At 48.3% G+C, this 60,948-nt stretch overlaps 1 long non-coding RNA gene across 3 annotated transcripts; it reads left to right on the plus strand.

Annotated features, from left to right (window-relative positions):
* The first annotated feature begins 22,612 nt into the window (after window positions 1-22,612).
* LOC135286853 (uncharacterized) lies at window positions 22,613-59,448 on the plus strand. Of its 3 annotated transcripts, XR_010350858.1 has the most exons (4): window positions 22,613-22,844; window positions 55,925-56,038; window positions 56,904-57,324; window positions 58,896-59,448. It is a non-coding gene; the product is annotated as an uncharacterized LOC135286853 (long non-coding RNA). The 3 variants fall into 3 exon arrangements; XR_010350857.1 differs by having other exon boundaries at window positions 56,904-59,448; XR_010350861.1 differs by lacking the exon at window positions 22,613-22,844 and adding an exon at window positions 48,492-49,335 and having other exon boundaries at window positions 56,904-59,448.
* The last annotated feature ends 1,500 nt before the right edge of the window (window positions 59,449-60,948 follow it).

The raw sequence follows: 60,948 nt of genomic DNA on the forward strand, positions 1-60,948 counted from the left end.
GATGGTCCCTGGCAGTGACACCACCATCCCTGGGGAATGGCTGCAGGAGCCAGGGAACTGGGGAAGTCTGGAGAGCCTTGCAAGGCACCTTCCCTTCCCACTTACCTCCCCAACCACTTATATCCCTCCAGCCCTTCCTCCTCTAAGATAATTAAGGGCACAGGAGAAATTAAGCTAATTCTGCTGGGGCTGCTGCACGTCTCTTATCACCAGCTCTGCCTTCCCTCCTTCCTGGGTATGTGTAATTAAAGCAGGTTTTTCTGCTCTAAGATAAAACACCTTGTTCTTCGAGACCAGTTTCAGTCACGGCAGTGCTTGGCCTAAAATTTTAGTCCTTCCCATGGAAACTCCTCAAAAACTCAGCCAAAATGCTCAGCTGCCTGTGGATTCAGGGTGAATCCCCCTTTCCCAGGCAGTGCCCAGGACAATCCTGCTGCAAAGGGCTGTCAGTCTCTAATGGGTCACTTTGGGTCACTGACTGACCCTCGCTGCAATGCCTGCCCAGCTGGCATTAAATAACAGCCTGTGCCATTTTTAAATGCTGCCATGGCAACCTTAAAACAGACCCCTGTGCCAAGCCCCAGGGCTGCTACAGCCACCCCGAGCCCTGGGGACAGATTTAGGAGGGGCATAAAGTAAAATAGCTTTACTAGAGGGCACAAGGAGAGCACAGGGCCCTTCCTTCCCCTGCAGGGCAGGGATGAGCTCAGGAGATCCCCCTGTCTCTGTGCCTGATTTTGTGGGAGAAGGGAAAGGAGGGAAAGCTCTCAGCCTCCTCTGCCTGCAGGAAACCTGAAAACAAGAGGCAGGGCTGGCAGGGAGCAGGGAAATGCCCTGGCCACCAACAGACAGAGGTTATGGCCAGTGCTCAGAGGGGAAAAAATGTGGGGTCAGCAGCTCAGGGAGCAGGAGGGACGTGCGTGAAGGCTTTCTGCAGGTCACAGAGCTGCACTTGTGAACTCACCCAGCAGGCCCTGCCCCTGGGAGGGCACTGGGCACTGATGTCCCCCCTGCAGGTGACACTGAGCTGTGGTTCCCTGTGCACACCTTCAATCACGGAGTCACAGAATGGGTTGGGTTTTAAGCCACCTTAGTGATCATCCACTTCCTAAACCCCTTCCAAGTAGGGTTTAATCCTCTAGATTAGGCTGCTCCAAGCCCCTTCCAACCCTGAACAAGTGTTCAAGGCAGCCACAGCTTCTCTGGGCAACCTGTGCCAGGGCCTTGCCACCCTCAAAGAGAATTTATTTTTAATATCTATTTTAAACCTGACTCTTTCAGTCTTTCCTCCTTGTCCCCAGTCCCTCTGCAGCTCTCCTGAAGCCCCTTCAGGCCCTGGAAGGGGCTCTGAGCTCTCTCTGGAGCCTTCCCCTCTCCAGGTGAGCACTCCCAGCTCTCCCAGCCTGGCTCTAGAGCAGAGATGTCCCAGCCCTGCAGCATCCCCGTGGCCTCCTCTGGGCTCTGCTCCAACAGCTCCGTGTCCTTTTTGTGTTGAGGCCCCGAGCTGGGCACAGCACTGCAGGGGGGGTGACACAAGGGCAGAGCAGAGTGGGACAATCCCCTCACTCTGCTTCCTCGCTGGATTTACCAGACTCCAGCCAGGCAGTGTTTATCAAACCTTGGGTCAGGGCCCCTCTCCCTTCCTTCTCAGCCTGCTGTCTCAGGTTCAAGGACACAATTCCCACAGTGTAAAGAGTCACAGGGTGATAACTGAGCCCTGTGTGCTGCATTCCCAGTGCCAGGTGTTCCTCACAAAGGCAAGGTGGTGTTTTCACCTCATTTCTTTCATTGCAGCTATAGGTGTCCATTCCTTATCTCCTTAAAGCCCATGTAAGTCCCAGGATGAAGACCAAGGCTAAGAGTCACACGAAAAGGGATTTTTTAGCACAAGGTGCAGTCAGCAGTGTCCAAGGAAATGAAAGTTGCAACTATGCCACTGATAGTGAATCCTAAACTTGTGCTCAACCCAGGATCACCCAACTCCCCCATAAGTCAGTAGGTTTTCTGTGGAAAAAAACTGTTTTCCTAAGTGTTCTTTTTTTTTTTTCTTCCTGAGAGTTCAGGCTCAGCAGGAGTGGGTGCCTCTCCCAAAGACTCTGTGTCAGGTTAAGCCAGCTCTGAATTTGTTCCTGCAGCTGGTTTTTGTGACCACACTCCCACAAATAGGGGCTGAGCAACAATCGCAGGGAACGTTGTGGTTGCCCCTGCCAGCACCTTGAGGCTTTACTACAAGGTGGTTATTGATCCTGGTAGATAACAGCCTTTCCTGTGGAAACCAATAGTATCTCCCACACTTGATTAGACTGTAAATTATTGGGGATTATTTTCATAACTTTGGACTTGGCTCTGGTTTGTTGTCTTTTTTCTGAGGAGAGAAATAGTCATGGTTTATTTTCATAAGAATCTTCTTAAGGCTTGTTGATGGGAGTCAATTTCAGGGCTCATTTAAATGAGACACATCCTCAAAGCCTTTGCTGAATCAAAGCTCAGAGCTCTCCTAGCATTACAACCTTTTATTTTTTTTTTCTTTTTTTCCTTTTTTCCTTCCACTTCACCTTTTAGTTTACACGATCCTGAGGGCAGAGATGGCGTGATAGGAGTTCCAGCTGTGAGGCTGGGGTGCTGGGATTGCCAGCAGGATGCAGGCTGGTGATAAGGCACAGCTCCCTCCTGCGAGAGGTGCTCCCGGTGCTGGCTGCATTTGATCCTGAACCATGCAAAACAAGAGGAACGTTGCATTCCTCTGCCTCCCGTTCATGTATTTCAGCACAAGGGCTGTTCTCTGGCCCTTCCACAGTGGGTGTGAAAGATTAACATCTACCACAGCAGAGCCAAACCCCGGCTGCAGATAATTATGCAGAAGGTATCTCATCCTCCCCGGGGTCACTCTTCTACCAAGTGTTTTCACTCCACCTGCCAGTTTTTTGGGGGAGATAAACTTGCTTGAACATGTCTCCTGAGCTGCACAGCAGAGCTGTTAATATTGGATAGAGCTGGCTGCTCATTTCCTCTTCTACCTGTTCTCTTTTGACAACGAAGAGAAATTCTTTGTGCTTCTTAAACTGCAGCTAGGATGTTCCTATTCCTCATAACATGAAAACACCAGGGCAAAGAGACACTCAGCCATTAAAGCTTGGTTTGGGATGCAAAGATGTGCCCAAAACCATCACCATCTCTCTTCTGTCTCCAGTATTTGTCAGTTCATTAGGAGCTCAAGGGAGCAATCATCATAAAATCCTTGGTTTGGGCTGGAAGGGACCTTAAAGATCATTTCATTCCACCCCCTGCCACAGGCAGGGACACCTTCCACTAGCCCAGGCTGCTCCAAGCCCCATCCAGCCTGGCCTTGGACACTTCCAGGGATCCAGGGGCAGCCACAGCTTTTCTGGACACCTGTGCCAGGGCCTCCCCACCCTCACAGGGGTGGATTTCCACCTGACATCTCATCTAAACATCCCCTCTGCCAGTTTACAGGCATTGTGCCTTGTCCTGTCTCTCCATGCTCTTGTCAAAAGCCTCTCTCCAGCTCCCCTGTACCCTCCTTTACTGATGAAGCCTAATGGCCTCTTCTTTGGGCTCGTCCCCTTTCCACACTCCACAGAGGAAGCTGCAGACCATGTTCAGATCCCTCCAGTTAAGAGGTGAGATTCACCTCACCCAGGATTTTCACAGGAGTTCCCTACAGCTATGCCCAGGCTCCCTTCAGAGCCAGGGGTGAGAAAATGGCAGTCCCCGAGGGGGCCTAATTTAAATGTCAGTTTTGGGATTAAATTAATCATGTTCCAGCAGTTCCCATTGCTCTCCACTGTTACACGCAGAGTCTTGAACATCCCAGAGAGACAAACTCCTCCCCAGTGCCTGCTGTGAGTGTTGTGGTCCCCTCAGAGAGATGCAGCCTGTCTTCATGTGAGGAGCAACAGGAGATGAGACTAGGCTAGGTACAAGGAAGGTTATTTTCTTTTCCCCTCACTGTTACTGAAGGACAAGGAAGGCAGCTCAGATTATCTGCTCCTCTTATGGCTTCAGGCTTCATCTTTTAACTGCTGTGATTATTAATTGATCAAATGGAGAAGCAGAAGAGGTTTTGGGATGTGTGGCTCTGCCATCCCAGCTGGCGAGATGAGCAGACTCAAAGCAGAGGATTGGTCCTGCTCCTGCAAAGGGCCCTCTTAAGATGTCTAAAGCTGCACAGACCAATCATTTTGTGTTAAGTTGATTGGGCACAGTTTGCTCTGCTGCCTCTTTCACAGAGAAGAGCAGCCTTCCCCCAGAAACTGAAAACCACCAGTATTTTCTAGAAGTGGGCAGTGACAAAAGAAAAGGAAAATAGAAAACCAGCCATTAAAAAAAAACCAAAAAAAACCCACAAAAAACAAAAACCACCCTTATAAATAGCAGATGAAAGACATATCATGCAACTTCCAGGGAACTCAGACAAACCTTGAGATGCTCCAGTCACCAGAGGTGAAAATGGAAATGTAGGAAGTGTGGTGTGAAATTGTGGGACCCTCCTGGTTCTGCAGCCCGCGCCCGGAAAGCGCCTTGGCGTATTTCTGAAGTGCAGATTTAGCACAGCATCCTGGGAGAGCACATTTCAGTTCCTGCATTTCATTCATTTTTATGCCTTTCTAATGCAGATGCAGCTGAACTATACCATTGATTCATGCACACACCTCTTTTCCATATAGATGATGACTGCATCAAAGGAGCCAGCGCTCTGAAATAGCACACAGTGAAATACCACAGCAATTCTCATTTGGAGCCTATAGTGGGAGAGCAATTTCCAAAAATGAAGGGCAAGGTTCCTAATCCATAGCAGCTTTTTGCCAGAGAGATGTGGGAGAGAAGAAACAGGATGCATCCTGCATGAATCATCGCTGTAACCACCCTGGATTTATTAACTGAAATTATGAGGAATAACCAAAAGTGATTAAAAGCTCAGATGTCTGGTGAAAGGCGTCGCCTCAAGCACTGGGTGTTGTGAGATAGTGCCGTAGTTTTCCTGTTGATTTCAAAGAATTGAGGGCTAAAAGGTCAAGCTTTCAAGAGCAAATAATTCATTGTTTAAAATTATGGGACAACCACCTATCACGGAGAGGGGTAAGGACATCCCCAGGTCCTGGGAACCTCGTCCTTCCCCAAAACAGGGTGACTGCAACCACCCCTTTTCCTTTTCACTCACCAGCTCACTGGTATTTGCACAACTGCTGCCTCCCACTCCTACCTTAGAGACCCCAAATTCCCCTTTCATTTCCACCACCTGTGGATTCACCCTCACCAAGGTGCTGAGCCACATCCTTTGCATGGAGATGTCCAGGTTTGGGGCTCAGATTTTGGCAGAGCAGTCAGTTTCTCCCTGAGGTTCTTCCTGCAGGTGTTGCTTTGTGACCCCCACCCCTGACTGCCTGGCCAGAAGGAGAGAGGCACAGGCCACCCTCACACTGGAAGTGGCTCTTCTGTATCCAAAATTATGCTGAGTGCTGCATGTCCTGAGCTTCCTGGTCAGAAAGCTTCCATGTCAAAGCTGCCTTTGACCTTCCCCCAAAACAATCCCTGAGATGCCAGAAGCTGAGAGCTCTGTGAGCTCAGGGGGTGTGAAGGAGCCTTGGGGTGATCAATGGAAGGAGCAGGAGGACTTTTCTTGCCCTTCAAGTCACATCCCTTCCAGTGCCCTTGCTCCATATTTTACAAGCTTATTTGTGCATTCAAATTCTCCTCGGTTGTGTCCTGGCTAGCACGGGTTCCAAATCAAAATTCCTGCTCTATCCAGTGAGTTCTGCAGGGCTGTCCTTGGCAGCTGGCTCCTCCAGGCTCCTGGAGGGAAGCTTGGGCTGCTGCTTTCCTTTGCTGGTTATCTCCCAATGTCACCTGCAGACGCCCTGCTCAAGCTGCCCCTTTCCCTGTCCTTGGACATCTTCACTGTGCCCAGAGCCCTCCTGCTGTGGTTCAGCCCCATGAGCTCCCTTTGGGATAAGTGTGCAGGAATTTTTGCCCTCCATCTGCCACGTCCTGGCCTGAGCTTCTGCCCACTCTCAGCCTCATCCAGATCTCCCAGGAGGGAGCTTTATGATCCCTAACAGAGAAAGCATCACTGCAGTGAGAAATGAGAGTCCAGAGCATCTCCTGGGTGCCCTGAACAAGCTGGAAGAAGAGTCACAGGTAACATCAAGGACACACATCAAGGACCCACAGTGAAGCTTGGGGTACACAGCCCTCCTCTCTCCCTGTGCTCCCCTAGCAGCTGGGTCTGTTTCCAGACCCTTTTTGCCAGCTGCTGATGGAGAAGTGAGGAGGGAAGCAGAGATGAAGATGTTCCTCCCAGAGGGGTCTGCTTCTCCTTGGGCAGCCCTCAGGATCTGAAGAGAACAGTGTGTTTCCTCTGTGTTTTAGAGGGGCCAAGAGAGGCAGGGAAGCTCAGAACTAACTCACCACCAGGTCATCTCCACTTTGTGCTGTCAGAGCTCAAACAGAGGGAGGAGAAGGGCTGTTTGTTGCTTTTTCCCTTCCCAGCTCAACAGGCACAGAGGTACTTCAGCATCCTGGAAAACACAGCAGAGGTAGGTGGCTCTACCCAGGAGCAAAACAGCCTAAATTGTAGCACTTAAAGACAGGGACATCCTGTCAACATGAGGGTTTCTGTATAAACCAGCCAAGGGGGGGGGAAATCTGGAAGGGATGGGCGTGAATTTGCCAGGCAGAAGGGAGGGTGAGGAGGTCCTGGGATCAAGGACTGGAAAGGGCATTGAGAGACCAGGCAGCCTCTCCATGGTCTGCATGGCTCAGCTCTGGGCTCTGCATCCTTGAAGGCTCTCCCCACATTCAGGGGTGTTCATCTGGGGAGGCTGGATACCCACTCCTTGCTATTTTTAAAGCTGAATGTTAATATCTTTAATTGCCAGAGCTCCAGGAAGAGAGCCAGAGCTAAAAAGTATCTACTAAGAAACTGCCAAGAAACACTGTTAAACAGGATCTAGGAAAAAAGCCAGGCACAAAAATTTATGATCTTTATCTCTGCAATAATAATTTCTCAGTGGTCAACCAAGGAGCAGAACAAAGGTCACTGGTTTTGTATCAGCTGGAGTTTGTGAAATCCTTTGTTTCCTTCACTCTGAGCTTCTCGTTTGGGTCTCCTGAGGGAGACCCTACAAATGAACACAAAAACCTGACAGTCCTGACTGACCCATTTGTCCCCATTCTTTCCCCAAGACCCAAAAAAACCTCTGCAATTCCAAGTCAGAGACCTTCCCAGCACTGGGAAAAGCCCAGCCTGGATCCTCATCCAGGGCTGAAGCCTGTTTTACCTCGTTTATTAAACAAGATATCCATAGGAACGGTCCAGTGAAATCCTGTGTTGCTAAAGCCACCTCACATGAACAGTTATGTTGATTCTATCTAAGAATTTTGCATTTTCACAGATGCAAGAACCAACCTCATCTCAGGTTTCCTTCTTTCCAGCATGATGGGGGACAAGCAAGGGACCCATGAAGACCTCTGCAAATAAATTAAAGGAGAAGAGGCTCCTTTTTATTATTATTTCCTGGTTATATAGTGGAAACCATTCTAGGCAAAATATACACAGTTTGCTTCTTGACATGGCTGCCAAGATTCCCAACTTTACAACGAGGATCGGATTTTAGAATGCTTCCAAACCAACCCCCACAAAAAAAAATTAATTGACTATCCAGGAAACTCTTGGCTTTGGATGTTGTTTATTTTTAAGGTAAAGTTCTGATCCCAGTGACTGCAGAGGGGAACTTTGAAAATATGATCTCTGTGAGCCTTAATGACTCAGAGGGTGGCATTCAGTGCCCACACACAGGAGCCTGGTGCCATGTGAGATGCCCTTGTATATCTGAGACATCCCACAGTGCTGGCAAAGGGACACAGAGCCCAGGGAAGACAGGCAGCCCTCAGAAGCAAGAGCTGGAGTCTGGGGCTGGATACCCCAGAGCTTCTAACTTGGCTCTGGGAAATGGTGTTTGGACAGCCAAGCCCAGCCCTAACGCACACATATAAAATGTATATAATCAAATCAATCAGCCACTCAATCAATCACGGGGGATGCTTCCAGATCTTCGGGTTTCATGTCAGCTCTGGAGGCAATTTAAGCAGTATTTCAACACTCAGGACTGTGTTAGAAACACACTATTTGCTTCACTGACACTTCCAAGCATGCTGAAGCACTCAGCTGGCCCAGACTCCCTGCTCCCACCCTTGCTGCTCACATCCTTTTCTCCATCCTCTGTTCCTTCTGCAGCTCTACCACAGATCACAAGAGAAAAAGCAGAGGATTTTAATTTTTTTTTTTTCCAAAGGAGAGGTGTGCAAAATGCAGGAGGCAAAGACTTTCCACTGGGCAAAGCTGTGATGAGGTTTATGGCACCCTGAGGGGTAATAGGAGGGGCTGGCACATGAACCACCAGCAGCTCTGGGGCAGCATTACCTCAGAAAGTCAGAGCCCTCACGGAAAAGCAGGATATTTTTAGTTTACCAGTGTATTTAAATCATCATGGAGTACATTAAAATTATAGTAATTATCCCACCTTCTCATGTGGGATTCTGGGAGGTGATGGATTGGTGGATCGTGTGCTCGTTGGAGTCATCTTTGGTGAGGTCCTTCTGCAAAACAGAATTGTTTTGTTTTCCCCATTTTACAGCTGCAGCATTCCTGGCCCATTAATGCCTGTCATTTGAATTCTGGGATCTGTTCACAAACCACCCTCCCCTCTCCAGCAGCTGAGACAACCCCCGTGACACCGACTCCTTCAAACAAAAATGCATTTACACGCTCCTGGAGTTGTGAGTTCCCACATGCAGGCCAGGCTGATGTTTTCTTCATGGCAGTGTTTAACCTCTGAATCATTTCTGCTTCCCCCTGCATGGCTGCACTGAGAGGAAATGCAGGGAAACCTGATGGTGCCCCAGCCCTGCTCTCATCCCACCAGTGCAGGCAGGAGAAGGGGATTTGATCCACTGCAGCAGCAGCAGCTTTGGAAAAGAACTGTGAAAAAATGCAACTCTTTTCACAGGAAAAAAAAAAAGAAAAAAATGCATTCTTTCCCAAATCAGAAGCTTCATGTTTATGATTGCAAAGAAAAAAATTAGGGAGGGATTGAACAGAATAATTTTGATGAGGAAGTCATCTCCCTTATAAATTGTCATCACCAAATTCTGGGTTATCTCCATTTTTAAACCCTCTGTTGAAGGATGGTGCATCTGATTTGAAGATGAGGTCTCTTCTTCTTTTTGTTTCTTCTCAGGAAAACAGGAACGTTTGTGTCAAAAATGGTTCCTGATACTTCTTGATGGGTCAGAGGTGGGGAGAAGTGTCCAGCATCTCTCCTGGTGGAGTGCCAGGTTTCTGCCAAGCCTTGCAGGTCCCCCCAGCCCTCGTGGTCCCAAACCCTGAGGCAGCTCTGGGTCCCTGTGGGGTGGGAGAGGGCCCCACTGTCCTGCTCTGCACGTGGGGAGCCCTGCCAGCATCTGGCCACCCCTGCCTCACACCCCTGCTCTCTGGCCCCTTCCCAGCTCCTCCAGCAGCATGTTCCTGATTATTTGCTCCCTCTAAATGCTGCAGAAAAATGCTGCTCCTCCTGAATACTAAGTAAGGAAGAGGGAAAAAAAAAGCCCAATCACTTGCTGGACTGTGTTTGTTCTGTGGTTTGAAGTTTGCTGTTGCTGCTGAAAGCTTTTCTGACCCTTGTAGGTATTTGATGCAAGTGACCTCTGGTGTTTGGGGCACTGATAGTCCCACACCGAGCTTGTTCTTGCACAGACCTTAAATATCTGTGCATCCATCTATCCATACATATAACTGTCTTCCTCTCTCTCTCTCATTCCAGTGCTATCTGATCAGTTCTTGGCTTTCCTTACACTTCTTTCATCGAATTACTGTAATTCCCCTGAGGATGTGTTCTCCCTCTCCCGGATTTTCTCTCTTTACACCCTGTCATTTCCCTCTCCCTCCTGACCCACTCCCCTTCCCTCCATGCTGCCAGTTTGCAGTTTTTCTTATGCACCCAGCATAACATATATATATATATAAAATATCTTTATATATTATATATTATATATTTTAAATATATAAATGTATAAGTTATATTCTATATTATAACATATATTTATCTATATTATGAAATATATATATAAACTATATATTGAAATATATAGACACATATATATTAAAAAACTATATATCGATATATACATATGTCAATAGATAGTTTATATATAAAAATACATATTATATTACATATAATAATTATATATAATATATTATATATAAAATATATAATACATTTTATATACTTTATATATTTTATATATTTATATATTTATATACTTTTTACATAATAAAATATATAGAAGTTATATTTCTAATGGATTTTTTGGGGTTTTTTTGTTTTTATTTTGGTTTTTTTGGGTCATTTTTTTGTTTTTGTGGGGTTTATTTTGTTGTTTTTGTTGCTTGGTTTGGTTTGGTTTTGGTTTTTTTGTGTTTGGGGTTTTTTTGGGTTTGTTTTTTTGGGGGGGTTTTTTTGGGTTTTGGGGGGTTTTTTTGGGATTTTTGTTGTTGTTGTTGTTGTTTTGGGGTTTTGTTATGGGATGATTTTCACTAATGTAAGGAGTCTGGCCCATTAATTTCAATCCTGGAGCCTCCTTGCCTGGTGACACACGAGTACAGCTGCTCCAGCTTGACGGGGAACTGTTTCCAGCGCCCCGGCTGCACATCTGCAGCAGGAAGGAAATTCTTTCTGCAGCACTGGAAAAAATAAAGCTGCCTAGATTCCCCTCCCTCCCCCCCGCCCCCAGATGATGATATTCATCCTTCAAACGTTTCAGCTGAGTGGGTGTTTAATTCAGAGTTTGGAGGGGGACGTTTATGGTGTGTTACGAGCTTTGCTGTTGAGCCTTTGTTCCAGCCAAGGTGGTGTTGCTTTCACCAAGGGCTTCTCCCAAACCTCTCAGAGCAGCAGCTACATCCAGCAATGCTGGGGACCATGATGTTCTCAGAACCAGCTGCTGGGTTAAAGCAGAGGATGTGTCTTTCCTCGGTGAGGTTGTTGTGTTGATAAATTAGAGCTGGGGGAAAAGCAGAGGGATTTATCTGACGTGGCTCTAGCAGGACTTGGAGAGACAATGCCAGTTAAGGGTCAGGTCCTGGTCTGAGACATCACTGAGGGCTTAAGAGCTTTGAAGATGGTGAAAGGCCTAGAGGGGAAGCCAGCTGGGGTCACTTGTCTTGTTCAGCCTGGAGAAGAAGAGACTGAGAGGAGACCTGACCACTGAGCTTCCTCCTGGGGGAAGAGGAAGGTCAGGTACTGCTCTCTGGTGACCAGAGACAGGGCCTGAGGGAACACCAGGCATGGGGCTGATTCTGTGGGCTGGCCTGTGCAGGACCAGGAGTTGGACTCAATGATCTTCGTGGGTCCCTTCCAACTCAGGATGTTCTGTGTTTCCATGATTTTATGACCAGCTTTGCTGATGGGACCCAGAAGACCACGTCAGCAAAGCTTCAGGAATTGACTCAAATTATTCAGGGTTTTGCTTCCAGCTGTGCCAGGAAAATCTTTTCATTAACACCAAAACTCCCTCCAGCTTTTCTTCCTCAGACTAAGCTGAGTATTCTCACCCACCACCTCCTCAGGTGCCCAGAAGGACTGAGATTCCTGTAGGAGAGGTTTTGTGCTGCAGCTCTTTGGTGACCTGTGCTCCCACATTTCACCCTGCATGTTATCTTCTCCTTTTGGACAGGAGGAGGAGAAGGACCATAAATGCCACTCATGGGATGCAGCCATGGGGGATAATCTTTATTTCAAACCTGAGTGAACATGGAGAAAAAAGGAGAGCCGTGGAAGCAGCTGTTCAACAGGGCAGCAAGAGAAGCCAAGTCTGCATTCCCCTCCCTCAGAGTACAAACCAATGTTTTCAATCTCTGATGACATTTTCCCATCTTTATGAGCAAAAATCAGGTGCTGAGGATATTGACCTGTCGCTGTTTCTATAATTCTTGCTGCAGCATGCACCAGCTTTGCCTGCAAATGGAAGATGAGCACGGGTCTAAAAGTGTCACTAAGTGTCAGAAAGTGCATTAAACTCTGGGCAACTCAAGGGGAGACACTGAGAGCTTTGGGCTGGTTTTGGAGGGTAATCAGCTGCTTTAGTGTGGAGGAACAGGAAATAGCTGCCACTGAATTTGTGGGGCTGGAATTCAGATGATATTTAGAATACTAGTGAGGAAATACATAGGCAAGAGTCACCCAGTCTGCTGTGCTGCCAAGATCTCCCTGGATTAGGTCTTGGAAAGCAGAATTTTTACACAGTTCCTGCTGAAGAAGAACAAACTCAGTCACAGACCTTATTTCTGAACACAGGCTGAAGAAGTGTAAAGATATGAGCAACTGTTGAAGTTGGCCCTGCTTTGAGCAGGGGGATGGACTGGATCATTTCCAGAGGTCTCTTCCAACCAGATTTTTTCTATGATTCTGTGGTTCTATGCTAACATTTGCTGTTTCTAGGTGGAAGCTGAATTCTGTGGCTGCTAAAATACAGTGGGATAAAGAGTTTTGACCTTTAGGTCAGAGATCTTGTGGGAGACCTCATCCACCCACTCTCCTGCCAGGCTCTGGTTCCCTCTTCTTGATGAATAGAGAATTTGTACAAAATAGGTTTGGCAGTGCCTTGTACCATAGATCTATGGGTTTTTTTCTTCCTGAAAAGAGACAAATCTGGTCTAAATTAAAAAATCAAGATCTTCTTTCAGAAGTCTGTTGGAAAGGCAAAAACAAGAACCATTGCTCTGTAACTGAATAACCAAACTCCAAGAGCCAGTTGACTGATCCAGGGTACATATTTGCATTCAATAATATGGACATTTATTGCACCTTGTGACCTCCTGAAACATGAGCAAGGGTTTTCCTTTCCCTGCATTTCACTGAGTTTCCTTGCAACACTGCCCCAGACATTTGACATCATGAGCTTGGATTTTCCAGAGAAAACTCCTGTCTTGTGGCTTTCATTCTGTATCCTTTCTAGAGCAGCAAGTATCTTAGTCTGGGTGATAAGCCAGAGGTGGGAGGGAAAGGAAATTGTTTTCCTTAATACAGTTAAGAAAACCTTAGGTTTTCTTAAAAAAAACTGGGAAAGTGATGGGCAATTTTACCCAAATACCAATGCTGAGCCAAACTCTGCTTTTACAGCTTTAAGGGTCCATGTCCAATCATCCCTTTCACCCTGGTTTGGTTCAGAGCAGGTAATTAGGTGCTTCTAGTTTGTTCTCCTGTCTCATGGTTGTTTTGGGGCTGAAATTATGCAACCCCAACTTGTGGTGGTGGTGGTGCTGAGCTGAATCCTTGTTGGGAACTCTGTTGACCAATCCAGATGGATCCCAGTGTAATCCCATGGGGCAGGAGACCAAATGATCCAACAAAAGTCTTCTCAGCCACATTTTCAGGTTGCATCTCCATTCCCACCACCTTTAAAAGCACATTTACAGACCCTGCCTTCTCTGGTTGCTTCTTGCACAAGTCTAGCCCTACCTGGGTGTGCTGAAATATAATTATTTTAAACCTGCAGTCCCCAGGAGTCCAGTTCTGTGTTGCTGGAGCCACAGGACAACAAGCAGAAGCCTGTCCTCCCCTCTGAGCCTCTTGTCCCAGCCCACAAGCACTGCCACTCCATGGTCCTGCTGCAGCTTTCCTCAGAAGACAGGGGATGGTCTTGTGGTCTTGTCTGTCTAGAAGGGTTCAGACAAGAACAGGTGACTGGTGCTGCAGAAATGAGCCCTCCTCTCCACAAAGGGAGCCTTCCATGACCTGTCCTTTAGCAGATATCCATGCTGTGGCCACCTAAAGGCTGGTGAGATGAACCCTAGTCCAAGAACACAGAGAGATTCCTCCTGGGACCTGGGGGAAGAGAATGGCCACATTCCATCCCATCCTTGCTTTCAACTCTTTTGAGCTTGTTTGCTTACTGCAGAGCAATAAAATAAATGTATGGCTGCTCCCCTGCCTGTCTCTGACTGTGAATAGGGCTCTGAAACACACAGCAGGAGTGGTTTTGGGCTGCCTTAAAACATGGATCACATGGTAAATTATTTATTTGCCTGTTTATACCCTGCAATAAAAAAATACACAAACAAAACCTTCCTTTTCCCCTCTTAAATGTCCCGATTTATGTGCATGGATAGTTTACACAACCCCCAGCTCAGTTTGTTTGGATCATACTCGGCATCTGAACAATTTGCAAGCACTTGGAGAGCTTCAGGGGCACAAACAAGTGCTGGTGCCCCTGGTCCTGCAGAGAGGGAACTGAGGAACCTTTGGACCCAGCTCCTTGCCAAGGTCACAGGCAGAACAGGATTTCAGGTTCAGAAGAGCAAACGTGGGAAGATCTGCAGAGGATCTGAACTTTGCAGGACCAAAGTCCAGAGGCTGTGGTGTCCTGCATTGCATCTTGTTTGTTACTCTGGCTGATACACTCTCCTTTTTTCCAGAGAGTTCCTTGGGTCGGGAGATTTGTAAAGATTCTCTTTACAAATTTGCAGCCAGTGCAGGATAACAGGATCTTTCTCTTGAGTAACATTCATCTTACATCTCCCTTCCTAACGTAAATGCTGAAGAAAACACAGCCAGAGGTTTCCTGACTTTGGCACTGATTGTGAACTGAGATGTGCTGGGATGCACTCTGTGAGGGATGGATTTTACAGTGATGTGTAGGGTGAGGTAAATCCCACCAGAACAGAGAGGATTTTGAAAATGGGCATTGCCCATGAGTCTCACAGGGCAGATTTTGTCCCAGAATTAATGTAGCTTGTAGACATCACCTTGAGATGTAAAAGCAGGCTGGAATTTTCACTCACTGTCCCACTAGATAAGTGTATCCCATGAGTCTGTGCCATGGAGAAATGTTGGAGCACAACTTGTCTCCTAATCCCCTAAAATGAGTGCACAGGACATCCAGGTGGGACTGAGAGCTGAGCTTCACATGAGGAAGGACAGGATCAGCTTTGTGAGCTGAAAGGAAGATAAAATGGTGTTCTGGTGAGAGATCATGTTGAAGAGCAGGTCAGAGAGAACCTGCCTGTTGATAGTCAATCAGCTCATCTTGCTCAGAGTGCTTTCCACAGCACCTGACAGCACGGGATGTGTTTGCCCTCACTACTCACTGTGGGGCTGCCACAGGCAAGGAGAAAGCTGCATGGCTGTCTTCCTCAGGTCTGCCTTTATCTGTGTTTTCCCAGCTCAAACCTGACCTTTTCTTCCCTTTAAGTCACCTGCTGAGTGATGGGGGGACAGGAGGCTGATTTGGGCAGTGCTGGTCCAGAATTGCCAACACCACCATTTAAAATGATGACTCCAACCCCAGGAAAAGCTGGGTGTTCTCATTGATCAAAAATGGTCCTTCTGAATCTTCAATGCCGATCCTTTGCTTCATCACCACAGGAACTTAAAACATACTTTCCTCAAAAAATGAAGCCCTGAAGGGCCTGGTAATTGCCTGACCCCAGGGAAATGGAAGAAAAGCAACAAACCTTATGGGTCTGCCAAGGAGAGATGGAGGTGTGTTTTCTTTTGTGTCTGGTCAATGGTATCTAAAATGCCACTTCCACCAGAGACATGCAACCCTTGATGAAGTCTGAAGGAGAATTGCCCTGAGGGTTGAATGTGCTGCCCTTTCCTTGTTCTGTTTAACTGCACTTCTTTCTGAGCAAAGAGAACTTGCTGGCGATTTTCAGAAATGCATTTCTTCTGCTTCCCATTTTCTGCTCACACAAAGGCTATTGTATGTTTTCATAGTGACTTCAGTCACTATAGCTACAAGAACATGATTGGTACCTTGATATTTGAGCTTTAGTGTCCTTGCTGTGCACGTTGGGGTTCAGCTCTTAGGCAGTGAGTCCTTTAAAATTGTGTCAGCATTAAAAGTGGTGGCATTAGTGTTGCTGCTAAAACTTTGACAAGCTTCAAAAAACAATCATGACAACAAATTCAGATCTGATGTGGCTATCTGAAACTTCCTCTAGGGCCACCACATCCCTGCCAGACATGGCCATTTTTGTGTTTTTTGCTTTAGCTGCCAGCAGGTCATTCCAAGAGGGAGATATTCATGGACAGCCCACCAGGACATCACAAGTAACCACTGTGGGCACAGCCAGGAGCACAGCTCACACCTCTGCCCTGGGACAGGTGTGAGCAGAACACCTTCCTCAGGCTGAGAGGAGCCATGAAAAACAGGGCAGTGATTTCCTTCTGAGGAGTGTCATGGCTTTGCCTAAGTCCTCACCACATGCAAGGACCTAAATTCAGTCCCTCAGTCACTGCAGTGCAGTCATGGGGCTCCACGTGTAGTTATTCCTCAATCTGCAGGAGACTGTACCCAGGGAATGTGGGGTTTGTTGTTAGCATTTTTCATGGGAATTTCTGCTGAGAAAGGTCCTCTGGTCCAAAGCAGACCTTGCCAATCTCCAGCTGCAGGAAACATTTCCAAATGCCTGTGCTAGGAATCATCTCATTTGGTTTATCTCCTTTGTAGATGTCTACCTCTAAGCTTTTCAACCTGCACATTCTTTTTTTTTTTTTTTTTTTTTTTTTTTACAATTCAGATCTGTCTAACCAGTCTGAGTAATGGAGACTAGCACAAAATTCATCCTGGAGTTGGCATCTAAACCAGAGCAGATGAATCATATGTTAAAAGTGCCTGTTTCAGTCCCCTGACTGAAGGAGGGACCTGGGACAATGAGTGCAGAGACAGACAGTGGTGCTGGAGCCATCGAAGGAGATGTGGGTGGGATGCATCTCTGATTTCTGAACCATCCCCACCTTCACCTGCGTGAAGGAACAGGGCAGAGCTGCACACACAGCTCGGGAGGGATCCTCTCCACGCTCACGCTGGTGGGCACTGGAGCCCAGAGGGCTGCCGTGGGTGGGACTCAGCAGCTCCCTGCCACCAGGCTGAGAACCAGAAGCAGATGGGAAGATGTGAGACATTGTTTGATAATGATTTGAATGCCTGCTCTCTACAAAAGGCACCAGCAAATCTCAGTGTGTCTCACGTGGCTGTCAGTGTCTGAGGAGTTGCCTGTGAGCGCTGTGCAGCCAAACAAGTCTCTGGAGACCCACGTCCAAATTGGCACCACGTGTGTCTCCTGAGAAGACCAGACTCAAACCAGCCTTCAAATGCATAATTTTGGAGTCAGATCTGGAGGTTGTCTGGATGCAAATTCAGAGGCAGGTCTGGGATCAGACTAGGGATGGCCTGAGGCACAAGACACATGTGAGGAACAACTTCATGTAGGGTTTCTCTTTTTTTCTCTTCCATGCCAATCTCCTGGCCTTTTCCCTGCCTCCTGTGGCAGGACCTGTCCTGCCATCTCTCTGTCTGTTCTCCACCCTCCTCTCACTGAAGTGCTTGTTGCCTGGCTGGGGACTCAGACTGGAGAAAAGACATTTCTCCTTGAGAACATCTCTCCTTGGGTTGCTCAGAAGTTTCTGAACTTCTCCACCTTCTCACTGTGAGAGGCATAAAATTTTAGCACATCAGATGAAAAGCCTCATTTAAAACCAGCATGACCTGGGGGCCTCTGTGTATCCCAGAGCCCTGCCTGTATGCTTCCCCTGCAGCCCAGTGTTCCAGACACATTCCCAGCACCCCAGCAGCCGTGACAGCCTCGGCAGATCCAAAATGTGTTTGCACAACTGCTGCAGCTGCACATGCACAGGGCCTGCTGCACACCCAGAGTTCAGCTGGGAAAGCACCAGCAGCACAGTGGAGCCATCCAAGCCTGTGGAAAACCTGGCAAGGTGGATGCAATCCAGCAAAATGCCTTTCTTCATCCTCCCCTTTGTGCTTATCGATCGGAATATTAATAAAAACTTGTTCAAAGCACCCTCATCTTCCCAGATTACTTGGGAATAGTCCAAGGCTTCAGCCCTAGCCATGCTTGTAATGAGCGGACTTGGGGATCAAAAGCATTTTAAAATGGCCTTGCTAATCAATCATCAACAATTGGGTAAATTAAGCCCTGCAGTCTTTCCTCTGCAGCGAGGGATCTGCCGGACGTGTCCTTAATGAGCAGATTCCTATCCCCTTAATATTCCCTAATACCTTTCTGGAGGAAATGAACCGCAGGGAGACTTTGTTGGTGGAATGAGAGGAATGCAGATAACCGTGGGCCTCTGCTTTCTCACACTGAGGGCTGAGAAAACCCCGGCTGGACAGGGGATGTTGGGCACGGCAATTTCCTTCCCGAGATCCTGATAAGGCTCCTGATAACTCCTTTGCCCACTGCCATTGCCAAAAGCAAGTGTTTGTTTTCCTTCTCATGGCCAAGTCGAGCCCTTTCCTTACTCATCCCCTGCAAGGATCATGTCCATCTGTGCCTTCCAGGGTCATGTCCATCTGTGCTGAGGGCTCGTTTCCTAAACCCACCAGGAAGAGGAGCACATGCCCAAGGTAAGGGCCCTGGAAGCAGATTCCTGTTAATCATTAACACACATTTGAGGCAATGCAAATATCCCAGGAAGGCAGTGAAGCTTGGCTCATCCTGGGGCTTTATTGGGATTGCTGGCATTTGTCACCTTTTTCCATAGTAGGAGGCATGGCTCATTCTCCAGCTCCCTCTGGGAGGCCTTTAATGAGCCCCTCTGGGGCTCAAGTGGTGCCAGGGGAGGTTTAGATCAGATATAAGAAAATATTTCTTCACTGAAAGGGCGGCCAGGCCTTGGAACAGGCTGTCCAGGAAAGTGGTGGAATCACCATCCCTGGAAATGTTCCAAAGCTGTGTGGATGTGGCACCTGGGGACACGATTTTGTGGTGAGCAGGGTGGTGCTGGACTAATGGTCAGACCTGATGATCTTGGAGGTCTTTTCCAACCTTAGAAATCCAATAAATCTATGGCTTACAGCCCCTGTGTGTCTTCCTCGCCTCCTGTGACACATTTTACTTTTATTTTTGGTCTTCGGTGTGTGAAGAGGGGGTTAGGAAGAGTTTTGTGGCCTGTAGTAAGCCTTGGCTATGGAATGATGGGTTCTGCAGGCCTTCAGTGCCCCACAGACACCTCTCTCACTGCTGTAACCCACCCTAAAAATCAGGACACCAGCACTTCTTGGCAAGTTTGAGAACAGGGGGAACTTCTAAGCCTGGAAATTGTACCTGTGTTCAAGCAGCACCTGTGTGGAAAAGGATGGGGCTCATGAGAAGGTGCTCTGGCAAAGTCAGCTGGATGCAGACAGAAATAATTTGGATTCTTTGGGCACTCAGAGGAAGGTCACCTAATTATGTGCAGGGAAACTGTGCTAGGACTGCCCTGGTCTGAGCACCAGGAGAGCATTGGAGTGGATGTTTCATTACAGGGATGTTTTCCAGCCGCAGGGAGCACACGGTGCGGGCAGAGGATTCCAAGGAGCTCTAATTCCTCCAAAGGGAGCCCAGCTGGGCACTTTTCCCTCTGCAGTGGGATGGCACAGCAATTAGCACATGCAGTTTAGCACCTCCGGGAGCGGGGGTGGAAAGGGGGAGTGGATCCGGACTGGAATGGAGAGCCCGGGCACTGCAGTGGTCACCTGGGGACTCCTCCTGCCTTTCCTGAAGCATCCGTGGTCTGCTCCTCCTACACAGCCACTCAAAATAAAAGGGGATTTATGAGATTCTGTCCACAGGCAGCGAAAGCCGCTATCGATTACTGCAAGGCTCTTAAATGAGAGTAATTCACAGCCCTCTTCAGTTTGGAAGGCAAGCTCTAATTTAATATCATTATGTCTTCATGCCCCCACACATTCCACTGTCTCATTCACAGAGCTTTTATTGGGCTCTGGATAATTTATGGCTAGATATACTGCCTTTTATCTGACCTATTTTTAGCTATTCTTGCTTTTTACATATTTTTTTCCCTGCCATCACAACTGGCAATTAAAGTAAAAAGATTTTTTAAAAAAATTATGAAGTTCCACCCAGCTTTAACCTTTATTTCTTCTCTTTTGTGTGCTGGAGGATGCTTTTGTTATTGCTACAGCATTTTGAAGACAGGAGATAACAATAAAAACAATTCCCCCAGATTTTCTGTCTTTCTTTTTTTTTTCTTCATTTCAACAAAGCACAAAGTGACCCAGTGATTGAGTACTCCTAACTCATTCAATTTTCCTTCTGTAATTGAGGTCCAGAAATTTTCAGAGACTTTTCCTGCAAGAATTCAGGTGTCCTCAGTCCTCAAGAGCTTCAAAGGAGATTGATGATGGACACGCCCAGGCCTGGATCCCAAAGTTTTCAAAGCTCTTTGATGCAGAAGGAAAACATGGACAACTTGTACCTTGGTGTCTGTGTGGGTGTGCTTTTTTTTCTTTTTTTAATAAGGAATGTTTGGTTTCTGATAAAATAAAATATATACTGTACATAGGTTTATTTAAAACTGACATGGTATTATTTAAATGTTGCATACTTGAATGTCTTAAACATTGGAATTATTTATCTGCAACAGCTGAAGAAATTAAAGAAATGTTTCAGACTTTGAAGGCTGAAGATGTCCTTGTGTCCCTGAACCTTTGTTCCCTTTTTCCAGTAATAACAGTTCATCTGCCTTTTAAAAAAGCAACCAAGCCACTCCAGATATCTATTTTTCATGCTGTTTGGATTACAAGTAAGGCCACATGATGGTGTAAATCACTCCCACTGACTTCAAAGCTCTTATTTCCTAAACTTTTTCCACTGAAAATTTTGCTCCATCAAATCTCTCCGTGGGGAAGGGATTGACCTTTTGCTCCCAAGCTGCAAGCCTTGGGTGCTGCATCCCCTGAGTTCTCCTCTGCTCTCCAGGGACAAACCTGGGTTTTCCTGGGCTGGGATGCCCAGACAGGGTATCCTGGGATACCCAGGGTTGGTAGATGGAGAGGGGGTGGTGGCACTGCTGTGGCACTGAGGGGACAGAGAGCTCAACACATGAAGAGCAGGTTGGCCAAGGGCACTGTGTCACCATCACAGGAGGGACCTGCACGCTGGGTGGAGGTGGATCTTGTCTGGTGTCTTAGGCTGGAAATGGGTGTGTGTATTTTATTTCCATCTGTCAGAGCTGGGGCAGTTCTCTCTGTTCGTGGGGCAGTTTTCTTTATCTCTCCCACAGCCAATCCTCCCTCCAGCAGATCTCTGCTGTCCATGGCCACTGAGTGTCCCTGCAGGGCTGATCAAATTCCAGCATCCCATGGGGAGATGCTCCGCCCAGGGCAGGAGCCAAGCATTCCTACCTGGATACAATCTGAGCCTGGAAGAGCACAGCAGCCTTTGCCCACTGCATTCCCAGAGGAGCAGCTTTCTCCTGCCCTGCATTCCCAGAGGAAGAGCAGGCCCATCTGCAGCAGCCCTGGAGCTGCAGAGGAAAACTGCAGCCTTGTGCAGGATCCCTGCTCCAGCAGAAGAACAGCTGGCACTGCAGGAGGGCTGAGCCCCCATGGGATGGGACTGTGCCACCACCCTGACACACAGGGGGACAGGTCACATTCTGACTCTGGCTGTGGTGTTCTGTATCACTGCATTGTTTTTGGGGTTTTTGTTTTTTGTTTTTTTCTTTCCTAGTAAAGAACTGTTATTCCTGCTGCCACATTTTTGCCTGAGAGCCCCTTAATTTCAAAATTATAATAATTCAGAGTCAGGGGCTCTACATTTTCCATTCCAGGGGAGTCTCCTGCCTTCCTTAGCAGACACCTGTCTTTGCAAACCAAGACATCTGGACACACAAAATTTGCCATCAGACTGGGAGGCTTTGCAGGGATCCAAGTCACCTGCAAGGCCTTTACAGTTTTAGCAGAACTCATCCATGGAAAACTTTTCTCTTGCCTCGATGCAGCTTGAGGCGCTCAGAAACATTTCCTTTGTTTGAGGAATTTCATACAGTTTTTCACTGCTCCCTCCTTCAAAATTCTGTTCACTCCCCACCTCTGTAAACTGAGGCAAACCCCCAAGCTCTGGAATGTCTCACTTCAGCCCTCCCACATTTACTTGCAAAAAGTTCAGCTATTCTGAGAGTTTTCTGATATTTTTAAGAAAAAGTGTCATTATGTTGATGTTTCCTCCATACAACAATTCCAATTTCTGGATGTATTTTTAGACATATTTGGTTCATAACTATTAGATCACTGTCAAGTTTCTTTTTTTATTTTTTTCCCTTCTGCATTTCTGGTAAATTAAGAATTACTTCGTATTATATCTAAAAGCACACATAGCTCACTGCAACACTATAAATATTACTCGTAATTAACTCTGATATTGATATAATTATCCCAGATGAATAGAGGAGTGTTAATTAAACATATTGAACACATACAACTTGCCAAGTGCCAAAAATCCATCATTTAACTCAAACTCCTGGTGAGCCATGCCTTGGCTTCCATAGGTGGCTGACCCTATGACCCCATGACCAGGCTGACCCGTGCTGTGGATCCCCCTGGATGTGCCAAGAATGCCCTGGGGATTCCTGGCTCACCCCAGCCCTGTGGGGGAGACAAGGGGTGCTGCACTGGTGCTTTGTGCTGGAGCTGCACGTTCCCACACGTGACAATCGTGACAGTGCCACTGAGGAGAGCCCAGGATCACGAGGCAGATCTCCCTCCCCACAGCCAACACAGAAAAATCATGAGACTGGATTTGGAAAAAAACCACAGGGTTTTAAAGACCATGCGTGTTAGTTGTTTTCACAGATGAGTTTCTTTCAAGCAGCTTGCTCCGGTCACGAGGGAGAAAAACTTTTTTTTTTTTTTTTTTTCATTTAAGAAGGAAAAAAAAGTTCTTAAACTGGTAAATAATCACCAGGTTCCAGGAGCTGGGGATTTTGAGCACTGCATGAAGCCATGGGTGAAAGGTAAGTTTTAAAGGATGTATTTTGTGCTTGAGTCACACTGCAGCTCTCCAGTCACCATACACAGAGAAGAAAATAACAGAGAGCAAATCTAACATAAACACTCTAATCCCACAACACTAAAATATGAGGAGAAAAATATGTGGCAAGAGTTTACTCTTGTGTCTGCCTGCTTATTGTATTTGCCTGCTTGTGAGACACTGTGCAGGCTATTGTACCAACCCTCAGGCAAAATCTTTCCTGGCTGGAATAGGCAGCAAAAACACCATAAATAAATAATGTGAGGGTCTTTTAAAAAAATGAAAATACAACCTTAAATCACCTGATACCATCTGATTAGAACATCCAGCTACTGTGTTTAAAGAAAAGGAAAGAAAAAAAAAGAGTATTTTATCACTGAAGATAATATGGAGTTACTTTGGAGATCTCCTTTGGAGAGAGGAGCTCCCTGACAGCAGCAGTTGCTGTAATCTGGACCCTGCAGAAAACTCAGGGATGTAGAAAATGGAGTGGAAAAAGTACTGTGTACCTTGGCTCATCAGAAGGGCTCTTTTTAGGTTATATGGTGCTTTCCTCATAGCTTATGTGGGCTTTTTTCAGGATAGATGGTGCTCTCCTGCTGGGTTATAGAGGCTCCTGTAGGATGCACAGCTCTGCCCTCTGGGTTATATGGGGTTTTTTAGGATATATGGTGCTTGCCTGCTTGGTTTTACTGAGGTGCAGGGGTGAGCAGAGCTCTTGCACTCCAGTGTCACCCAGATATAGTGGAACCAGGGCAGAGAAACTACAGCCACACCAGCTCCAAGCCTCCCAAAGCTGATTTTTGAGTGCTGCTGTTGCAGGGCAGGCTGGTGGCAGATGCTGAGGTGGGGAAAATGGAGTGGTTTAAATTCGTGGAATGGTAAAATCATCAGGGTTGGAAAAGGCCTCTGAGATCATTGAGTTCAGCCCAGCAGAGTTTGCCCTGGAAATCAGAGCAGGTCAGGAAATCAGGGGCAGGAGCAGGACTGGGCTGTGCTCACCACTGGGATGAGTGCACACGTGCTCTGCAGGGAGAGGAAGTGCGCCAAAATCCATAAATTAACTGGATCTTTTATCACTTTTAAATCAACAGAGCACTCGGATACCTCCAAAACAGCATAAATAATAAATGCAAACAGCAGCAATTTCTCAGCGCAGTGTGGTTTGGCTGGATCAGTATCGATCCCTCTTTATAACTGCATATTGTCACAGACAAAAAAATAAAACATCCCTTACTCACAGAGTGGTTAATTACTGCCTGAAATAAATCAATATTAATTGGCCAAGAAATATAAGCCAATAGGTGTGTTTAAAGTGAATCAGTTGATGTGAATTTTTTTTCAGGAATTATTTTGGAGGGGAGGGTTATTTACATTTCTAGGTGTGAGGAATTTGGGTCAAAGAAACCTGATAACAAGCACTTCGTTAACTAATTAAGCTGATAAAGCAGCTCAGTGACTGGTATAGTTCACTGAAAGTTCAGATTTAAGCTAACCAGAAATGCAATTCTCAGAAAAACTTGAAGAGAATCAATCAATTAATAAGGAAAAAAAAACTTGCTGAAGAAAGCATTTCTTTTAGCTGGGAACTAAGGGAGCTCTTTTCACTTGGAAAGATTTGAAACACTTGTAAAAGGTAGAATTAGGAAGACACTAAAACCAAGAAACTAATTGTAATTGAAATTTTTTTCTTGATTTTGTAATCCTGAAAGGCAAATATCAGATTTTATTGAACATAATTCCTACAGACTCTTTAAAAAAAAATAGAAATGTTATTTTAAACAATCCAACAAAAGCTGACGCAAATCTGCATGGCGTTTCTGGATAGCTGAATTTCTTTTTTTCCCTAAAAAAAGATTTGGTAAAAAAACTGGCTCTGCAGTTCAGAAGTGTTTGAATAAGAGCAGAACTTTGTGTTCCTTTCCTCCTGAAGTGTCCCTGTGCTTTGTGCTAAGGATATTATTAGGACACTGCTGTCCTACAGGAAAAATCCCAAACTGAGCTCGGGACCTCACCGAGTGCCTTTGCAAAGGAAGACTTTCTTCAAAGCCTTTCAGAAGGAGGGATTGAAAACCTCAGAGGAAGGATGGAATTGAGGGGGAGGAGAGGACAAAACCCATCTTGTGGCAGAGCCACGTGCTCCTGACACTGACAGGATGCACCTCCCTTAATTCAGGTACCCTCAAACTGCCGTGTGCCCCAGACTCACTTTAAGCTTCATGAAAAAAAGAAACACTTCTAGGATGAGATTTTTCTGCCCTAAATTATGTGATAGATTTAGGAGAAGAAACCCATGCTGGGCTCATTGACTGTGGAGGCAACCCAGAGTGGTCTGCTCTTCTCCATGTCTGGGAGCAGGAGCTGCAGATGGAGCTGCTCTTTGCATCCCCTCACCTCTTCCTGCTCAGGGCCTTTTCCCTGGGAATGCTTCAAAAGGCTCATCACCTCTGGCTGAGTGACAGTCTATCAGCCAGGAAAACATGCAGACGTGATTAAAGGGCTTTCTGTGCAGTTGTAAGGAAGCACTTTCACTGGTTAATCTGCTGTTAAAAATTATATTTAATTTCTGCTTTTTCTGGCTCTGTCTCTCACCCTCTGGTCACTGCCCAGCAAGGCCTGCCTGTCCTCCAAAATCTGTTCCCTGTACAGATACTGTCAGATATATCAATATAAGATATTCAATACCTTGCAATTTTCTGTTGGATAAGCCGAGTGGACCAAACTACTTAATTCTTTGCTCCTAGTATGGAGCAAATGTCTGCTCCCAAACAGCCTCAGAGGCCTGGGTTTGGTCCTTTTCCAGGGGCTGGAGGCACTTTTAGCATTCTGCCAAATGGCTGGAGCCCTTGGGTCTTCTATGTCCATGAAAACCTTGAACCTCAAGTAGGGTGAAGGACATACGCCTTTGTCACAGTCAAGCAGAAAATTCAGGTTTTCATTGATAAGATCAGCAAAAACAGCAGCAGATCCCAGGTTAGGAAACATTTTCCAGGTGTCCATTTTAACTGGCAGATGCCAATCACAGAATCCTCTGAGACCTGCTGTGAATTCTGTCCTTCAGGTTTCACCACGCAGCCTCAGGTCCAGCCCACCCAGAAACTTCTTCTGAGGCACTGAGACAACCTGGTGACCCAGCACTGCCTTGGTGACCTGTCCCAGGAAGCCCCAAAATGTGATCCAGCCCTTTCCATGGGGGTCTGAGGGGGAAATGCAAGGTGGGTGGTTTGCCAGCACAGGCAACTCTCAGGATGTGATGTGAAAGCAAAAATTGACTCATGAAAGCAAAAAATGACTTGTGAAAGTCATGGAGCAAAACAGGCTGGAAATCCTGGTTTATCCCCACCCACCAGAGGGGCAGCTGCAGCTCTGTGCTGCACCACGCTCAGCCCCACAGCAGATGGTCAGGAAGGCTCTGTCTGGCTGCCCTGGGTTTGAGCAGCCTCCCAAAGTGCTTCCCTCTGTCACTGCCTGACCGGCTGCACAATCAGCACTGCCCTGGCAGGTGGTGGGCTGGTAAACAGAGCACTTGGACATTGCCTAGTGATGTCCTGGCACGCGCTCCACACTCCTGCCTTTTGGACAAATACCTTGTTTTTCTCAAGTTTCTAAAGAGTAAATAAATAGTTCAGCTTCTGTGTAGTGGCAGTGGCCAAAGGGACACTCAGACACTTCACTCCATTGTTGGTTCTCTGGGTTTTGTGCCCCTCCACCATCACTGGAGGTGTCTAGCCAAGAAATTGCAGTGCTCTGGTAAAATAATTCTTGGAGCATGTGAGATAACAAGAGTCCTTGTGAACACAAATCCCAGATGTTCCTCAGACATTTGCTTTTTGGTGGGAAGGGGCTGGAGCAGACAGCCTGGTGGCGTTGGAGGAGCTGCTCTAACCTGGGAAAAAGGGAACAAAGGAATGGGTAAGAGACTTGCCCACTCTGCCTGTCCTGGGACAGGCTGACATCCAACATCATCCCTCCCCAGACTGGGGTGAGGGCTGAGTGCAGGGTTCTGGTTTGAGCTGCTCTGGAGCAAAGACGTCAGGCACGCTGGCTCAAGGCTTTCATTTTTTACTGCAACGCCGCCGCCTGCCAAATCAGCTGAGCTGGGAAAACAATCCATAATTGACTACAGAGGCATGAGGTTATAATGATTTACTCCTTTCCTGAAGCATGCACGTAACCCCTGCCAATTAGCCAAAAGTTAGGGAGATTTTTAATGACAAAACATCCAGAGGAGGAGGCACTTGGGTGGGGTGGGGGGAATTGTGACTGGGAATCACCAGAGTCTGAGCTGCAAGTCATGGGAACTGGAGGTCTAATGATCAAAAAAGAGAAGGTACAGTGAACAGATTTTCCAGTTGGAGATGGGAGGCAGCCTGGAGCTGGTTAGAGGGTTTTCCTTGCTGGGTTGGAGGCTTGGTGCTCTGCCCTTCTTTCCTCACCACCACCCAGCATCTACATGAGACACTGGTTGAAGGCAGGGAGAAGCAGAGTTAGGAATGGAAATCTGTCCTCTCCCATGGGAAATGTGATGGCTGAGACCTGTGGCAATGCCAGGGCCAGCTCTGTGCTGGGACAAAACCATCTGGCCCCAAGGAGCAGTGCCAGCATGGCAGCAGCCAAAGGGAGTTTCTTATTAATGGGGCAAGAGAATAACTCTTCTCCACACATCCTGAAGAGGTAAAATAGCTTGGAGTGAGTAATCCCATGTTGATCACAGATAGAAATTACTGACAAGTGCCATTACCTGGGACTAGGGAGGAGACAAAGGTCCTGCTTCTCCTCCCATCCCTCCTCTCCCTCACTCCCAGCTCTGCTGTCCTCCTTCTTCCCTCGTGGCTGCTGGACTCCACTGTGAGTGGCTTCAGGGAGAAAACTAACTTTGCCAGGAAAAAAGACAAGAATAGGGTTTTTTCCAATGTCATGAGTTGAACTGGCTCAGCCAAACCTTGCAGAAAAGATCTGGGCTGGGCTGCCTGGTGTGAGCAGTGGAAGAGGATCAGGTGCCCACAAAACCTCATGGAGATTTGCTGCTGTCATCATTGCAGGGCAGGCAGGGAAGAAGCTGGGGGAAGGCCAGAGACCCTGTGGGTTCATCTCATTGGAGTCTGGTTTATATTTCTGCACAGAATTACAGAATGGTTTGGGTTGGAAGGAACCCTAAAGATCACCTACTTCCAAGCCCTGCCATGGGCAGGGACGCCATGCTTCCTGGGATGAAGTTCCTAAAGAAGCTGAAGGAAAGCAGCTTTGCCATAAAGATCCAGAGCCCTGAGTCACTCGGTGCAGTGAGAGCAAGAGAGAACCTGCCCACTCCAAAGCCTCTGAGATCCTGCTCTGCTGAACAGCCATGAAATCAATGGTCTTAGCTGGGTATTGATTGCACCCAGTGGGTGTAAATCTGACCTTGACCCTCTTTAATCTTGATGGATTGGCCACAACTTCATCAGCTCAGAGCTCCGAGGCTGGACTTTGGGAGCAGTTTGACAGCATGTGCTGCATTCTCTGTTTTGTGGATCCAGCTGTGCTGGAAACATAAATCACAGCTTTGCGCTTCAGATGGCCACATCTCAATATATGTAATAAAGAAAACATATAACAATTATTGCCATATACTCAAACCAGGGTACATAAAAAAGGAGTGATTCCAGCTTCTGGAATCACCCTTCCACATCAAAAAAAGCTGCAGAATTAGGATTGATTGACAGGTGCAGGATCCTGACAGTGTGCGAAGTGGTGAGAGGAGTTTTGTGTGCTTGCTGCATGCACCACACTCCCCACTTGGCCATGGCAGCCACTGCTGCTTCTGGCAGAGCTGATGGAGACCTAAAGATCTGACGCACTTAGACAAGGAAAGGGAAATATCTGATGTCTTGTTCTCCCCATGAATTCAGCCCAAGCTTAAAAAAAGAGAAGCCAAGCCAACTACTCTGCTCAAGATAGGCAGCCCCTTCCCTCAGCTCTGCTGGCTCTGCATGCTTCTCACTCCACCTCTGGTGTTTACTATCACTTTGGGCACAAACATATTTGTTGCTAGGAGGAGTCCTGGGCAAGATTAGCTATCTCTAGAGCCAGAGCACAGCATGCTCCACGCAGGGATTGCTTCAACTGGAAATTCAGGGCTGATGGGAGTGAGGGCTCAGCAGCAGGTCCATGTGGAGGCTCTGAGCAGCGACAGCAGAGGAGCAGTGTCAGCGAAGCCTGCAGCCCCTGTTCCTGCAGCTCCCACAGGACCCAGGGCAAGACCCGGTCCCGTGATGCCAACTTGTGCAGGGTCAGGGAGGCAGGAGGGGGAACAGCCACACAACAGCCTTGGGGAGCTCTCCCAAGGCCACAGAGCCCCTGCTGAACAAGGTGGTGCCGTTCATGGCAGCAGCAGCAGAGGAGGAACTTGCCTGGCCACAGCTGGTGTCCCCCAGGCCTCCACTCGTAGAGCCCAGTCCCCCAGCCTGTGCTGCCCTCCAGGCTCGCCCAGGGATCTTGGTGTGATGCCCTCAGCCCCACCACTGGCAGGCACATCTGGCTTCCCAGGCAGCCCACCTGGGAGCCAGGACTGCACAGCTCTCCTGGGAGCACGGGGGGCTTTGGATGCCCTGCTCCACACCAGCCTAGTCACAGCATCTTTGTGCGTGGGCAAATGCTTCAGGGGTGATGCTCTGTGTAATGACAGCCAGACCCTATCTGTGCTGAGGTAGGAAGGCTTTAGGACTCAGCTGGACAGAAATAATTCCCTTGGCAGGGGGAAAACACACTGAAGGGGAAGGAGGCAGTAAGTTGCCTCTTTATTATCTCATGAAATAAAATTTTTATCGTACCCCAGAGGGCCCTAAAGCCCTATGGAACACATTTGCACAAGTTTTCATGGGCTTCTGGCTACATCCAGAGCAATCTGGGCTCGTGGGGGGAGTAACTCTGCCCTGGCACAGCACCTTGGCCTTGGCTTTCACAGGTGCCCAGCCCAGTGATGTGAGATGGTCCTTGCCTGGTGCTGTGCTCCCCAGCTGCAAAAACTCCCCCTAACTTCAAAGGCTGCAGAAATTCCAGTCTGTGCTCCGAGCGTGTTTGTTTTCTTTGGGTCCCTCTCCCTAACTAATTTGCTGTTGTGTTTATTGGAAATAGGAGACACATTCTTGATGAAGTGGGAAGCGCTGTGTTTAATGGAGCCCTCCGAGAAGGTTAGAGCAGGAGCATTTCTTGAACAAACAAGCCTCACACTGCACCATAATCTTCAGGCTGAAATGAATCACGGGCTCCAGATAGCGGTGGGGACTGTGACACGTGCAATTTGCATCAGACCTTCACTAAACAATCATTTGAGGGCCGATGAATGCAAAGGAGGCTTGGCTCTTATCAGCTCTGATCACAGAAGCGCTCGCAGGAAAAAATTATTAAGCATCTACATGAGCAAAACTCTTTGTCTTCTTCGGCTGAATTGCTACTTTCATTTGTCTTTAATAACATGGTATTTGCTCACTCTCAGACAGCCGTTTGCAAGGTTGTTCAGATCCAAGGCTAATTTGCTCAGGCGCTTGGCTCTCCCAGAGTGATCGCTGAAACTCCTGGTACACACAGTACTTTTCTTGAATGTTAAAGCATTTAAAGCTCTTTTTTTTTATTATTTTTTTTTCCTTGTCCGTGCCTTGAGTAAGTATTTACACCTAGTCAGAGACAGCATATAAACAAGTTAATGTTTCGACTGGGGAATGTTTTACACCTCGTTACACAGGTGGAAACAGGGCCTGTGCAGAGCAGGGCCAGGCTGTTTCCAGTAGGTCATTTTCTTCTTCTGGTCAGCCCTTATTTTAGGCCAGCCCTGCCCCACAGAGGTATGTGCAACCACGCCACTGGGTCCTGCCTATTTCTGGGGGCTGCTGCTGAGTTTGCATCACACAAAGCCTGGAGTTATTTTCAACCCAGCTTTGGCCATGGAGCAAAAGCAAACAGCTCTCCATGCACAGCCTGCTGTGGGGGCACCAGCTTGGAAATCCCACCACAGAAGGTTGTCACAGGTGGGTCAAGGGCCTGTCTGACCTGAGATTGCCCACAGCAGGACCAAGACTCATCTGATTTTTGCAGTCTCTCGTTGCACAAAGGAGAAGAACACTCAAGGTCACACCCCACCACATTTGGGCACCAGCCCTTTGAACATCAGGGTGTGCAGCTGCTGATGAGGCCCTGGGCTGGTATTTTTGGTCAGAGGAAACTAGCCTGCTTTGAGTGGTAAATCTGTGGTGTGGGTTGTGGCCACTGAACATCTGCTCTCCTTCTTCCTGCCTTGCTGGGAATGATGAGAAAGCCCCGAGCCAGAAGGGATCATTGTATTCTCTCCTCCGAGCTCCAGGATCCAGCAGACCCCATCCAGATGAGGTCCAGCACCCAGGATCTGGTGGCATGATGAGAAAATGCTCTGCCTGGATCCCAGGAGATGGAGCACAGTCCCCTCCCCAGAGTGGTTTTAACCTTCACAGTTAAGGGGAATGCACAAATTCTTTTTCCTGCCTGGTGTTTGACTGGCTGTGCACTCCAGCACCAACTTCTTGCTATAGAAGCTTCTCTGATAGATTAAAGACATACTTAATACCTGGTTTTGCTTTGGTTTTGTTCAAGAGAGGGTACTTATGAGCTACAATGTCCTCTCCATCTTCTTCCTGATAAGCTAAACAGCTCGAGCTGTGCAAATCTCACATCAGCCATTTCTTTCAGCCTGTGTATCATTTTTGTGGCTGTTTTTGGCACCTTCCTCAATTTTTCAACTTCCTCCTGAAAACGTGGGCATCAGAACAGTACTCCATGTTCCAGCTTCGGGCTCAGCAGCTCTGACACTGTCTAATCAGCAGGACCATTTCCAGTGTCAGAGCCTCAGAGGAGGGAGAGGGGGAGGGAGGAGGATTCCTTGGCAGCAAGCCGTGCTTCATCGAGGGCCCTCTGCTTTGGGATTCACACTCTTTTCCCAGCTACAGAAACCAGCCTCTGTCAGAGCAGATCTGTTTCCACAAGCTGTCTCCTCGAAGTGCAAGAAGACCTTGTCTTGTACCCTCCAGGACTCCTCACTGGGCTGCCCTGGGCTTCGGCTAGTTTGGTGTTTGCCTCTGCATCGTGCAAATATGTACACGGAAGGCCTGACAGCCACCTTCCACAAGCCTTAAAAATCAACATTCTGGCCTAATCCTGCTCTCCTGTGCCTCCTGGCCCTGTAACAGGTAAGCCTGAACAGCCCTGAGTCTGAGGATGCTGGCCTGAGGCAAATTTCTGCCCATCTTCCTGAGGCTGCACAGCCCACAACGGAGCAGCAGGTTATTTATAGCAGTTCCCATGTCCTCAGCAGCTCTCTCTTTCGAGGATGGTGTCACCATTGCTGTGCTGCCCTGTCACCACGCCAGGGCTGAGCTCTCACACCAGTTCCAAGCCACCCTGGCAGCAAAGGAGCAGATGACTGCGTGGTTGTTGGCATCCCTGTGCCCATCGGGGAGGCAGGGAGTGCAAAGGTGCCTGTGCAAGCCATCTGCAGCCACAGCCTCTCCACTCCTCGCTGCTCAAGCAGGGTTTTTCATCACAGATGGACAAAATCCCAAGGTCCTGTGCTTTGCTTTTGGCCCTGCTGCATTTCTGCAGCTTCTCCTGAACTCTCACGATCACACCCAGGAGCTGATCCCTCCACCAGCACTCCAGGTAAAAGAGGTGTCGTTGATAAATTATCTTTTTATTCCCTGGGCCTAAGACTTCCAGGCTGCCATGCAGAAAATCAGGCTTTCCACAGTGCTACATATTTAATCAGTGCATGAAAAGGCAACTCATCCAGAAAGACAAGCAGAGAAGTTCCTCCCAGCTCTGTACTTGTGGCTGCATCCACAGGCAAGGCTGTCCAGCTCTGCAAAGCAATAGATCACCCCAGCAAAGCAAGTGAAGTCATGTCTTATTGCAAGAGCCAGGCTTTTCCAGCGCTTTCCTAGAATGGAAAACACTTTCAAATTTTGTTTCCTGAGCACCACCCTATTCATTAGTAAAGTCATGGATCACTTTCTGCTGCCCACCAACAGGCAGCCACTTTTCCATGAAAGCTTTTTCTTTTTTCACAGTGGTCTTATTCTTTCAGAGCAGAAATAAGGCTTAAAATAGCATGTTTTGGAATAAATTCCCTTCCCAGCTACGTGAATGGGAAGTTCAGGTTTCTCTCCCTTGACACCTTTGCTGTTCAGCCCATGTTTCCAACAGAGCAACCAGACCAAGCAGGGGCTCTCAGCCCCACTTCTGCATGAAATGAGAGCTGTGGCTGAGACCTGTCAGGAGAGCCACAGCACTTCAGAGATCCCTAATCATGGAATAAGTAGGGAAAACATCAGATCCAGCCAGCTACCAGCATGGCCACCAAAGGAAACATTGAAGAAATAAACCAAAAATGGAAAAAAATCTTTGGGAATTAATCTGGATTTTAGTGCAGATTTGATATACATAGCTGTGAGTAAAGGCTTTACCCACTGGAGCAATGTGATATTTTCCTTTTGCCTCCCATTTTCCCTATCCTCATGCAGCTGAGGAATGTGTTCCCCGTGCTTGGTGCCCACAGGTGCTCTGGGAACAATAGCAGCCTGGGCTGGATTCAAGATACGCCCAGAAAAATCATCACTCATCGCTGCTAGACATTTTTATGGAGCTCCTCAACTTATCCCTCGAGTGTCTTACAAATATTAACATACAAATCCTCACACTTCCTTCCTCTAAGAGGCTGTTACTGCCTAGACTTTAAAAGTAAGGAAGCTAAGGCTGAGAGGTGAATGGACTGGCCAAGACCACAGAGGAAATGGGTGATCTTTGTGCTCTGGACACCCCTGACCAACAAATCCTTAACCTGGCTTCTTTCCCGTGGCAGATAAGACAGGGTAAAAGTTTGAGTCATGATTTTAAGGGGGAGATTCCACCAGCTTTACTGTCCCCCACTGTGGTGTGTCACCATCCCTGTAGGGGCTGGTGGGACAAAGACCTCATGGGCATGTGGCAGGATGAGAGCTCTCCCCCTGCAGACATCCCAGAGTTTTCTTAGGAATACAGTGGAGAATTGTGCACTTTTATTTTTATTAGGACCATTGTAAAAGCAGGTGACTGTGGCCTGCCCTAGCCAGCTGGATAAAATTCAAGGGCAGCCCAATAAACCTCTCTGCATCCTCTGCAATGGCTTTGCTTTGTTTAAAGCTGGCACTGATTTAAAGTTCAATATTTCAGGCTCTGCTGCTGCATCTTCCCTGAGATGACAGTGAAGATGGCAGCACTTAGAGGAATTCCTGGCTGCAGCACAGCTCGGGCTGTATGATTTTCATTAGCACTAACAAGCATTAGGCAGCTGACGTCCTGCTCAGGAAAACGACTGAATCTCCAAGTATTCCTCCCAAATCAACATGCTAGGGGAACAACGGGCTCTGCAGCCTTGGATTTCTCAGCTCTGCAAAGGGATTTACCTCTCCCTGGGTTTTCCTTCCCCTGGTCTCTTTTAGTGGTGCTGACATTTGATAACAAGCCTGTGTACGATCTGGAGTCTGCTTTTCCAGCTTCCCCAGCTGCCCCAATCTGTTTGGTTTTTTTATTTAAATGAGCCCATGGATCCTGAAGCTGAAAACTGTGTGACACATCATTTTGGTTTTTAAGATGATTTTATGAGTCTCTTATCCCTGCAAGGAACACTGAAAAACAGAAAAGCACCACAGTAGCACACAGCCCAGCCCTACACAGTGCAGCCAGCCAGACAAAGTACCCCATGTATCCTATTTTTCAAAAAAATGTTATTTCCTCAGTTAATCTCAAGATGCTGTAAAGTCTGACTTAGAATTTTGGGGTGGTTCGAGGCTTCTGGGAGTAGCAAGGCAGCAAGAGGCCTGGGTGAGGCTGGGGAGGTGACAGGATGTTTAAATTGAACAGGAGTGCTGCTCTGCCCTTGGCTGTGCCCAAGTCCTTTTCTTTGCCTGCAGAGGAAGGGCTGAGGCTGCTCTAACCCCACAGCTGAGACAAGGATGCTCTGCTGGCCCTGCCTACTCCTGCACTGAAAGATCTTTGCCCCTCTCTTAGGTTGAAAGATGTGGCAGGGGTGTGTATTCTATTGCCATCTGTCAGAGCTGGGGCAGTTCTCTCTGTTCATGGGGCAGTTTTCTTTATCTCTCCCACAGCCAATCCTCCCTCCAGCAGATCTCTGCTGTCCATGGCCGCTGAGTGTCCCTGCAGGGCTGATCAAATTCCAGCATCCCATGGGGAGATGCTCCGCCCAGGGCAGGAGCCAAGCATTCCTACCTGGATACAATCTGAGCCTGGAACAGCACAGCAGCCTTTGCCCACTGCATTCCCAGAGGAGCAGCTTTCTCCTGCCCTGCATTCCCAGAGGAAGAGCAGGCCCATCTGCAGCAGCCCTGGAGCTGCAGAGGAAAACTGCAGCCTTGTGCAGGATCCCTGCTCCAGCAGAAGCACAGCTGGCACTGCAGGAGGGCTGAGCCCCCATGGGATGGGACTGTGCCACCACCCTGACCCACAGGGTGCCAGGTCAAATTCTGACTCTGGCAGTGGGTTTTTTCGTTTTGGTTTTTTTTGTTTGGTTGGTTGGTTGGTTTGGTTTGGTTTTGTTTGTTTGTTTTTGTTTGTTTGTACTATTGCATTTGTATTTTTAATTTTCCTAGTAGAGAACTGTTATTCCTGCTCCCAGATCTTTGCCTGAGAGGCTCTTCATTTCAAATTTATAATAATTTGGAGGGAGGGGGCTTACATTTTCCATTTCAAGGGAGGCTCCTGCCTTCCTTATCAGACACCTAGAAAGCCAACACAGCTCCACAGAGCAAAGTCCTTGGGGAGTCACTGCCTGCAGTTTGGCTGATATTCCCCCTGCTGTAGGTAGAAGTACCAAGGAGACAGCTGGGAGACAAAGGGAGATGGGTTCATGACACTTGGTCCATACATCTTGCAGACTCTGCTGCATGTATTCAGAAATTTATTAATTGAGCTGGGTTGGGTGAATTTATTGTTGACATTGGTGAAATTCAAAGCACTGCTGCACAGGATTGAGCACTCACCCTCTCTGTGGTCAGTGACCATGGCAGAAATTCCCTCTGGTACTGCTGCCCATCCCATCACCACCAGCAGCCCTTGCCTTACCCTCAGGGTGAGGGGTGAATCTCAGGAAAACTGGTGAGTCTGGGAAAGCCTGGTGGGTCTGGGAAAAGCTGGTGAGTTTGGGAACGCCTGGTGAGTCTGGGAAAAGCTGGTGAGTTTGGGAAAAGCTGGAGAGTTTGGGAAAAGCTGGTGAGTCTGGGAAAGCCTGGTGAGTTTGGGAAAAGCTGGAGAGTTTGGGAGAAGCTGGTGAGCCTGGCATGGTCTGTGCTCACAGCTCATCTCTGCTCGCCACAGCTCAGGCTGGAGTCCTGAGGAACGAGGCCACTGCACCTCTCAGATCAGCCTGGGAACTGCTGGGATGGTTTTATCCTCGCTGTAGCCAAGCAAGAGGCAATAAATAACACCTCCATCCAGGGAAAAGGCAGGTGTTATGTGTAACAGGGGAATCCAGCCACGCTGGTGAGTGGGACTGGCTTCCAGGGAGGGATGAATAATAACACATAGATCTCAGCTAAATGGCAGCCCTGAGAGGCAGCACTTGAATCTATATGCTTTTCAAGAGCATACCCTTAGATGAAGAATATTTAGTGGCAGGCCAAGGGGACAGCAGTGAAGAAACTGAAGTTTTTTTCAGTCTGTCTTAGTGTGAAGAATAAAGTCCATGTGGATACACTGGAAATGAGAAGAGTGAGCACAGGCAAAGTGCTCCAGCCAGGATGGAAACAGCAAGTTTGCCTCTGTGGTGAGTGGCAGGGCTTATCAAGGCTTTAATCAGTCATGGTAAAGCAATACCAAGGAAGCAGTCAGAGTGCCAGGTTCTCCACATCCCCCCAGAACTTCCCTGCAAGAAAAATCAGTAGTTCAAGGTGCTGAATGAAGGTGAGGGATGGAGACAGGCAGACACTGGAGTCTTTATGAGGGAGGAGCAAGCAGTGGGCTTTGCTGTCAAAGCATCCCAATTCCCAGCTGTGCTGCCAACTTTTACATGCCCTTGGACATTCTTCACCCCATTTTGCACGTGTGTAGTGAGGCTGAGGATGCCACCTCCCTAAAACTCTGCAGAAACAGGATCTGTGCTGTGTAGAACAGCAGATTGTAGGGCAGAGCAAGCAGAAATGCTGCTCTGTCCTCCATACTCACTGAGGGTCTGCTTGGAGAAGGTGAAATCATGAAGCAGCAAGCATGGAAGTGATAGAAATCAAATATAACGCATTTTTAAGACAAATATGTGACTTCTAGAAGGCATCAGAGGATGTTTAATGACAGACTGAACATGTCCTCTGTCCCATGCTGATCAAAAGACCCAGAAAAGCTCTAATCAACTGCTTGGGAACTTTTTTTTCCTCCTGTAAAAATGGAATTTAATTAAAAATGGAGAGACAGAGACTCAGCTGACTCAGTGGGACTTTGGCCCCTGCCTCGCAGAGCACTTGAGGACAGTTTCAAGTCCCAGCTGATGGCTCTGGAGAATCAGTTACTGGCTGCAGGATGGATTCCCCACTATGTTTGAGGGTTGTGCTCTTGGGGGTGGATTTAAGCACATGCTTAATCTTAAGCATGTGCCAAGCATCCTGCTAACTGAGGATTTTTCTGAGAAGGTCCTGATGTTATTGTTTCTCCTTGGAGCCTGTCCCTGTGCACATGTGAGCAGGCACATCACAACAGTCTGGAAAAGCAAAGCATTCCTAAATGCTTTCCCAGACAGTAAACTCAGGACAAATTTATTTGGTTTGAACATTTTGGCACTGGTGAATGTAAACCTCTCCTGGTTTTTATTTCCCTCTGCTTTCCACTTTGAGCAGTATCAGTGTCAAGCTGCCCATGGACTGAGCTCTGCAGTCCTCGGGCAAAGGAAGGCTGTAAATGGGTAAAGGTGTTGGCAGCAGCCCAGGGGAGAGCTGGGCACTGCACATCTTCACTCCCCTGCACTTCTTCTGGAGCCAGGATGGGGCCAGATTGTTCTCCAGTATCCCAAAGCACCAGCCCTGGACAGCAGTGACTGATGGCAGAGGGTCCTGTGCCCATTTTGCTGCTGGAATCCCCCTTCCCAGACCTTTAATGGTTCCTGCCTGTCAGAGGGGATATAAATGGAATTATATCAACCTCATGAGAGAAGGACCAGCTGCCTGGCTGTGCCAGAGGAGGTCACCGGGGCCCTACAGCAGGACAGACAGCCTGAGGGAGAGATGGCAAAGGCTGCAAACAGCCTGCAGGAGTTTCTCCCCAGGGTGGTGGTACTGGTGCCCTCAAGGATGCTTTAGTCCACTCTCTTGTGCTGGGATGATTTCAGTGCCAAAGACATGTTTAAATCCCATTTATCCTGCAGGTAGACAGTGGCTCCAGCACCCAGGGTGGGATGCTCTATTTAGGGGTCTCTCCCATGCTTTCTGCCTGCCCAGCTTGGCATTGCTGCCCTCCCGAGCCCAGCACTCAGAGCCAAACCCATCCCCACTGCCTGTTCACCGAGGGGCACTGAGCCCTGCTGGTGGGGAATGCTGTAATTAACGCTGCAGTGCAGGCTGAAATGTTAACGCTTCTATTAACACACTTTTGGACTTGCTTTTAACACCACAGGTGGCTTTTCAAGAGCTCAGGCTTGATTTAAATCCCATCCACTGCTTATTGCTTTAATTATGGAAATGGACAGAGCAAGGGAGCATGATTCTGGGTCTGGAACCCCACAAAAAACATGAGGGAGAAAAGTGGTGTGGTTTTATTTTCTGGGTGGATATATGGAGATCAGGGAGAGGACTGGACATGGATGGCTCTCCTGGACCTTGCTCAAGGATTTGCCATGAGCATAAAGGGAATCCACCACTCAGTGCTTTCCAGTGGGGCAAAATTGTGTCTGTGGTGGAGCTGGGGTGAGAAATACAGAAATAATACAGAAATACAAAAAATACAGAAATAATATGGAAATAATACAGAAATAATACAGAAGTACAGAAATATAGAAATAATACAGAAATAATGCAGAAATATAGAAATAATACAGAAATACATAAATAATACAGAAATATAGAAATAATATGGAAATAATACAGAAATACATAAATAATACAGAAATACAGAAATATAGAAATACAGAAATAATACAGAAATATAGAAATAATACAGAAATAATGCAGAAATATAGAAATAATACAGAAATACATAAATAATACAGAAATACAGAAATAATATGGAAATAATACAGAAATACATAAATAATACAGAAATACAGAAATACAGAAATATAGAAATAATACAGAAATATATAAATATAGAAATACAGAAATAATACAGAAATACAGAAATAATACAAAAATAAATACAGAAATACAGAAAAACCTTATCCTTCAACTCAGAGCAGAGAGCTGTGACTAAGCTCTGGCCCCACTGTTGCTGACAAACCTGGATCCCAGCAGGCTGGAAAGCTGAGGAGCTGCAGGACCTCAGCTCCAGCCCCCAGACACGAGCAGGAGCCTCCTCTGGGTGCATCTGCAGGGAGATAACCAGTCCCAAGGCTTTGCTGCTCTGCTCCTGACTGGAAATTCCAGGAGGAAACAAATCCCCTGGCATGTCAACAACCCCTCCTGTTACCTCTCCCCTAAATATAGAGCTGGAATTGCAGGGGAAGAAGTTCAGGAGGGAGGAGCAGAGCAGGGAAGGCAGAGTTCCTCACCAAAGGATGAAGGAAAGGGACTCATCTTCACTCTGATCCCCAACTGCTGCCATGAAAGGAGGTGTAGGGATGCCTCCTTACCTTTCCCTGCACAGCATTCAGCTTTCCTGCAGGGTGTCTTCGCTTTGCAGGGGCTGAGGATGGAGCAGGTGAGGCCAGAGCAAACCCCTGAGGCTGCACAGGAAAATGGGACACCCCTGTGTGGCCACCACCACCCCAGTGCCAAAGGGATTTTCCTGCCCCTCAGCGTCCCTGGGGTTGCATCCAGCCCTTGGTTCCCATCACCACTCTGCATATCTCCCACTGCCTGCTCCAGAGGCATCTCACAGCTCCCCCAGAGCCTCCCCCAGCACATTCCCCCTCCCTTCCACTCGCTGGACTTTGAGGGAAAGCCTTTCCCCCCTGTTTTTATCTGCATACCATTCATGGCACTCAGCCCTTGTGCTGTCATGCAAAACTGTGAGGAATGAGCTGGGTGATAAAGCAGAGGGAGCCAAAGCATGAAGGCCGTGAACCCCCTGGTTGTGTTTCGGAGCCATAAATTACACCCTTCAGCCACGGGTTAAGCAGGTCATTAAAAAGCAAAAAAACACCGGGAAAACGTTCAAAAAGCAGCACCCTTCAGCTCTCCCCTCCCTCACTGCAAGGCTGCACATCCCAGCCCCCTCACCTGTGCTCTGGGATGCAGCCTGCTATGCCAGGTATTTTTGGCATCGCCTCAGCTGTAAATCTTTATTGCCCTGCCTGAGCTGCCACCCTGCCAGAAAAGTTTGTTCTGGGATAAACTGAGGGTGGGAATGTGGAGGGGGGGATGGCAGGGGCTGCGTGGGGCACATTGGCTGGAGCTGGGGAATTATCTCTGCAGTGCCAGGTCCATTCCCTCTGCTCTTCCCAAGGTGAGGCACTGCCAAACTCAGGGAAGCACCTTCCCCCGAGCAGGGATGTGGGAGGAAGAGGTGCTGAGCAGAGTTAACACAGGTAAGGAACAGAAAAGGCTGGTCCACGGGTACAGCCTGGTACTTTCCAGTAAGTTAGAGCTTATAAATCATTTTGACAAAATAATTAAAGCATGTATATGCTGTGATTTATAACACTGCCTCTCGCTGCAGTGCCCTGGACTGGAGGGATGCTGGATACAGGGATGGATCAAACCAAGGGAAAACCTGGCAGAGGTGCAGCTCAAAAGCTCTTCTTGCCCTTGCAGTGTAAAGCTCCAAATCCAGAGTGACTCCAGATCAAAGATACTGCCCAGAATCAGCGTGGGTGTAGTGGGTGACTCCAGCTGAGAACTGCTGAGATCAATCTCCATCACGAGTAAAAAAAGTGGGGCTGGGTTGCCTGGCTGCACCCTCTGTGCTGCTTGAGTGGGAGCAATGAGGAGAACAGAGTAAAAACTGAAGGCACAAAGAGGCACCTTCTTAAACCCATGTAGTATTAAAGCAGAGAGAAAACCTTTTGCAGAGGCAATTACACAAATGCACGTCTGGGTTGAGAGCTGAGCCTGACCTGCAGCTCTCAGGGATGGGCAGACTTTGTTATTAAAGCTCATCAGGACAGACCCCGTGCTGGGGAGGCCAGCTGAAAACATCTGAAAGATATTTACTATTTGACTTTGCTCCATGTGTCATAAAAGGGAGAAATAAAATAACTCAGCATCAGGACAGTCCTTTGGGTGGAAGTAGAGCACTGGCACTGGGGGTTTAACAAGGAGGTGACCCAGAGGGTTGGACAGAAGGGAATGGCTCCTTCTTCACATGCAGTGCTGAACCACATCATGAGGTTTTATTTTTATTGTGGCTAGCCCAAAAATTAATAATCTGAAATTATTGTAGGAGGTTATTTTACCAGAGAAGAAAGAGGTATGTGGGATTTAGACAAACTGTCAGATCTTCCCTAAGAGAAAAAATGTAATTTCTCAGCAGCTTCGTCTCAGCCACCCTTTGAGGATCTTGCTTTTCAGAGTTTCCCTTTTTTTTGTCTAGACTTGATCAGTTCAAGTCACACATTCATTTCCCTCTCCCTTTTCCAAATCATCTGCTAGTGACTGACATTTCAGTGGAGTGCCATCTTACTGGCATATAAATGAAACTTTTCAGCATTCTTAGAAGGGGTGGCCGTTTTCTGAGATTCTTGGAACTCGAGCTGAAGATGAAAAAAATATTTTTTTTTTAAACCTGCAAAACTTAGGATTTTTTTTTTCCCCCTAACAGATGCTCTATGCAAATGTTGAAATAAGTATATTAATATCAAGCTCAGCCATCTGCCTAAATAATTTCTCTGGGAAAAAAAAAATTGCAGCATAAGAAACATGAAAATTTAAAGCTGGGTAGCAGATTTAAACAGGGAATGTCCTGTCAGGCTGCATGGATTAATGGATGAGGCAGCCAGGGCACAGAGCAGCCCCAAATCCAGCAGAACTGGTGGTTTTCCAGCACGTGCTGCACCTTGCAGGATCATCCTCTGTCCCAGGAGTTTCAGTTCCTGCAAGGCCAGGGTGCTGCTCATTTCTCCAGAGCATGAAGGGTCTGATCCAGCTGCTCAGTTCAGCTTCCATCCCAGGCTCCAGTGGAGCTGAGGAGGAGATCCAGGTGATGGGAGGATGTGAATCACCTGCCCCGCTTTGGGATGGGCTGAATCACATCCTGGGCCCTTGGGGAGGAGTGGGGGGAAGGAGCTGCCAAATATCCCAGCCTTGCAGCTCAGGGGGTGCCATGCAGTGCCCCAGAGGACGTGGGGAACAAACCTTCTCCAGGAGTGAGGCTGGAGGCTGTGCTGCCTTCCTCTGTGCCAGGACCCTGCCTTCCTGTAGGGATCCTCAGGTGGGGCATGGCAGTGACCAACCCACAATCTCCATGTTTTATTCCCAAACATGCTGGGGAGTGCAGGGGGCCAGGGCACTGCTCACACCAGGCAAACCTCCAGCAAGGCAGAGCCTCCTTAAAAACAATCCTCTGAGCCATTTCCAGCTCCAGGAAGGATGGGACCCCTTGGAATGAGCTCAGGTGAGGGGAAATCTGCAGAGCCTGGGAGTCTGTGAGCACCTGGGGCAGCAGATCCTGCACTCCTCAGGACACTTTCTTCCCATCCCTGCCCCTGGTGCTCGTGTGTCCCAATGGGAAGAGCTGTAGGAGTGGCACTGCACCCCCCAAGCAATGTTTCCTGTTCCCAGTGTGCCTCCCTCCACATCCCAGGGTTCAGCATCAGGTATTCCTGAGCTCCTCCTCAAAGTGAGGATGGGGAGAAATGTATCAGGCAAGGCATTAAAGGAGTTGGACTGGCTGCCAAAAATCCTCTCTCTCCAGAGATGGGAGGAAGGGACAAATAAACAAACAAGGGGACTTTTCCCCCAGTCCTCTTCAAAAATTCCCCCTTAGAGAGGACTTAGGGGATGAGCAGTGAGTTGTAGGGTCTCACCCAGCCCAGTGGGGTGAACCCCTTGCCCACAGTGCCCCAGCAGAGATGCCTGCACATCCCATTGCACCAACCCAACCTGGACCTAAATCAGTTTATTCCAGCCCTTGTTTGGGTTTTTACACTAAAAAATAAAGCTGATTCAGGGGGTGTGTGAGTGGAGCTCAGCACCAGTGACTTAGGACATGGGTGGTGGAGACAAAGCCAGCCTCGGTGGCCAGGGCCCTGCCAGGAGTTTTATGTTGGTGCTTCATCCAGAGGATAAATTTTCTGTGCTTTTCTGGGCAGATTGGACACAGCATTCAGGAGGCTAATGAGGCACTAAGGAACCCACTGGGCTTGGCTCCCAGCTTGTTTTTTCCAGCTTATTTTTGCCTTGGATCATAGTTCCCAAAACTTCCATCTACTCTCACAGCCCAGGCAGTTCTGCAGGGGGACGATGGCCTTGGCTCACTCTGGGGTTGATGCTGTTTTCTCATGTAGAGGTGAGTCTGGACCCAACATTTCTACCTGACTGACCTTCCTGCTGTCCCAAACAGGGCTGCAGTGTTGGGAGTGGCACTGTGGGGAATGAACTGTTCTGGGACAGCACGCATGCTGTGGGTGATCACAGGAGCCCAGCCTCCAGCCCTGGTCTTGGTTAGGTGACACAGACTCAGCAGATGTGCTTTTAAGTCAGAGAAAAAAGGCCTTAAAATCCAAGATTAAAAGGCTCCTACAGAACTCTCCTGGTGTTGGACCAACACAGTGAGCTAAAGCAGCATCCTCAGCAAAAGGAAGCTGTAACTCCTGAGCAGTCCCTGCTCCTCAATTCCCAGTGCCAAGGGCAGAGCCGAGACCCACAGACCTTGTTGAGGTTAGAAGTGACTGGATTTGCAGTGACTCAGCCCATTAATTACCAAAATACCGAGGCACAGTCCTGCCTACGTCTGGGTGATCCTCACATCACCTCCAGAGGGAGGGGGAAGCTCCTCTCTCCCAAAAAAAAAAAGAAAAAACAGAGGGTTTGAGAGATGAGAGCCACACAGGGCTGTGCCTCCAGCTGGGAAGTGAGTCCCACCCCAGCCACATGTGCTGTCTTCCCCCGTGCCATCCATCCTCCTGCCCCACCCCACCTTCTCTGCTCTCAGCTGCAGAGCTCTGGGGTGAGGCCAGGGCTGAGAAACACCAGAGATCAGGGAGGTGAGAGGAGCAGCAGGGAGCAGCTTTTGTTTACTGCAAGCACAGGGAGTGGGGAAAAGATGAAGCTTTTCTGCCCAGGGAAATATTTTTATTAATTTTTGGGGGATGTGAGGTGGACGATGAAAGAATCTCCCACCCTGTGTGCAAAGGAGATGAGCACTCATGTCTCACCCTCTGGGCAAATCTCAGTGCAGGCAATCAGTTGCCATTCAAAACCATCCCTGGGGTCTCCCTTGCACCTGGAGCCCCTTCCCTCATCCCAAACTCTTTCTCATTTACCCCAGCATGGACAAGAGTAATTGCTCATGAGATAACAGCATGACCCCAGAGACTCAGCCTCTGTCTGCAAAGTGATGTAAAAAATCTCCCCTGCACGCTGTGGTTAAACCAAATCACCCTGGGCTCATTCAGAACTGCATTTTATCAAATATTAAGCAAGTGAATGTAATTTTTTCCCCTCATTTGGGGCTTTCTTGATCTCTGGCCATACAGATCTATTTCTCTTCCATTAGGGTAGGGAAGAAGATGCCTAAAATCAGTGCAAAAAGCCTTGGGAAAGGGCTTCCAGGTGAGAAGCCTTGGGAAAGGGCTTCCAGGTGAGAAGCCCTGGGAAAGAGAATTATTTCAGTGCCAGAGCTGTCACAGGTTTGTCCCACTCACCCCAGATCCTCTCCATGAAGCCTTACTCAGGGTCAGCATTACTCCCATGAGTCATTTTGACTCCTTTTTCCTGGAGGACAGGCAAGGGCTGCCAGGCTGGAAGCAGGACAGCACACACAGAGCAGCACCAGGAGCAAACAGCTCACCTAACATCACCAGCAGGTGACAGATTTTTGGTTGCTGCCTTGTTTTCTCTTTCCCCATCAACCCATTCCCAGAGGGTTTTCCCCATTTCCAACCCACTTTGCTCTGTGTTCCATTGCATGAGGGGTTTCTTTAAAAGCAAAATAAAAAAGCACATTTTACACCACTCCACACGTATAAAAATAGAAAAGGGAGCCTTGAACAGAAGCTGCATTATGTTTGGAGCAGGTTCCTCCTGCCAGGCGTGACGTGATGCTCCTTTCCAAGCCTTGGCATGTTTTGGGAAGGGTTCATCCTTCCTGCAGGCACTCGGGGGAGCTGGGGCCAGAAACCCAACAGCTCCACTCACAAATTCCTGTGCAAACCTCGTGGGCAGCCAGCCAGGGCATGAATCACAGCCCAGGTTCAGGCTTCCGGGGGGATTGAGGCTATTTTTGTCCCCTTTTGGCTAATCCAAAAGAGGAGGTGTCCTACTGCCTCTGGCTTAGCCTCTTGAGGAGAGATCCCTTTGTCTGTGGCTTCCAAAGCCTTCAGAGATTCGAGTGGGTGGGTTTATTATCCCCATAAAGGATAGATTAAACCAGGCATGTTTAAATCCAGCCCATCACAAGGTGACCATGGAGACCAGAGGCAGCATAAAATATTTTCTACCTTGGGCTCACAGTCCCTCAAGTCCCCAGGGGTGTGACAACCTGCCTGGGTCTGACTGTGGTGCTCAGTGGGCAAGGTCAGGTGCTTCTGGAGGTGTGATTCACCTGGCAGCTTTTGGACACCCCCTTCTTGGCATTCACTGCATCTCCATGGCCTGGCAAAGGGAGTTGAGTGATGAAATCCCACAGGACATCCCTCCCTGTGTCTGGGAGAAGCAGATGGGGGAGGCAAGGAGACCCCCAGACAGCAGCTGGGGAGCCTGCTCCCTTCCCAGGCAGGAGAACTCACTGACCCACTGACAACACCTTTGCAGAGCCCCCTGCAAAGGAGAAAAGGAGGGAAAGGAAACACAGGCAGCAAAATATCTCAGCAGAGCTCAGGACTTTTGAGCAAATGAACTGTCAGGATATTCCTGAGCACTTGGGTGCATAAATATTAAATAAGCTGCAGCGAGGAGGAGAGAGATGTCTGTGCTGTTGGCAACCTGGGGCAGGGAGCAGGGGCTTGGCCATTCCACACATCCCAACACAGCCTTGGAGCAGCAGGGCAGCACTGAGCAGCCCTGGGGAGCTCTGCTGTCACACAGCAGCTCCGTGGCAGAGGCTGGCCCTGAGGTTCTCTCTTGTTGTCAGGGCTGCTGAGACACTTAGCAAATCCCACGTAGCTAATTACACTCTGCTTCGATGCCTCCCAGCCTCTGGTGCTGTTTCTTATGTTAATTAGGTGTGCCCAGCAGGGAGAGCACATCCCCACCACATCTTGCTCCCCCCCCACACCAGGAGTGAGGGATGGGGAGAGCTGGTGGAGCTCTGCTCCACGTCCCTCAGAGGTGACAGAGGGGGACAGGCTCCACCACACAGCCAGGCTTGCTGCAGACATTTCCGTGTGGCACCAGAAGCAAGTGGTAGAAAATGTCCCCTGTCAGGAGCTTGCACCCAGCAGGAGCAGTCCTGGGAGGGGGTAGGGTGTGAAGGAGGAGCAGACTTCCCTCCTCCTTAGGCCAAGTCCTCTAGGCTGGTTCCCTTTACACGTGGCAGTGTTTCCTGAGAGGCTCACAGCAATTTTAGGGACCTGTCTGTGCATTAATTCAGCCCAGACCAATCCTCTCCCGGCCCTGTGAGCCCAGCTGGCAGCATCTGAAGGGCCTTGACAGCACATGAAATCTATGCAGGCACAGGTGGGGGACCGAGTTTGCTGCAAAACCATTAAGTCTTGGCTGGGGAGGAGGAGACTGGAGGCAGGCAATCTCCAGCTGGCACGATGCCAGCTGTGCCTTGGCACTGAGCACACAGCCAGTGGCACGGGGAGGGCTGCACACAGCTGTGAACCAGAGGTCCTGGGCCTGGGTGGGATGGAGAGCCAGCAGAGTGAGAATGGGCCCCAGCTGCTGCAAGCTCACCTGCAGAAATGTCTCCTGAATGGGCTGGGTGCACCTCTGGGGCACCTGCAGCCAGCACAGCTCTTTTTTGGGCCAGGGGCGCTCAGCACACAGGGCTCACACCCAGGTCACTGGGCTGGTCACCTCAGGCTGTGCCCTTGGTGGGGGGAGTGTGTGACAGTGGTGCCTGAGCCCAGAAAGGCCTGGGGAGGCAGAGGGGACCTGCAGAGTGCCAGACAGGGGAGCAGTGTTGGGATGAAAGCTGGAGAGCAGCAGAGCAGGGGGTGCTGGCCTGGACCTTCCTCTCCTCATCAACACAGGAGCATCCCCAGAAAGATTCTCCAGAAACCTTTGTGTGTGTCCCCTTGGCCAGGCAGGATCTTTCCCTCCAAACCACTCCTCCAAGGGGGTCTGCAGTGACCTGACTGTTTTATACCTGCTAAAATCCAGCCAGCCAGCTCCTGCATGGTGAAAAAACCCCCAAAGTGCAGCCTGGAGCTGGCTGAACCCCACGGACACCCCCAGGCACCCAGAACAGGGGGAGCTGCTGGGACACCCCCTCGTTGGCAAAGGTGCCAGGCCCTGCCCTGGCTGCCTCTCTGTCTGGCTCAGAAAGCTGCCTCTGTTCACCCCACCCCACCAATTCTTTTCCTTTTCTCCTTGGATTAAACAAACCCCGCGGTGTTTCCAGCATGACTAATTCCATAATGACAGCAATATCCCCTGCCTCCCGTGCAGCCCAGGAAGGTGCCAAGCACCATTAACGTGCTGGTACACATTGCTATTGCATAATCAGCTGGATCTTCCTGGGGGAAAATGAGCTGAATTAGACACTCTCCTTTGCTGGAATAGCAGGGACCAATGGGGATTTCCACGAGAGAGATGGTTATAAAAGGAAAATCCATATGATGCTGCCTTGAAGAACTGCTGTTGTCTGGCAAATGCCAAAAGGGAGCCTGTATCTCTCTCTGACACACATTCATGTGGCTGTGGAAGAGAAGGGGCTCTTTTCTTCAGTCCTCCCATGCTCCATGGGCTGCTGCTCTCACCCTCTGTGTGCTTCTGTTCATTTCTTCACTCGGGGGGCTGAACCTGGGGCAAAAGCTTCAGCAGGGTTTCTTCAACCCTGCTTGTGCTGAGCTGAGCTGGCATGTGCCCCATGGATGTGTTCCTCTGGCTGGGATGCCCAAGGAAGGCCTGGGACCACCCCTGGAGAGGCTGAGACAAGGCACAGGCTCCTGTGAGATCTCAGCACGGTGCCCTGCCCCTCAGGTACCCCAGCTCTGCCAGGAGACGTGGTGATGGGGTCTGGTGTGTGGCATTTGGCTGTCAGATACCAGAGGAAAGGACTGGCATAGTCTCTATCCCATTACCCCAAAGGGATTTTGGACAAGCAACCAGGTAAAGAACGGAATTAATTGTTCTGCTTTGCCGAGGAAGAGGCTGCCCGTGAAGTCTCATTACTGATGCATTGCCGTGGAAATGCGTGGCAGGAGGGAGGGAATCTCACCTGCAGTACTTCCAGTGTAATTCCCTCCTTTGTGCCCGAAATTAAAAGCCAATGACTGGAAATGCAGCCGAGAAAGGCTTTAACTTGCAGCCGTTAAGTGTTGAAAACTGACACACCTGATGATGGATAGTGAAGCATCTCTTTAATTTCATTGCTCTTGCCAGCAATAACAGCCTTTGTTGGCTCTGATCTCTGGGCTGGCTCTGCTGAACCGGGGGCAGGCAATTCCCCATCCCCTCCTCCGGAGATCCAAGCCTCTGGGTGCAACATTCCCGTTTATCCTCGCAGTCCCTCTTTGCTCCTCTGCTAGATTTCCCTGACTTGGAAGCACTAACCCCTACCCGGGATGCAGGAATGTTCCAGACGACTCTGTTTATTATTAATTAGTTTCTATACGTGTGTGAAAGTCCCTGCAGCTCCCTTGAAATGAACCTCCAGAGGCAGATTTTGTACTGCTTCCCTTGGCTGCCTTCCCCCCCCCTCTGCAGAGCACAACACAATCGGGTTTCCAGCAGCACGTAGGGGCTGAGGAGAAAAGAGGAATCAAATCAGCCCTTGGGAGCTCTGTTTGGTTGTGACCAAAGGTGTTTTCTAAGTGATGGCTGAGCTGTGAATTGGAAGTGCTACCTGCATTGTTTCCTGCCCACCACAGCTATTGTTCATAGCCTGAAGCTGGCTCACCTCAGTTTTGTTTGGGAGATGAATGTTGGCTAGGACATCATCCGTGTCAACCCAGCACATCCAATGAGATCATCCTGTGGTTGCCAAATGCTTGTTGGAGAACCCTGCAATGTTTTGTGAGTATGATTCACAGAATCATGGAATGGTTTGGGTTGGAAGGGACTTTAAAGATCATCCAGTTCCTCCCCTGCCATGGGCAGGGACACCTTCCACTGTCCCAGGTTGCTCCAAGCCCTGACCAGCCTTGGACACTTCCAGGGATGGGGCTTCAACAACATCCCTCAGCAATGTGTTCCAGTGCCTCACCACCCTCAGAGGGAAGAATTTCTTTCTCACATCCAATTTAAATCTACCCCCTTTCAGCTTAAAGCCATCAGTGAATCTCCCCACCTCAGAGAGGGGACACAGTGAAAGGCAGAATGCGTAGCCCAAGCTCAGAGCTGGGGTGAGAGCTGCAATCACATCCCAGCACAGAGCCTTCCTGGTGATCCCTGTCAAAAACAGGGCGACAAGAAGGTTTTTGGTAAAATCTTTTGTTTTCCTGGGGAAACAGCAGCCTTCCTAGGTTACCACCAAGGTTTTTATTTTTGATTACTCCTCAGCTCAGCCAGGCTGGGTGAATTGTCCTCCAGTGCTGCCTGTGCTGCTGTGCTGTTGGGCACCTTTGATCTATAGCAGTTACCCAGCAGGAACCCAGTGAAGAGCTCTTGCTTCCCTCTCCCATAAACCAGTTTTCCCCAGGTTTTGGCTTACAGACATCCAGAGGGCTGTCACTGTGTGTTCCTGACAGTCACTTCCACAGCACCTGAGCTGGGCTTGGGCTGTGGATGTAAAGTTCCAGCTGGGTTTGGGTAGGCATATTTGCACCCCTGTCTGTTGAAGGAGGGGATGGTTAACAGGGTGGCTGCCTGGACAGTGTCAGGGGGTTCTCACACAGACAAACCTCTCACAAATGGCTCCTCACAGGAAATTGGATTGGCCTCCACTTTATTTATTGTCACCATCTCTTGCTCTGTTTTGTCAGAGACTGATGACTGCTCCCAGTGTTTGCCATCCACCCAGACCTCAAGGAATACTATAAGGCTCTTTGGAGGGATGCAGTCACAGAGCTGTGGGCAGCTGGCCAGATTAATTCCTGATTACAGTGTAGAATATATGGCCAGTGATTTCTCAAATCCCACAATCAGCTGTTTTAGGCAGCCATAAAATATAATACTGCTCATATAATGACTAAAATCCATCTACAACACCAGGAGGATTTAGACCCTTCTCCTAGTGTTGGTTCTCCATTCCTCTGACATTCTTCACACTCCTCTGGGTGGAAATCCCCCTCCTTCCACCCAGGGGACCCACACGCAGCATTCAGGATGAAAACTTCCAAGCTCTCCATGAACATGATGGAAACACTCTCTTGGTTTTGAAAGCCGGGGTAAATCCGTGGTTTTCTGGCACATTTTTCCACTGTCTCTTGCTGACTTTGTCACACTTTGTGGGCTTGCTTAGATGAGCAATTAATTGGTCGAGACAGGATTGCCTGGGAAAAGTCAAGTGAGAAATGCCTTTCATAGAACATCAAGCTGGATTGAGTGCTCAAAGTCACGGGAGAAGTGCTGTCACAGACATATTTCCATGGTAAGCCAAAGGGAAAAAAAAGGGATGAAGATGAACACTGAAGTGAACTGGTTTATACTGGCCAGCTCTGGTGGAGGGAGATCCTCACCAGGACCTGAAATATCAGTGCTACGGCCACCTCTGCAACCTGCTCTGTGCTGTTGGACCCCTCAAGGTCCTGAAGGGGTTAAAGCCCTAAAATCTCCCTTGGTGACCTGTCCTAGGGGCTGCCCCTGGCAGGCAAACCTGTTCCCAGAGGATTACACCGTGTATCTACCCCGCATCTATCCCAGCTCAGCAGCTCCCCCGAGCAGGAGCTGTGACTGCTCTGAGCAGCCCATGGCTCTCTCTCAGGAGATCTCCCCAAAACCGCAGCCACTCAAAGCCCCTCCCAGCCTGCTGGCACTGCTCTGTGTCCCCAGTGCAGCCGTGGTGGCACCCTGCCCACTCACAGGCATGGTGCCTGTGTCCCCAGCCCCTGCTGCCAGCCTGCTCACCAGGGCAGGGGTCCCTTTGTGTCTCCTCCAGCAGGTCTGCACTCCATGCCAGGGGCAAGAGAAGCTTTCTGAGGCCTCTGCTTCCCTCTCTGCCCCTCTCTCAGCACGCAGGATGCTCAAGGAGGAGCATATGTGTGGTTTGGAGGGAAGCAGCGTGGCAGCTTTTGGACACCTCCCTCATCCCACACCTTTCCTACCTCTCCTATCCTTTTATTCCCGTGCGTGGTGGAGAGCAAAACCTCTCTGCAAGCCTGGCTTATTTTTAGAAGGCTGCACAGCCAGAGACACCCTTTCACTAGCCAAAGTAAGAGGACACCAAATGGTCCTGACCTTTCTCTCCAAGGCCCCATGTCGGGCCCGTGCTTTGAGCAGAGTGGAAGCAGGGAAGGAAGGAAGGAAGGAATTTGTGTTTGCTTGGCCGCCTGCCCTCGCCTGGGGCTTGGGTTTATATAAAGAGGATGAGGACAGCGTGCAGGGATGAAGGTTTGCTGGCCATCACCGGGTTCAGAAGCTCTACTGACAAGGTCATGGGCATGAAAACACTTTCAAAAACCTCCCCAGCAGATCTTTGGAAATGTTTCTTCTCGTCTCTCCCAGGTGCCAACCTGAGCATACACAGTGACTCTACCTAGAGCCTTTTTTCCCTGTGTTCTTATGAGACCCCAGAGCTGCAGCTCAGGGGAGCTTGATGCAGTCCCTCATGCATCTGAGCCACTGTTTGAAAAAAAAAAAAAAAATAGAAAAATAGCAGGGGTTGATCACTGCTTGCAGATGGCAGTCCAGAGAGGCAGGGAAAAGGAGTTACAGGTTTGGTCTGCCTTGTGTAGACCCTCAGATGTCTTTCCCTTTATTTAAATCCAGTCTCATCAGGCTTGGTGCTGTGACCATTCCCCGGGGAGCCTGTCCAGTGCCCCACCACCCTCTGGGGGAAGAATCTTTTCCTAATATCCAACCTAAAGCTTGCTCCATGCAGCTTCAGGCCATTCCCTCAGGTCCTGTCACTGCTCAGAGAAGAGATCAGTGCCTGCCCCTCCTCTTCTCCTCAGGAGGAAGCTGCAGACCATGATGAGGTCAGATCTGGCCCCTGCTTTTGCAGTGGATTTTGAGAATGAACCACCTGCCATCCCCTGTCCCTTGCACTCACATCTGTACAGTGGCACTCGTTCGGTTTAAATGATGCTTCCTGCACATGGAGCAGGGTCCTGCAATGCTTGCTTCTACACAAACACTGAAAAAAAGGGAAACTCTTGCTCCAAGAAACTTGCAAGATGATTTTAAGACAGGAGTGAGCACAAAAGTGCAGATGAGCAGGGTAATGAGATGCCTGCAGTGCCTTTTTCTCTGGCTTTGTCACCTCTGCACCCATCAAAGCCCAGCAGTGAACGCACGGACCACAGGCACAGCAAAGGGCTCAGACGTGTTCTCAGCTTGGATAATTGATAAAAACAGCCCTCAGCCCTGGCTTGGATGTGGCAGCCACACCAAGGAGGCCTTCAAAGTGCCTGGAAGTGCTGCAGACAATGGGGAGGTCAGATTCCAGGGAGGGCAGCAGGAGAAGAGGAGGAGTTGCTGCTTCATGACCCATCAGCTCTCCAGAGCATAAGGACGCCTTTGTTTGCTTCTCCTTCAGCCTCCTGTTACCCAGAGTGGGAGAGGCAGGAGACAGCAGAAACCTGGGATTTTCCAAACATTTTCTGACTCAGATGCAGTGGGAGAGGGGGAGAAAAGCATTCCCACACCCTGCCAGGCTGAAACAAACAGGCAGTGCCTGGCTTGGCCCAGAGCAGACACCTGAAAAACACCAGTCCCTGTGCAAGCCCGAAGGGTTATGGGGGTCTGCTTGGTTATCTCCCCCAAAATCCATCAGGCAGCACCTTGCCTGGAGACACTAAGCTGTGTTGGTGGGGTATCATGATGGGGGCTGCAAGTTTTCCTCCAGGGATGTGCAAAATGCTTGGCTTCCACTCACCCAGCCACAGCCTACCCCAACCATGACCTCAGGGTGTCTCCCCATCCTGCTGTTCCTTCCCCAGATGGAAAACTTCTCCAGCCCCAGGATCTCTTCTGAGAACGACAGATGTGACAGATTCCCCTGTAGGTTTACCCAGAGGTTTGTCAACTTGGGGATTTTTTTCCGCCCCAAATTATTTCAGAGAGCAGTTTTAAATTCCAGCACCTGCCCTTCCCTCCTTTTCCTCCTGTGCAAATGTTGTATGGGACTGGAATTACCTGAAGGTTGGGTTTCTATCCAAATGTTGGGAGGAAGAAGGCAGAAATGCCATTCAGTATCTCAAATTGGTTTTATTTCTCAGGTATAAAGAGGCACTGGAAGGCAAACAGACGTGTGGGTAAACATGTTCAAAGGGGCTGCTATCATTTAATGGGTGAAGTGATAAGGAGCTTTAGCAGGAGGTGGTGCTGGCACAGAACTCCAGGACTCTTTTCCCAGGTCAGGAGGAAAAGCTGAGGACAACTGCACTGACTTTGGCTCATCCCAGTGAAATATTGCAACGATTGTTTTTAACTTGCAGTCAGCTTGAAGGCAGCAAAAGCAGCTCCAAACCTGAAGGAAATGATCACAAGCCTGAAATCCTGCCTGATTTTTTTTCCAACTATATCATCTAGTCTAATAAAAGACAATAACTCCTCCTCCCAACCTTGCCTTGCTCAGAGCCTGAAAACACCAGAGCTCCAACAATTCTCCTGTAACAAAGGGAATGAGTCATTCTGCAAAGCGTGCGTTTGGAGAAAAAAAAAATTCTGCATATTCATTTATTCTGGTACTTAGCTAAAAAGATTTGGTTTACCTGTAAAAAATTATATTTTAAAAAAATTAAAATCAAAAAGCCTCATCAATGGCTCTTGAAATTCAAAGTCTGGGTGCAAATGGCTAAAAGATATTTTTGGGCACAAATAACATAATTTTTCAGGCACAGGCCGAATAGTGGGAACAAAGGACTTGCTGAAGGATTGCAGCTAGAGCAAGATCTGGAGAAATCATTTCAACAGACAGATGGATGGAAGGACACCCAAATGTCAGGAAATGGCACCCAAAACCTGACAATATCCAGATTTCCTGGGCAATGAGGAAGCTGCTGCCATTTCATACTGCACATATGGATCATCTGCACACACAAAAAAAAAAAAAAAAAAGAAAGCCACGTGGCTTTGAGACATTTTCTGGAGTGACAGAGACATGGTGACCACAAGGTGGGCACATTGTCAGCTGCAGAGTTTTAACAGCACTCCAAAACCCCTTTTAAAAATGGCCTCTAGTCTGCAAGGCAAGCAGAAACTCTGCCTCCAATGGCATTTCCCTGGATCTTCATAAAGCTTTTTTCTTTTTTTTTTTAAGTGGGATCTGTGTTGTTTGTGGCTCTAAGCACTGGGAGGTGCTCCCAGGGCCAGCACAGCCTGGAGCTGCAGCAGTGCAGAACATCCCTCCTCCAAGCTGATCTCTGAACAAGGTGTCTTTGCCCCAGCACCTGAAGAATAGTGGGGTTTTGGAAGCTTCAGTGAATCTTAATTGCACCCATCCAGAAGCAGTGACCTCAGCTGTGCTAACCATAAAACACTGCTCACTGCTTGGGCTTAATGGTGTGTGGCCTGCCAAGGAATCTTTTTTCTCTCCCTTTCAGAGACAATCTGTGGGAATTTATTGGCTTTTTAAAGCTGTCTGATCTTTCACTGAAGGAAACTAATGGAATATCAATGACACCAGGTATTTGTCACAAGTATCATTTATGGAGGAAATATGGGCCTGGCTCAGAAGGGCTCTCCTGCACATGGTTAACCAATTCCACACACAGGTCCAGGCAGCAGCTGGGATCAAACCCAGGCTTCTCTGTGGCTGCGGGCTTATCAGCCACTACCAAACACAGAAAAGCAAAGAGCATTCCTAATTCAGTTGACTAATTCAATTTAAAAACCCGATGAGGACAAGGCAGCTTGAATTTTCATGGGAGCTTTAATTTAGGATGACACCTTCGCAGCTGGAAGGAAGAGCCTTTGGTTGATTTTAAGCACCTTTTGAAAATAACAGGTTAAAAAAACCCCACTTTTAAAAAGATGAAAACATTCCTTTTCCTATTTGATATTGGCATCTCCATTTTTTTCGGCTCTGACTTTTCACTGAGCTACACCCTGTTTGGAGAAAGGTCTGCTCTTTTTTCATCTATTTTTCTGACAGGTTAAGAGTTATCTAAAAGAAAATGATGCCTCAGAAGTGTTGTGATAGATGTGAGGCTTCAGCTTTTAACAGAAAAAAAAGAGCTTTTTACAAAGGCTGCATCCTTATGGGGTCACCTAACCCTTGGGGAGCCTCCTTTGCTGGGTTTCACCCCACAGGGCAGCATCAAGTCCCCAAAACTGAGATCTGCAAACATCCCAAGCTCAAACTCTGGTTTTTGGGACACAGATCTTCTTTCAGGTTTTCTCACCAGCCTTAAATCCAGCTTGGGTTCTCAAGAGCCTGCTAAGGACTGTGCCCAGTGATGAGTCTTCTTCTGCAACATGGTGGAAAAACTGCTCTTAATATATAAAATATTCCAGAAAGCAACAAGCAACATGGCTCATTCCTCAATTTTTTTTGGAACAGGGCTTGAATAACAGAGGGGATGGCAGCAAAGGGGAAAAAAGGCCACTTTTGTGCTCAAAGACTGGAGAAATGTTTAAGTACCCAGAGCTTCGTGTTCAATTAGTGCAAAGCACGGTGAGTTGCTGCAGGGTTTGAATTTCAGCTACTGCAAACCTCTCTCGGGGGAGAAGTGAAAGGAAAAGCGAAGGTCCCGGGTCTGAGAGCAGGGAATAAATGAAACCCAGGATCCTTTAGCCCCAGGAGGGTGTCAGGAGAAGCCTCCCCAGGACTGCGAGGGAATTTCTCGCAGAGCTTTGACAGCACAGCAGGGAATGGGAGCAGGGACCAGCGGGGTTGTTTGTGCCACTGAGTGCAGGAGCTTCTGTTGCTGATATTCTCTTAGACCTTGCTTAAACCATGGTGCTCTGTCCCTCAAATCCAACCAAAAGGTGCTAAAAATCCATCCAGCATCCCGCCAGGAATTGCTTCTCCTTGCTCCAGGAGCTCCCAGGGTTTGTCCACCTTCAGGGGAGACAGGTCAGGGATGGCTCAACATCCCCAGCCCTTTGGTGCCTCTGTTCTGTCAAAGCTTCCCAGAAATGAGCCGGAAATTTGGGTGAAAAGAGGCTTCAAAGTGTAATTTTTAAAAAAAATGCCTGACCACATTCCGTGGGTTTCGTGATGTTTGTGGAGCGGTCCCTAAATCCGAGCCCAGGGGTGCTGTGGGCTCACATCTGAGCTGGGTCTGTGTGCAGAACGTGCTGCAGCTCCTGGGACTCAGAGCAGGAGAGAGGGAGGGTGGGAGAGAGCAACAGGGAGACATGCTGCAGGTACTTGTACATCAGAACCTCACGTGAACATGTTTAGTATTTTTCCAGAGGAAAATATCATCCAAGAGGCATAATTATATGTTAGGTTCCTTTTTTTTTTTTTTTTTAACAGGGCTTTTAAAGCAGTTGTTTTGTTTCATTCTTCTCCTTTTTCTATTTTCGAATTACAGCGTTTGCAGAAACAGGAGGAGGATGACAGCTAACACAAGAGAGAAGCCACTGGTGCCTGAGAGGGAGAGAGATGCTGCTGTTTCCTTGCCATCCCTGGAAGTGTCCAGGGCCAGGCTGGAAGGGGCTCTGACCAACCTGGAATGACATGATCTTTAAGGTTCCTTCAAACCTAAACTGTTCTAGGATTCTGTGACTCAAAAGCAGCTAAATTTAGGCCTTGTTCTGCAAGCTGACTCCCCCATGGTAACTCACAAAGGGATTCTTGCTTGATGCTTGCTCTCAAAGGACAAAACCCTTGGGAGGAGAGAACCTCTTTGAGTTCCCACCATCCCAACATGTCCAGAGCTCAAATTTCCCTGGGAACACATCGAAGAAACATCTCTGACAAGCTGGATATTTTGTACACCTCTATCCTGACAGGTGAGATGCTCGCCCACAGGCACCACTGGTGATGCTCACCCTCTTCCCAGTCATCACTTGGAATCATTTTGTGCTGCTCCACTGGCTCAGGGCCACAGCTGGATGCCAGGGGAGCTGGGAACACAGCACATTTTCACACACACAAGTGCCCAAAGGCATTTAAGATAGCAAACTCACTCCTTCTAGGCTGTCACCACAGTAACAGGGGGCTTCCCAAAAATAATCAACAACATGATTCTGAGCCGCTCACTTGTCATCTCGGAATTAGCAGCTACTCAATATTTTGGCTGAAAAATGAAATACCCAGCAGGCATTGGTGAGTGGGTGTTTCAGAGGGGAGTTTCACATGAGGCACCTTGTCCTGTGGGACCTTTGGCAGTGGAGGAGAGATCCCTTCCTGGCACCAGGATTCTGTATGTCCTGGTGACAGCAGGGAACCATGAAAGCTCTTATGGGTCATTAAGTCATTGGGGTGTAAAAACCTCTATTTACTGTTTGAGATCCCAGCTCTAGCCATTACCTCCTGTGGCACAGACACTTTCCAAGGAGGAATTTCTCACTGTTTACTGCCTAGGCACAGAGAGGGCGAGGTTTCCAGCGATGCTTTTATTGCTCAGCTAACAGTGTTAACCTCTTCAGAGAGGATATGCACCCGTCTAGCAATTGTCATTTACTGAAATTAGCTTTGCACTTCAGGATCTGTCAAGTTGCAATTGTACTAAACGTTTTACTGGCTGCAAAGTGACAGTCCTGACACAGTTAATGCCATGACCCTTTGGCCTCAAAGCAGTGTGAGCAGACCCTTGGTCCCTTTCCTTTCCTCTCCTCAGGACTTGCATCTCCTGAGATGTATGTCACTATCATTTTGTAATTTTGTTTTAGCAGTTCTTTTTCACATGTTGTAGGAATTTCAAGCTGTGCATGGATGATGTTTTCAAAATCTCTTCCCTATTTACAAGGCTCAGAAGCCCTTTTTTATGTCTACACCTATTTACTTCAACAAGGATCAGAGTTGGGAGTGGGGAACACAGCAGCAGGTATTTCTGGTCTCACAATAAAATCAGGTGAAACAAGGTGCAAATCGTTTGCAGGGCTGCAGCAAGGACAAGGGACAAAGCTCTTCTCATGCTGTTCTGTAGAGGAGAAAGAGCCCAGCGAGGGCAGTGCTTTGGGGCCAGTCCTAGCTGGACTGGGGGCTGAAAGAGCAAGACACCAGCTGGTCCCAGAAAATATTTAGTAGAATCAGATCTCCTTGTCCTGCCTGTACAGGCACCTTGTGCTGTCACAGGATGCTAAACACAGGGTGGTGTTTAGTGTTTGGAGAAGCCACCAGAAAAAAAAAATCCCATTGATCTTAGCTCAGAAGATGTCCAGCCCTGTTCCTAAATCCATGGCACTGTAAATTGTTGGAAGATCCCAGCCCAGATGCCCAGCAAAGAGATTCTGTTTCCCAGAGCCACGGCAGCTGTTCCCCAAGTGGCACCTCTGGGATGTGACACCACTGAAGCTCACCTGGCTGATGAACATTTGTGATTAATTAAACCCCCACTGCCCTCCTGCTTTCCCTACAGGTGTTCCATTAGGATCCAAGCAACTGCCACAGTCAAGAACGCAAAGACAATTACACACTGGAATTTAAAGAAACCATTAATTACCAAGATGCTTTGGCAGATGATGGCTCCAACAATGCTTATTACAAGAACCTTCATCAAGTTATCTGCTCTTTCATGTGAGCAGAGGTAACGATCCCCACTGAGATGGGAAAAAAAATTAAAAACCATACAACAAGATGTTTTATTAATGACACGCACATCTCCATAGCTCTAAGAAAATTGGGCAAGCTGTTCCTACACCACAGCTCTCCATCAAGGGTTTGGATTTACCATCACTTTAATAATGGCTTGCTAAAGTGCTATCTGGTTCCCTTGGGTTGGCTTAAAGGAGGAGAGGACAAAGGGAGGATTTATTTATGAGTGGCACCCATTGAAGAGCAGAACTACGGCACAGAGTGGAATAGAAAAAAAGCCTTGCAAAGAGAGTCCCTGCTTAACTCATTGGCTTTTAAAGAAGGGGTTCAGCAATGCAATAACAAAACTGAAAGTGCTTGAAAAAACTATCTTTAGGAAAAATACTTCCTCAAACAAAACAAAAAAAAAAAAAAAAAACCAAAAAAAACCAAAAAAAACCAAAAAAAACCAAAAAAAACCAAAAAAAAAAAACAAACCCATCTTGGTTTCCCTTTACAGATGTAGATCTCATCTCAGCTGATCTGGTGTCAAATGTTTTCAGTGGGAGCAGGAGCAGATCCATCAGGGGATTCACAAGCTTTGGTGAACCGGAGTTCAGTGATGGGCCAGCAGGGCTCAGCCCTGGGACATGAAACTCCTTTTCATTGCTCTTCATGGAAAGCATGAGGTTGACATGCACGAAGATTGAAGCCCTCTCTTGGTGTCTGACCAAACCCCCACCAGGACAGGCTTTTCCAGCCGGCTCTGCCTGAGGAGTGCACATCCATCCGCTCCTCCCGCCCTGGGGCTGGCACCAGGGACCTGACTCACCACCGAGCACCTTCCCTCTTCCCACTGAGCTCTCATTTACTTAATCACCACAGATTAAAGCCTGTCTAATTAAGGACAGGCGTTAGATGTGATGAGGAGCCGGCTCTTTCCCTGTTCACACACCACGGGGCTGGGCAAGCCCAGTGTCCCTCACCCGGTTCCAGGCTTTCAAACGGAAATGTTTTGTTCCTTTCCCAATGCAAGTTCAAAGTGTAGGTTTCACCTAAAAGAAGAGGGTGTAGAAGGACCTATAAAAACCACTTTAGATCCTGAAAGTATTTTAGAGGAAACTTTTTTGTCTGTCACAGGTATTTACATGCATGGGCTGGGTTGCAGCAGGGATGCAGAAGCTCAGACTGGGCTGAAAAAAGAATAAAATATGGTTATGAGGGCTACGGAAGGAAGCCCACTGGCCACAGGCTCATTGCCCAGCATCACCACAGCTCTGCATGGAGACAAGAAAGGACCAAAACCTTTTCTGCAATCTTTTTTTTTGCTCTCCTAACCTGATCTTCAGTGCAGGCACAGCCTCAAGGGTTGTGGCACTGAAATCAGTCCTGCCTCATCCACATATTGCTGGGTAGCCTTGAGTGAGTCACTCAGCCTCACTCAGATGCACACTGCACAGCTAGGGAGGCATGGATACTCCTTTTTACTCCATGGACATCATTTGGCTGATGGAATTGTCAGGTCTCATTGGTTACAAGGTGTGGACATATTTCTGACATTGGAATAAATAATAATAGCTGTATTTGGCTTTTCTAAGGCACTTAGCATAAGTAGATCTTGAAGTGCTTTCTAAAAGGTGTACAATTATTCTTGGTTGGTAAATAGGACCTTAGCCCGGGCAGGAGTTTCTGGAGACTGCCACAGAGCCTTTCATTCATGTTATTCGTGTTGTCTTTGAAATTCAGTCAGCAACTGAGTTGCCTCACAGGCTCACCCACTGGTGGCTCCTGACTCTCATTCATCTGGGCACACTCACAGACGTCTCCCTGACCTCCAGCAGAGCCATGTGCCTGCTTAGGTTACAAACAGGCTTCAGAAGGCATCTGCTGGGCTGGTT

The sequence above is a fragment of the Passer domesticus genome, chromosome 1 (assembly GCF_036417665.1).
Source record: "Passer domesticus isolate bPasDom1 chromosome 1, bPasDom1.hap1, whole genome shotgun sequence".
NCBI lineage: Eukaryota > Metazoa > Chordata > Aves > Passeriformes > Passeridae > Passer > Passer domesticus.